Source organism: Panthera pardus, unplaced genomic scaffold (assembly GCF_024362965.1).
Source record: "Panthera pardus isolate Hobbes unplaced genomic scaffold, ASM2436296v1 HiC_scaffold_27, whole genome shotgun sequence".
NCBI classification, from domain to species: domain Eukaryota; kingdom Metazoa; phylum Chordata; class Mammalia; order Carnivora; family Felidae; genus Panthera; species Panthera pardus.
In genome coordinates, this window is record NW_026526843.1 from 122,742,525 (window position 1) to 122,814,613 (window position 72,089).

Sequence of the window (72,089 nt, forward strand, 5' to 3'; positions counted from 1 at the left end):
AGCCCGGTCAGAATGGCTTCATGGTCCTATATATCATCCTGCCCTGGACCCGGTGCAGAGTACTGCTCAAAAGAATGACGGTATCTGCAACACAAGTGTGAATCTCCCCATTATGTGACCGTGTTGTGCGTTGATAGTGTTGCACTTTGGTAGCCTAGTTATTCTACACAAATTAATGTTTTCCTTAAAGAGATGTAATGAAGCTCCTGTTTGCTGATGTGAGAGTCTGATTGTAGAATTCTAGTAAATTGTATCAAGAGATACTAAGAAAATATATAGTCCAGATCATTACCAGTTTAGTGAAATTCCTAAGGTTAGTTTTTAGCGGCACAGAAGGTCATTGTGGTGTTACTGTAACCCAAGTTTTTTCAACCTGGGCACCAGTGACATTGGAGCTGGATAATTCTTTGTTGTGGGGCTCCTTTGTACATTGTGGGATGTCTGAGGAAGTCCCTGCCGTCTACGCAGTGGATGCCATACACTCCTGTCCCCCTGAAATGAAAACAAAAAATGTCTCCGTGTATTGCCAGTTGTCTCCCACAAAGAGTGCGTGTGTGTGTGTGCCTGCGGGTGCACACACTGGCAAAATCATTACACTTGAGCATTACTAATGTTATAATTCACACAATTTGTGATTTTTTTTTCAACTGAAACTCATTTGCCACCCCACCTAGTATTGATGTCTTTGAAATCAAATATACTTTTAGGAGTTCTTTTCATAAACATGGCCCCATTGTCACTCTCCTTCGCTCCATTTCTGTAAACACCCTCCAGCATTGCTTAAATGTTTTAATAAAATTGTGTGTTGTGGTTTTCTTCCTTCACGTCCCAGTCTCTTTATCTGGGTTCTTTGTGTCCTCTGCTCAGACTTTCCTAGCTCATCGTACATGCCCTTGAGCAAGGAAAATGTTATTTTTAGAGAAAGATTTAAGTGGAATTTTGCAAAACCAAACAATATACAATAATTGATGTGCGTTTGGCACCAATTCATTGGTGTGATAAAAACAAAATTGAAGATATATTTTATTTAAAGGCAACTCAGTGTTACAGTTCTTTGGGGATTTTGCATGGCTGCTGTACAATAGGATTAGAGATACCATGCAGTGTAGGCATCACCAACATAGTTCCTTAACTTTGTCCAGCCACCGAGTGCTCTAGGGCTCCAAAGTGCAAGCTTTATCGATGTCCTAGCAACTTTGGAAACCTCATCTCAGATCAGGTGGTGCTTTGGAGGATTAGGACCACACCAGGTAGACAGAATTAACACAGGAGTTGGAGTTTTGTCTTCATGACCTTGGATCAGATCATTTCACTTCTCCGAATGACGGTGCCCGCATTTGAAAAGTGAGTCGATGAGGTGCAATTCTCCAGGTTTTTATGAGGAATAATAAAAGATTTCTGCAAGGTGGCTGTGTTTGGCATACACATGAGGAGCATGATTAATGCTACTTTTGTTTCTCTACACCAAGCGTGCAGGCTCACTGACTTGTTCTGGGAGAGAAATTAGACGGGACAGCCTTTTGTGCCCTGGACTTAGATGGAACCACTATCATTTCAAGCTCAAAAGGCCATGGAAGGCATCAGGGGAAATTGATACCTGTGTCCTGAAGGGTGGTTTGATTGCACCTAAAAAAGCTTGGTCTGCAAGCCATGCAAGGAATCTGCAGTTTCCTAGTAGAGGACTGAGAGCTAATGGAAAATATGTGTTGGTCTCTGTGTATAGTTCATGACACTGAGCTCCAAGATCCTTTGAAAGTCCCTGGGTGATAGGAACATCTTGTGATGATGAGGTGACTTGATGGGCTCCTGGTTGGGGGCTGGTCACCAGAAAGACCAAGCCATGAGTAGAAGCTGGGAACTTTCTGCCCCACCCCCAACCTCCAGGAAGGGTAAGGGCTGGAGATAGAGATAAGATTGATCATGCCTACATGATGAAGCCCCCATAAAAACCCTTCAAGTATAGGGTTAATGGAGCTTTTAGCCTGGTGAATACCTGCAGGGGCCAGGGGAGTGGAGCCCAGAGAGGACCCTGGAAGCTTCTCACCCTACACATCTCTTCCATACGGACATGCATCTCTATCCTGTATTATACCCTTTCCTACTAAATCGGCAAACAGGAAGAGGCTGTTTTCTTGAGCTCTGTGAGCCAGTCTAGCAAATAAATCAAACCCAAGGAGGGGAACCTCCAATCTGTAGCTGATGGGTCAGAAACAGAAATGACAACATGGACTTGAATGGTGTCTGAAGAACATGAAGTAGGCTTGTGGGACCGAACCCTGCACTCTTGGGATCCGATGCTGGCAGGTGGACAGTGTCAGAACTAAGTTGAATCGTAGGACACCCAGCTGGTGTCACAGACTTGCTTGGTGTCGGAGCCTCCCTACAATACCTGGCATCAGAAGTACTGTGAGTGATGGGGCGCCTGGGTGGCTCAGTGGGTTAAGCATCTGACTTCAGTTTAGGTCATGATCTCACAGTGTTTGGGTTCGAGCCCCACGTCAGGCTCTGTGCTGACAGCTGAGTCTGGAGCCTGCTTCGCATTCTGTGTCTCCCTGTTTCTGCCCCTTCCTCACTCATGCTCTCTCTCTCAAAAAAATAAACGTTAAAAAAAATTAAAAGGGGCACTTGGGTGGCTCAGTCGGGTAAGCATCTGACTTCTGCTCAGGTCATGATCTCCTGGTTCATGAGTTCAAGCTCCACACTGGTCTCTGCTGACAGCTCAGAGCCTGGAGTCTACTTTGGATTTTGTGTCTCCCTCTCCATCGGCTCCTTCCCGGCTTGTGCTCTCTGTCTCAAAAAATAAATAATAAACATTAAAACAAAAACAAAGACAAAAGAAGTACTGTGAGTGAGGTAGCAGCATGAGACTCAGGAAGAAATACAGGAGTATAGGTTTTGTAAATAAGGAAGGTGATAAACAGGAAACCGTGTAGCAAAGTAGATTAATGGTCCTTAAAGATGAGATATTTCATTGTTCTTGGATTAGGGCCATTTCTTTTCTTCCTTTTTTCAAAAGAGCTTTATTGAGTATAATTTATATACCATAGAACTCACATGTTAATTATTTTTAATAATTTATAGAGTTGCACAACTGTGACCACAATCCAGACAGAATTTCCATCACCCTAAGAAACATGACTTGTGCCCCTGTGGGGCGGTCCCTCCTCCAACCCTGACTTGTGCCCGTGTGGAGCGATCCCTCCTCCATCCGCTTGCGCCCAGCTGCCTGGAAACTATCTCCTGTGTCTACACCATCACCTATTCTGGGCTTTTCAGCTACATGAAATCCTATACTACATAGTACTTTTTTCTGGCTTTTTTCACATAGCAACACTTTTTTTAGGTGAATCCATGTTGTAGCAGGTAGCATTGCTTTACCCTTCTATTCTTTGTTGTTAATGTGGTAAAGCAGGCCAGTGGCTGTCAAACCATAGGTGAGGGTGAGGTGTGTGAAGGAGGTCTTGGTAGGGTCGTTGGCAGGTCATTTTGCTGGTGAGCACCTACAAGACACCTACGATGTTATGGAACCGCGTGTCACTCATTCAGAGCTTAGTACTCTGGTCATGTTCATCCTATTTATCATTACCTACTTTTTTAAAAAAAATTTTTAATGATTATTTACTTCTGAAAGAGACAGAGACAGAACGTGAGTGGGTTAGGGGCAGAGAGAGAGGGAGACACAGAATCGGAAGTGGGCTCCAGGCTCCGAGCTGTCAGCACAGAGCCCAACACGGGGCTCGAACTCATGAGCTGTGCGATCATGACCTGAGCCAAAGTTGGACATTCAACCGACTGAGCCACCCAGGCACCCCAAGCCAACGCTAATTTTAGATGGCTCTTCAAACTGCCCATAGCTAGCTCTCAGGGATTTGGCACACTTCTCTGTGGGTTGTGAGCCTGGTCACCCTTGGAAATCATGCACAAGGAGAGAGGTTACTGACACAGACCTATCATGCAGGAGAACAGCCAGCCTGCAGGAGAAAAACCGTGATGCTCAGCCACCAAGGGCAGAAAAGGCCTCCTCCAGATGCCTGGAAGCCTGACAAATACTGAGGCCTGGTTAGCAATCTTAGAAAGGAACAATAATAAAAAGGTTCAGTTTTTGATGTATAGAAGACACATTTAATAGTGAGGGGAGGAAAAATGTTTTCAAAAATCACCATTTTTCAAATTAATTTTGTGTTGTTTCAGTAAAGATGTCTATGATTTGGGAGGCCCTCAGGTGTGGGTTTAATTTTGTTTGCTTTTGATGTATGATTGCAGAAAGGTGTTATTCCTGAGAAGCCATCAAAATATAATTAAAACGTTGGCAGAGGTGATGTCTCATCGCTAGCTTTGTTTATTTTTTTAATAAAAAAGAAAACCCCAGTTGTGCTCTGCTTGGAGGACAATGACCATAAACCAAGAGAAAGAATTCACACACTTGTAAAATCCCACACAGGGTTTCCTTGGAAAGGGAAGTGGGTGTCACTCTGGACATGGCACATAGAGATCCCAACCCAGATGTGTTTATTCTTCCAGAGAGTCTGTCTCGTTTGGTCCTGAACACCTGAAATTCATGAAAAAGATAGCAATGGAAACTGTACGTTAGGACCAGGCAATAATTACATTCATTGGTGGACGGGTCTTTCTGCACATTCTTCCTTCTGCTCCTGTTTGCCTCACCCCTGTTTGTATCACTGCTGGATGGTGACTTTCCTCAGCTCTACCTAGTGTCCTCTCCCTCGTGACTCCTTCCCCACTGGCGACTCTTGTAACTCACTCTTCCCTCTTGGCTCTCACTTGTACCTTATAGATTTGTGCATGGAGTTTGGACTTACATATGGACTCTCCTTCTCTTCTTTAATATCCCCAAATGTAAGAAAGTGCTATTCATCCATACGCCCTTCACCCTAGTAAGTGGTCTGAAATAAGATGGCAAGTCCACATTCATTGAACTGAGTTGTATTTAAAGAAATTTTTTTAAATGTTTTTATTTATTTTTGAAGGAGAGAGAGAGAGAGAGACAGAGCATGAGCGGGGAAGGAGCAGAGAGAGAGGGAGACACAGAATTTGAAGCAAGCTCTAGGCTCTAAGCTGTCAGCACAGAGCCCTATGCGGGGCTCGAACCCGCAAACTGTGGGATCATGACCTGAGCCAAAGCCGGACACTCAACTGACTGAGCCACCCAGGTGCCCCTGAACTGAGTTATATTTAAATCGTGTTAACAATTATAGGACTTTGGGGGAAGTATATCTATGTGTGTATATATTTGCATATAATATGCATATATTTATTTTTACCTGTACCTTTCACTGATGTGATACTGGCTTTATATTTTGAGCTGTTTGCTCAGAAAGTAATACTTTGTGGTTGCTACACTTAGTGGCATAGCTTGTAACTGCTTCCCTGATTCCTGCCTCCTGTCCAAAGAGGGGAGTAATGTTCTCAAAGGAGGCATTCATTGCAGGCTTCTTTGGGTATAATCAGCCACATACATTTTGGTGAGAACTGAACATGCGGTGAGTTATTAAGGATTAAGTTTCTATTCTCATTATAGTTTGTGTATTTTCCATACCCCCTGCAATGAAGAATCCTGTTATAAATAAGAAATATAAGTGTCTATAATTTATACACACACATACATCGCAACACTAAGCAGCTCCAAGCACCCTCAAAGTTTCAGTGTCACTGAATCCTAAATAAGTCATAGTTCAACTCTTCTCAAAGAATGACAGGTTTGGCAAAGTGAGACGTTAATGTTCAGGAGCAGCAGACTAGCCGACGGGCTATTTTAGTTCTAGCAGTATGTGGTTGTTGAAGGTTTTAAGAAAATCCTCATTTCCTTTGGGAATTGTAACCTAGCTGAACCGTTTCGTGAGAAACCTGTTGTTGAGCAATCGTGGTACCCACTAAAAGGTTTGATTCCACCGTGTCTGGGGGTCTGGTCAGGAAAGAAGAGGCAGGCTGTGGCTTTGGAAACCAGTTTCCGGTGTGGCCCCTTCAGTTGAATGGGTGCTCACAGAATCAGCCCGCCCACTCTGAGAGCTGTGAGGCCTGGTGGCTTCAGTGCCCCTGCCTTTGGGGGCCTGAGGCTTGGACCTTTTATCTGTGTTCCGTGTTCCAGGTGACCTTATCCATCCCAGGTTTCTAAATGTCCGCTAAGTCCTGACAATTGCCAACCATGTCCATGAATACACCACCAAGTATCCAACTGCTTCTGCCTTAGGAATCTTAAATTTCTATGTGTTAAGTGAATGATGGTTGCCATTTCCCCCTACCTGTCCCTGCCTCAATGTTTCGTAGTAAATGGAATCATTATCCAGTTAATTAGACCAAAACTTTGACTTCAACTTTGACTCCTCTTTCTCTCCTGTGTCACCACGTTGTGTGTCTGTGTTAAGTCGTAGGGAGATCATAATACAACAAATTGTCATTTGCCTTAGAAGGGATGTCCTGGCATGCCCCAGACCCCTGGACCCCTAAAGCCTCATCAGTGGGGGCAGGTCGTGAAGTCCTTCTTGAATTAATCTCCCACCTTCTGGCATGCCTATGTCTTATTAGGGCATAAAGTGAACTTGTCACTTCCATTTCATAACGTGACGTCGTAAGTATGGTGGACCAGTGTGATGCTACGGAGAATGTCACGATGAGCAAAGTGACAGGGGGAGCTGAAGAGTTGACATGTGAAGGTAATATATCTGTGATCACCTTTGAAATAGAATAATTCCCAAAAAGTACACTGAACATCTGTTCTATTAGTTATACCATTCCTGGAGTAGTGGCTCCAATTCTGCCTATTTTCTGGTTATGTTTGTGGTGGTTCCCAGTTCTGTCCTATGACACATTTGGTTTCTATATAGACTAAGCAGGTTATGTCAAGAAGGATATAATGGAACTCACGCTCCTGTATCCTTCAAGTCTTTTATGGTGGACCCGACTTTAGCATTTTTCCCGAGTGTATTATTGTTACTGATCTACTGTCCTTGGTCCAGGATTCCTCTTGGCTTTTCCTATAATAATGACTGTTACTCCAGAGATCAGAGAGCCCATATGAGGGCTCTGCCAGCTAGGTATAGTAGATGCCTGCCACTTTGATACTTGAGAGCTGACAGAATGATCTACAAAGGTCTGTGAAACCATTGGCCCCACTGTGAGAAGTGAGTCAAAAGCCCTTGTCTAGGACTCCTAAGAGTTTGTCGGTGTTTTATTCTCTCTAATATTCTGGTAATTGTGTAAGCTGTTGAGGAAAAGTAACAAATATCTACTGTGTGTTGTTATATCATGTTGCGGGACCTTTCCTCATCTGGTCCTGGTTTTTCTGCCAGTTAGTGTCTCTGGCTATGTGAGCCCTCCTAGCTCTGGAAAATAAGGGACTGCGATTTTTCTACTGATGCAGCTTGGTGGTGGCCTAGTACTTGGTAGTTCTACTCTCTTTTCATTAAAGACATTGAGAAGCACATGCCATGATCTACATCCGCCATCATTGATTATCCACAGATTCCTGAACATCAGGCATGCTGAGTTTTGCTCTGGGTTGATGCCAATTTAAAGGTACCTTCCTTCTGATGATTAAGTGCTGGTGCCTTTCCTCTACCATTCCAAAATCAAATCAGTATCATCAATATTAGGGAATCTGGTCGTGTGGCCACACCATCCATTCTCAGCCGTGGCCCATAGAACACAGCTGCTCAGAACCTTCTAATGTGTGCTGATACTCCCTCACCTGTACATTCTGTAGTGTTTCATGAACGGGGAGTCCTCTGAACAACATCAGGTGCACATGTCTCGTTTTACAGGAGCAACTTGTTTTAGTACCCCAACTTTTCTTACCCTTCTAACCCTCTCAGTCCTGCGCTGAAGTTTGGCAGCCCCATGTTAGCTACAGAAGGCCGTTTCTGTGTCGACTGTCCTGAGTGCCATCACCTGAGACTCACTGGACCAGCTCTAGATGTCCTTCCAAAACTCAAATGCCAGGTCATGTGTGAGTGTCACCATGCCAGTGAATTCTCTTATCCACCTTACATGCTGCTCTTTCCAAACCCATCCTGTCTTAAGATTCATCTCCACCCGTATCCCTGTAGCTCGTTCCGGTGAGACAGGTGCTGTGTCTCCTTTGGCGTATAGCTCATTTGTTGCCACAGAGTAGGGCTCGCGCCGCCCAGCTCATCTGTGATGACATCTGAGTACAAGGACCAAAACAGGCATTCCTCCTAGTGTGGCTTCAGACCAGCAGGAACAACATTGTCTGGGAACGTTAGGGAAGGGCGCTTTCCCAGGACTCACTCCATAGCAACACTCAGTCCGGGACTTTGAGGGGTAGAGCTCACTGATCCATGTTTAGGCTTTCAGGTGATCCTAACACATGTTCAAGTTTGAAAACCACATCTCTGGGGAACACAAAGAAAGATGCGGGTGGGTCTTGAGGAACATACACTTGATTTTCGGAGGCACCACCTCTAGGCAAGGTCATTGCAAAGGAAGAAGTTGTTGTTGTTATTGTTTTGTTTTGTTTTTCTGGACAGAGTGGAATGTGGCTGTCAGGAGTGTTCCAAGGGATGTGGAGTTTGAGATCTAGATGTTAGTCCATCAGAATATTTGCAACAGAGGTCTCAGGATTGCTCTTTTCCTACCAGGGCCTGCTATCACATAGTAGGGCTCCACATCCAGTCATCTTGGCCGCTCTGCCCCATTACCATCCAGCCTGGTCCTGATTTTCCCCCCAAAGCTGCCCTTCTGCTGCAGAAGACATGTCTTTCTTAGACCTTCCCACTCGCCTCCTGGCTTTCCAGCATGCATGAAACGGACAGTTGGCCACTTATCATTTTCTTTGGGCAAGGCTTCTGAAGTTGTCGAAAGCAGCCACCTCAGTAAATGGTCGTTACATTTATCGTGGTCCTCATACTGATTCAGGGCAACAGTGATTTGATCTCCAATGTTTTGTCTTCCCCGTCCTGGAGCTGATTTCAGTGTTCCTTAGGTGAAAGCTTTGTAATTGTGTGATCACTGCTTGGGACATGTAATCACCCCTTAACTACGAACATTGCAGTCCTCACTCCTTCAAGGAGGTTGGACAGTGTGAATTCTGAATCCTGTCTTGTGAGGTCTGCTTCCTAGTGCAGGAAAGTCCCTGCTGTCTATAGCCTGGATTCCCTAGAAAGGAGGGCATGCCTAAGGCAGAACTTGTGCAGTGATGCTTTACGGGGAGAAGAAAGCTCAAGGACATCAAGTAAAGGTCAATGCATTATAGAACTGGCAAGACAAGAAAACACAGCAGGATGCACCAGTAGTTTGGACCTGTCTAAAGAGGAAGAATGAGGTCCTCTGGAGAAGTCCAGTGGGGAAGAAAGGGACATGGAGGCATTGCTCCCCATGAGACCTCCCCTACAGGGTGTTGATAGTCTTGGGCTTCTAGACCATCCAGGCAACCTCTGGGAATGCCATACCCATACCTAGAAGTTTGGAACGTCATTCTATCACATCTGGGAGAGGGGGATGAAGAGCATCTACAAGTTAGCAGATGCCAGAGTACTGCAGCCTTAGTGAACAATATGGCGGCCAAGCTGTAGGGGCCAACCCTTGTCCCAGCTCTGAAGACATGACTCAATGTAGATAGTGGGCGCTTAGGTCCCTGCACTGAGGAAGCATCAAGGACATAGAGGCAGGCAGGTACCACGAGAAGCTAAGGAAGCACATGAGAAAGTTCTAATGCAGTGGTTTCAGATGGGCAACAGTCTAAATGTTCTACAGAACTCTTTCTATTATGCACCAAACTTATTTCTTTGCATTTGTAATCTGTTTTTCCTCTTCCATATTTAATGACTGAAAAGCAAAAAAAAAAAAAAAAAATTAAAGTTTTCTAGACAAACCTTGTAAGCAATTCATACTAATGTTATGTTGATGTAAAAAGAGAATTAAAACAAACCTTGAGTGCTAAGAAGCTCTGATCTGGTGCCATGAACTCTTAGATCTTCCCCCTTTTTTTTCTTGGGGAGCACAGTCAAGAAACATTAGCTTAGTAGACCTCTAATTTCCGTGCCCTCCAATAAACCCTAAAGCAATAGAAAGTTTCCATTTCCCACAACAATCAGTGGCCCATTAATTTTTAATTTCATTTTCTACACATTTCCAAGAGCAGTTGCTTTGCATACCCAGTCTTAGCATTTGCCCTATTTCTCCTGTCTCCCAAGTTTAGGCTCTTGTTCTCCTCTACATGGATCATTATCAAAACTTAATGAAGGAAAAAAGAAAAGAAATGACAGATGTAGAAAGAATCACAGGGGGACCCAATCAGTGTGAGGATCTTTCAGGTGTTTTCCTATCTCTGTTCCCCTGACCCCATCTGACCTCAACCTGTAACTTCAGAGCATTGCCTCTCCTTTGATTATGAAGATACTCAGGCACACAAATAATTCTCTTGTATTCAGTTCTCATGTTTATACATCTGCACTTAGTTTTCCAACACTTTTGGTTACAGCGCTCCCTTGCCATTGTCAATTTGCCACCCTGACTCTGAATGTTGGGTCCCCCTCCGTGTGGCACCTTCAATAGGAAAAGTGCCTCCCTAAGTATTGATACTCCTCTCTTCCTTAGCAGCCATCGCAATTACCATCGTATGGCTTCTCTTTGCCTCTCTTCTTCTTTCCTTCATTCCTTCCTCCTTCCCTCTCATTCTTTTTGTGTGTGTTTCTGCTTTCTGTCTTTTAAAAAAATTCTCTTTTCATTAAGTTAATCTATTTCCATTCTAGGCTGTAAGTTTCCTGAGGAAAGAGCCTATTTTGCTGAAAATCATGTCTCCACTCCCTATGTGTTGAAAGAATCCAAGAATGTATAAATGAATCAGGACTTGAGTATCTGAGCATACCACATGAAAAACCAACGACCAAAATGGTGGTAACTCTCTTGTATGACACCATGTATTTTCTGTTAGTTGTGTTTTATCATTGGTCTTGGAAATCTATTGGTGGCTCGTCATAATTGATACCTAATAGAATCTGCTCAGGTGGGGCCAGGGTGATTGTAGCATCCCTCTGTAGGCAGCGATGTTTGCCATGTTGATGAAACTGCAATACTTTCGAGAGGCTATAGGATGATACAGATGGGGGGAGCTTCTGCCAACAGATTTGCCTCTGTTCCCAAACCTGCCTTACCTCTCCATCTCATTTATGGCAAGCAAAGGTGGACAGGCCAAGAGGTTGTATTACTATTCACTTGGTACCCAGAAACTTAGAGCTCCTATGCTAATTTCTTTTTTAATGTTTATTTGTTTTTGAGAGAGAGAGAGAGAGAGAGAGAGAGAGAGTGAACACATACCAGGGAGGGGCAGAGGGAGATGGAGACACAGAACCTGGAGCAGGTAGAGCTCCTATTCTAGCAGCTGGAGTTGGCTTTTGTCACGTGTCAAATGGCAAATTTCAGCTAAGGGGAGCTTAATGCCTATATTGTAAGAGTGAAGTTGTGCCCCAGGTCCCTGGGATACGGTATCCGTTGGCAACAGTCTCCAGTGTGTCTGTGCAAGGACCTCATGACAGTGACAATCAGCTTCATGAACTGCCAAGGCACCTATCAATGGCTTCTTGATTTAAGCCATTTCTCTTTTTTCTTTGACTTAAGGTAAAAGACATTTGATCATTTCGATGATTAAAGCTGGTCGACTTCTGTTGTCAAATCAATTCTTTTAAAAAAAAATAGCAAGTATTTAGACACACAAACCAGAGGATATTCGTTCAGAAAAAAAGCAATGACCCTTATAATTACCATCTTAAAGGTCTTGGGAGTTAAGGGTTGAGTGTCCCTTAATCACTGCTTGGTTGATTTCATGTGACTGGTATGCTGTCTGTGCCTTCCGTATAATGTTACCTAGCTATGGAAATAGGGATGGATCATTTTGAACCCGATCATTCCTGTTTTGCGAGTCAGACTTTGTTTCAGGTGTGAGGGTACAGGAGTGAGGCAAAGACATGACAAACTGTCTTCTTGGAGCTCCGATTGACAAGAGCTTCAATCGCATGGATTTTCTTCATTTTGACTTCAGGTTCCTTTCAAACAGTTCATTTGAGAGTCTAACAGTATTGGTATTTCTGTTTAATTCAAGGAAGTTTTCCCTCAGTTGACTTCCAATACCCAGACCTGACTGACTGGTTACTTCTCACATTCTGCTGAAAGAATGGTCTCAAAAGGCACTGATAAGTAAGGACTTCCTGAAGGAGAAGGGCTTTGGATAGGCCATCAATGCCTTTCCATTGATCTTCCTCTGTTCTCCGCTCTCTACCCATGTTAATTATTTTGCTTTGATTCTGGAATCAAATGGAAACTCTTTTGATGTCTTTAAAATAAAAGGGCAGTTATGAATCACATTTTCCCCCATAAAGAATATTTTCTGTTTTAATGAAAGAACGTTTTTATGAAGTCATTACCTCAGTGGGCAAAATAGAGAGGTGTCCCTTCATCGGTTCACCTTTGCTGGTCAGGAATCTGACACTGGATATATTTTTGCAGTCTTCTCTCCAAACATGAAGCCGTGTTCCTAATGTGTATCAGCATATAGTAGGTATTATAATTACCTGTATATACAGTAAAACCTTGGATTGTCAGTAACTTGTTCTGCGAGTATTCTGCAAGATGAACAAACATTCCTAATAAATCTTAACTTGATAAATGAACCATGTTTCGCAGTACGGGTGGTACTTCACATGAATGTCACAATTTCAACTAAGTCAATGGTGTTCTCTCTCTCTCTCTCTCTCTCTCTCTCTCTCTCTCTGTCTGTCTCTCGCTCACTCTATCTCCCACTGTGTGATTTTGGGTGATCATCAATGCAGTGTCACATTTCCGTGAAATCCTCAAAAGGAGCCAAAACCAAGTGTCATTAGATAGATTCCTTGTTAAAGTTGCCAGAAAAGAAAAAGATTCCATTGAGCCAATAGATAGCAGTGATTCTGTTAGTCATAGTGAAAGCCACCCACACAATAACCCTCCTCTCTCCTGTCTCCCTCACACCAGCCACGAAGGTTTTCAAAGGGAAGTGCAGGTTAATTCGTTTATTTTTCTTTATATTTTGTATTCTCTTTATTATTTTGTATTATATTACAGGATTGTAATCATTTTTTTTAATTTTTTTTTAACGTTTATTTATTTTTGAGACAGAGAGAGACAGAGCATGAACAGGGGAGGGGCAGAGAGAGAGGGAGACACAGAATCTGAAACAGGCTCCAGGCCCTGAGCGGTCAGCACAGAGCCTGATGCGGGGCTCGAACCCACGGACCGTGAGATCATGACCCGAGCCGAAGTCGGACGCTTAACCGACCGAGCCACCCAGGCGCCCCAGGATTGTAATCATTTTTATATTAATATTTGTGGGTTGTGGATTGAATCATCTGAATTTCCATTATTTCTTATGGGGAAATTTGCTTTGATATACAAGTGCTTTGGATTACAAGCAGGTTTCTGGAACTAATTATGCTCACAAACCAAGGTTTTACTGTACATAGATTCTATTTACATTATGCATTTTATATAATAGTATATATGAAAACGAATGTATGTCTATAGACGTAACTGGTTATATCCATAGAGCTATGTTTCTATCTCTGTCTATAAAATCTTCTATCTTTTCTACAAAGTCTTCAGTGAAATTGCCAGTGATGATTGGAGCACCTTTCATTCTGAAGTCAGCTGAAATAGCTACTCTTAACAACCTGGGAAAGAAAACCTAGCCTCCAGGTCCCATAGACAGCAAAGATTTGCATAATCAAAGAGAGCAGAAAATCCTTGGAAAAAGCTAGTCATTGGTTGAACTCTCAGCACTTGATGGATTAGAAAAGGAAGCACATTCTGGCTCACAGAGTTATTAGAAATTCTAAGAAATTGTATTGCAACTTGTCTAGCACTATTCATCAACTGCCCTTAGAAGGAAAAATGCAGAATAAATATTAAAAGGGCCATTCCCAATGGGGTCAGAGCTTTGGAATCACCTAGGTTAATTCAAAGGCAACATTACTGTTAATTACACACACAAAATTTACCCAGTTAGCATGCTAAGTAGAAACACTGGGCTTGTCAATCCTATAGAATAGGACAAAGTTCTTCCTTTTCTTTCTTTCTTTCTTTCTTTCTTTCTTTCTTTCTTTCTTTCTTTCTTTCTTCTGTTTTTCAAATTTTGGCAAGGAAAGGAATTTTTAATTTTTAGAAACCAAGTGAAATTTTATTTTATTTTATTAAAAAATTTTAATGTTTATTTTTGAGAGAGAGAGAGCTTGAGCAGGGGAGGGTCAGAAAGAGAGGGGGACAGAGGATCCAAAGCAGCCTCCACACTGACAGCAGTGAGCTGTTGGGGGCTTGAACTCACGAACCATGAGACCATGTCCTAAGCTGAAGTCGGACAGTCAACTGAGCCACCCAGGTGCCCCGTGAAATTTTATTTTTTAAAGTGGTTGATAAAAGAATGTTTCCTGACATTCTCAAATGCATCTCAGGATAATTAGTTAATGGATTAGAGCTCATTTAAAAATATCATTTAGTAGGGCAGCCTGGGTGGCTCAGTTGGTTAAGGGTCCCACTTTGGTTTAGGTCATGACTTCACGGTTTGTGAGTTCAAACCCCGTGTCAGGCTGTGTGCTGACAGCTTGGAGCCTGTAGCCTGCTTCAGATTCTGTGTCTCCTTCTTTCTCTGCCCCTCCCCTACTTGGGCTCTGTGTGTCTCACTCTGTCTCAAAAAAATTTTTTTTCTTATATTGCAAGCACATAACCTTTTCTTTTCCTTGATTATCACTTAAGTACATTTATTAAAGTATTGCTTGTGAATTCATTTTTTCCATCCTTCCATCTTTCCTGCATTTCCTCCGAGAATATTTACTTAATAAATTAAATAATAACTGTATCCTAATGTATTCTAAATATTGCAATGAGAAAATTGGTTAAGCCATAAAATATAACTTTATAAAATATTATACTTCCATCCCCCCTCCCCCCTCCCCCCGTATGCCAGGACAGAGCATTACTTAATTTTATTTAACCAACCATTTTATTTATTTCTTATTTTTTTATATTAAATATAATTTATTGTCAAATTGGTTTCCATACAACACCCAGTACTCATCCCAACAGGTGCCCTCCTCAATGCCCATCGCCCACTTTCCCCTCTCCCCCAACCCTCATCAACCCTCAGTTTGTTCTCAGTATCCAAGAGTCTCTTATGGTTTGCCTCCCTCCCTTTCTGTAACGTTTTCCCCCCTTCCCCTCTCCCATGGTCAAGTTTCTCAGGATCCACATAGGAGTGAAAACATATGGTATCTGTCTTTCTCTGCCTGACTTATTTCACTCAGCGTAACACTCTCCAGCTCCATCCACGTTGCTGCAAATGGCTGGATTTCTTTCTTTCTCGTTCCCAAATAGTATTCCATTGTATATATAAACCACATCTTCTTTATCCATTAACTAACCATTTTAAACAAGGCTAGGTATCTAGTTTCAGACTGAACCTTAAGCTAAAACAGAGGCAAGTAAATACACAGGTCCCAGGTCTTATCACTTTGGAGCAAACATGAGGAAAGCTATTCCTTTTTTTTATTTTTAACTTTTTCAACATTTATTCATTGTTAGAGACAGAGTGTGAGTGGGGGAAGGGCAGAGAGAAAGAGCAAGACACAGAATCCAAAGCAGTTTCCAGGCTCTGATCCTCTCTATGCCGAATCTCAGCAGATACGTGCAGAGAGGAAGAGGGCTGTAGCCTTTGACCACTGAGGAAAAGCTGGACCCATTTCGGAGTTTAGATTCTGGGTGCTCACAGCTCTGCGATGTCATAACTTGGAAATAATAGTATGTTCCATTTATACTTGTTCCCTAATTATTACAGTAGGGACAACGATAGGTGTGAACTTCTGTATTCCAACCACATGTCAGTATTTCATGTTCTGAAAACTTATAGGCAAAATTGTGTAAAGTCCCCAAGCAAGCATAATTTTGACATTTTCTTGAAAATGTTGAATGCAATTTCTTTTTTTCTTAATTTTTTTTAATGTTTATTTTTGAGACAGAGAGAGACAGAGCATGAATGGGGGAGGGTCAGAGAGAGAGGGAGACACAGAATCCGAAGCAGGCTCCAGGCTCTGAGCTGTCAGCACAGAGCCCGAGGTGGGGCTCGAACCCATGGACCGTGAGATCATGACCTGAGCCGAAGTCGGACACTTAACCAACTGAGCCACCCAGGCGCCCCTGAATGCAATTTCAAAGGCCTGTTTTAAAATTCGTTTTTACTTGTGTGAATACCAAACATCTTCAGTGTTAGACATCCATTCTACTATTTTCCCCAAGACGATGTAGCCCTCCCTACTAAACTACACCCCTCATAGAAGTGTCTTTCTTTCCTCAAAAGCACCAGCTTTACTAAAGAGAGTTTTGTCAAGACGGTCCTTAGCACAGAGTTCTCACTAGTAGAAAGAGGCATTCTTGGCAAAATGAAGTAGAGTCAACTCTAGCTTTGTTTTTGCTTCTCCCTTAGGGTTAAAATTCCTTGGATGACGTCACCGTCTTCCCACTCTGTTGGCGGACATTGATATGGCACTCACTGTTTAACCTGTACCATTCTAATGAGATCCTCACTGTGTTTCCATGAAATACAGAGGTGCCCAGAGAGGTGAAGTACATTTGTCAAGCTCACAAGGCTAGCCAGCGGGAAAGCCAGGAATGAACCTGAAATCTTACAACTCCACTCTTTGTTGTTCTAACTGCTAAATGAATGGTTAGGTGTTTCACTGGATACTAGATAAATTTTATTATGTAAATAAATGCCTAGAATACAGCATCAGTAACGATGTGAAATGCAAAGCTATAACCACCAGACTATTTCATGAAAGGAGATGCCCTGTTGAATTTAGTGAAGGTGGAACATGATTGTTCATTGTTCACATAAGAAGTACAAATCTATCGCCAGAAGTCTGACTGATGTAGGAACAAAAATCTTCAACTCCTCAGCTCTTATAAGGAAGTCTGGATCGAAATGGGTTTAAACTGCTAGCCAATGTATGACTCACACCTTGCCTCAGTAGGCATTCTTACATTGGATTCATTTCCAAACAGAAAAGGTGCAATTTGCACAGATACCTAAGGTAGTCATGGTGCAGGCTGAGCTTCTTTTATTTTAGAATATGTAAAGAAAATAGTCTTATATTGTGAATGTCATAGCCATTTCGTTCAATGTGGGGAATCATCCAGAATGATGGGATGAAGGACATTATTGGTAGGGAATTAAATGTCCCGGATAGGAGACCTTGCATTTTCCAACCAGTCTGAATGTGAACACAAGAACCCTTATCTCAGTGAGACACCATGCCTTGTGTGTTTGGGGAGAGAAATACATGCAAAGGTTTGCAGATCTATAGATTTGAACAACAACAACAAACAGTAATGGGGATTTAGTTTGGCCTAGAAAGTATAGGGAATAAGGGGAGTCTAGCTGGTTCACCTGCTAGAGCATGTGACTCCTGATCTCAGGGTGTTGAGTTCAAGCCCCACACTGGACGTGGAACCCCCATTGAAAACAAACAAATCTGAACTAGAAAGTATAGAGAAGAACCCATGTTTTATCCATGCCAGGAAAGCTAACTGCCCTAGAACCAAGCCAAAAGGATATGTTTTACCTCACCACCAAAACCCAAGGTGGAGATTTTGATTCTGTCACCTGGATGCCTACTGCGGGTGTGGGTTGTGCCTTGACAGAGAGCAGGGAGGTGGTGTTCTCGCTTTACGCTATGCTTTCTGTTGTGTTAGCCCCTTAGCGCACAGTGCCCAAATCGGACCCTGAGAAAGAAAGTCCTACAGTCCCCACATGGAATCCCTGTGCTTCCATCTATGGTATCTATGGTATTTCAATACCAGCAGTATCTAGAGAACATCCTGGGCAATTGCAGCCACTTATTTTCAGGAGACAAAGAGAACATCTCGAAAAAGATTCAGGTCTTGAATAAGGTGCAACTCTATTCCTTAATGCATACTAGTGATCTGATATGCTTTATAGTCTTAACATCCTGACTCTCCTCCTTGTGTGGGGATCCTGGTCACCTTGCCCAGGATCTGTTGCCCCAGAGCGGCCATCCTCCATCATGAAAGTGCACAGAAGAAGGACGGAAGAATATTACGTAGATTATGTTTTCCCTCTGATCTGTCTGGATTTCCAGCGGATACCAAAGGGGAGGCTTTGAGCTTAAGCTAAGAACCAGCAAATTTCATCAAGAAACCACTTTCATCAAGACACCCCTTTCTTTCTGCTTTTGTTTTTGAGGTTTACTTTTTTTTCTCCTTTTTTCCTGGCATATGGACTTTATTTTTTCAGAAAAACAGAGCAGCAAGTAGAGAGTTCCCATATAACACCCTGTGTTGGCTTTTAATGATGATAGAGTCTTTCATTGTCCTGTACAAAAAAAAAAAAAAAAAATTGAAAAAGACTCTAATTCTATTTTCCATGAAGACAGAAGGCCCAATTGGCGTGGCCATCAAAGGATAGCTGATATTTGACAGCCTGCAGCCGGTTTTACCCCCGCTTCAGGCAAGGACTTTATCCCCCAAAGAGTATTTTCCTTGTCCCAATTTACCGCTAGATTTGACATTTTTATTATTATGGTTTCCCAAGGGTGCCTTTTCCTCCTTCTGAGCCACCATTGTATCAGGTTTTAGGTTTACAGACCTTTTATCACCCGCTAGCAATTTCTTAGTAATTGATATATCAAGTTATTGTCATTAAAACCAGTCTGTTTTCATGGCAGGAGTTATTATGTTTTGCAAAGCAATGCTTCCCAGACCCATAAGTCACTGAAGCCCAACAAAAGAGCAAATAAACTGCTCGGCGTCGTGGAAAAGAACCTTCAGAGAAGAGCATTGTGCGCAGGAACCTTTTCAAAGGCTGGCTTCGAGCTTCACACGCCAGGACGCGGAGTGTCATTGTGGTCACGGGCTGCTTTTAGACTCCAGATTTCCTTCCTTGGGTTCAGAGCCGGCTAGTTCATTTCGGTGAAGAATTCATCCCCGGCCCTGCCAGTTCACACAGGCTCTCTGAGTGGCTGTAGGAGCCTTGAAGACGTGCCAAGTCCGGAATCATTAGCATGACACTTACGTCCCCTTGTAAAGGGAGCTGCTGACACAGACTGACAAGGGTACAGATTTACAAGTTTGAGGCAGCGTGGGGAAGCTTCACCATAAAACCAGGCCTGCTGGGCTCACCCTTGTCAGCCACACAGTGGGAAAATTGGGGACGTTGATCTCTACTTGGGATCGAAAAGTTATAGCTCTGGTCTCCGGGTTTATAGTGCACATCACTGTTTTCCAGAGTAAGATCAGATCAGAGATGCCTTTCACCCCTGGCTCGCATCTCAAACCACTCTTTGTCCGTTCCCAGTCCGCACATTTAACTCCCGTGCATTTGAATACTTGGTAAAACCCACGCATAGGGAAGTTCCCACAGAAGCTCTGAGCCCGTACACTTTTACCAGACAGTCGTTACAGAATGAAAGCACCACAGTGAAATGAAATGAGATCACGGGGCCTTAAAATCATGCAGCCAATGAAGTGGGAGATGTTTCTAGGGAACATGAGCATGTCCCCGTTTGGGTTCTTCTTTCCTGTTAGAAATGGCATTACTGAGTCTGCTGGGGAATTTATTGTGAGGCCAGCATCCCATTAGTGCCGTTTCCTCACTGTGTCTTTGTAATTACATTTCGTTGTGGTTATTTACGCCCGTGATTCGTACATCATCATTTATCATTAGGCAATTACCTCATCACGTAGCGCTTCAAATGGAAAGAGACACTGTGTTTTGTGTCAGTCTTAATCCAATGCCCCTGCATCAATATATATGAGAAACACCTTGAACATAGAATAAAAGTGATCTGCAGCCCTCATCAAGATTCAAGCCCAAGGTTCAGCAAACTTTCTGTAAAGGATCAGATAGTAAATATTTTAGGGTTTGCTGGCCAAGAAGCCTCACGCTCTTCCTCCATAAGGTGAACACAACCACAGACGGTACAGAAATGAATGAGGGTGGCCGAGTTCAAGGGAGCTTGGAATCCGTGCTGGCGGGTTGTGGCCCCAGGCTGCCGCTGGCCCACCTGACCCTTGTTGGAGCTCTGGAATAGAAAGGAAATGTTTCTTCTGGACCACATCTAAAACATCGGTGATGGCTGGCTTAGCTCTGAGACTGTGTCAGGAAGCTTGAGTTCATTGGGGGAGGGTCCTTGGATTGATACGTAAGAATTCTAGATCAAGATTATCCATTGTGTGGACTCCCCTCAGTGCTGAGAATCTCCGCAAAACAAAGTGGAACAGGTGTGATGAGAATTATCGCCAGTTTCCAGATTGACAGACTTGAGTCCCAGTGGCATTCAGCAATTTTCTCAAAATCTCACAGGTGAGAAGTGTTTGGAGGTGGGTGAGCAGAATTTCAACCAAAACACTTGGTTATCCAGGGAGCAGGATAGAGAAAGGGACCGTAGGCTATGGGTTTGCCCTTCCCAAGGAGCCCCTGTCTTTTGGAATTGTGTTTCCAAGTAATCTGGTGTGTATCATTAGGGTCCTGCACACACACACACACACACACACACACACACACGCACATATCTAAGTGCATGCATATATGTGTATATGTGTGTATGACATTATGACATATGTCTGCATGTATTCTGGAGTTAGTCTCATGTGGCCTGAATCCCAAACTTTATTTATCATCGGAGTGATTAAAATCACTTTGAACATTAAATAGCACATGAATGTGGAAGTCGAAAAATGCTATCGAACAGTTCACGTGAAATTTCCCTTACTTTCATGGGTTTGAACCAATTGGAGGAGATCTGCTTGAGTGCACAGGCACGGATACTCACATCAGCATATATGGCGACCGAAATTTAATATTTAGGGAGAAGTCATGAATTGTAACTCATAGGGTCAGGTTGCATTGTTTCTTACAAGTTCCATCAACTCTTTTTGTAAGATGATTCTTTACGAAAATCCCTCCCCATACATCACCAAATACATGTGATTTGGGCATGTCTCCTTAGACCTTTTCCTTTTGTCTACTTGGTGCTATTTATGTATCTGAGTATGTATTTACCCATATGTTTCTATCATCTATCTACCTATTGTTTGATTTTCACGAAATGGTATAGACAAAGTGCATACATAGATGGTACACTATTTTCCCTTGACTATTTCATTGCAAGTATCTGATGTTACCGAAAATTCCTAAGTTGTGTTAAAAATATTTAAGTATAGCTGTGTATTTAAGTTTGATTTTTGAAGCATAGTTGACACAGTGTTACATTAGTTTCCGGTGTACAACACAGTGATTCTGTGGGTTTTTATAATTCATGATTATTAATTTTCACAGTTTTGTCCATCAAGTTGTTGACTGTGAATCATTGGATCATTTAAAGAAATTATTTGACATTCAGGGTAACCTGCTTTTGCTATCTTAGTGAAAGCCATAATGGTTCATTTTATATCAAGCTCAAAAAAATATGTTGATTGTTTTATTGTATGTATTACATCGAGGAGGAAAAAACGTCATTAGAATTTATTTATTTATTTATTTTTTTAATGTTTATTTATTTTTGAGACGGAGAGAGACAGAGCATGAACGGGGGAGGGGCAGAGAGAGAGGGAGACACAGAATCGGAAGCAGGCTCCAGGCTCTGAGCCATCAGCCCAGAGCCAGACGTGGGGCTCGAACTCACGGCCCGCGAGATCGTGACCTGAGCTGAAGTCGGAGGCTTAACCGACTGAGCCACCCAGGCGCTCCAAGAATTTAAAATTATCAACTAGGTTAAAGAAATTTCTCTGGGTATCTAAGAGTGTTTTCCCTCTGTGTTGTGTTTTAAAGAGCTATCCAAGTGTTTGTTTGGCTTTATCTCTTCTGCCATATTTTGCCATCTTTGGGATCATAGTCTGTTTGTACATTGTGATAGAAATTGAAGTGTGTTTGTTTAGAACACAATGACACTCAAGTGTCCATTGCCTAGGGCATTGCAGCTTGAAGAGGGTGTAAACAGGACAGAATCACAGCGCTGCAGGGATTCCAAGAGTGGATTAGCACTTTGTGGTAGAGCAGTATGTATTCAAAAGATTTGGAAGATCCCTGATCAATGACCACCGAGATTGTTTCCAGTTGTGAGTGGCTTAACAGTATCGGTCAGTCAAGCCTGTCCTAAATGCTAATCTGGGTATTAAAGCAAAATTTAATTAAACAACATCAAGTCAAGAGCATTTCCTAAGGGTTTGAGTTGAGAGAAAGTTCACGAATAGGTGTATGTAGTATTTGCCTTAGGCATCTTTGTGTGCATACACATCTGTACCTGTCCTTGCATATAAAATGTACTACAAATACTTATCGTGTGTGGTGAAATGGTTCCGCCTTCTTGCACGGCCACATGACTTACGGTGGCATGAACGAAACTGTCCTGTCAGGAGCATGGCATTGTAATCTTTGTGACTGTTTCCGTAGCATATGGTAATGAATCTAAGCTATCTGACAATCATGGCCGAAAAACTTGGAGGTTTGAAAAATTCAACCAAGTAGCACCTTTCCCACAAAGCATGGGCAACGAGGAATAAGTCTAATTCTGAAGTCCAAAAGTTTTTGTTTTCTCCTATTCCATAATCAGATGGGCCCCTGTGTCCCCGCACTGAAGCCCCAACAGCAGTGAGTGGCTCTAAAAAGGGAGATCATCTGAGGCTTTTACTTTCCTCCAGTAAAATAAGAAAAATTAGAAAAAAAGGAAAGAAAAATTAGAAAGGAGGTAGAGTGTAAAATATGCATGCTATGTAATATGCAAGGGGAGACTTCAGAGAATTCTAGATAATAAACTGGTTTAGCATCTTTCCTACTCTGATGCGCTCCCTTCTTTAGTTCCCGGGGCGGGGCGGGGGGTGAGGGGCATACCAGACTACTTAGGCATGAATTCTGCCTAATGAGTGATTTAATTTCCCTAACTCTGAACCATACATGGGGACAGACCCCCAGTATACTTTGTCAGTCGTAGAAATTCAGTTAACACAAAGTGCCTACCAGCAGGCGTGGACACTCAGCATTGGACAGATGTAATCCTGTGTTCCCTCTGTGTACCACCCAGCCAAGAGTCATTTCTCACGTGCCACGGATCATGCTCATGGTTCTGCTACATCCTTGTGCTCCCCGCTTACACAATGCAGAGAGAAAGAAAGCCACTAATCATCGAATCGTGCACAAGTCTACTTTTAATTAATTAATTAAATTTTATTATTATTTTTTAATGTTTATTTATTCTTAGAGAGAGAGAGCGGTAGAAGAGGGGCAGAGAGAAAGGGAGACGCAGAATCTGACGCAGGCTCCAGGCTCTGAGCTGTCACCAGAGAGCCCGATGCAAGGCTTGAATGTAAAAGCAGTGAGATCATGAGCTGAGCTGAAGTCGGACGCTTAACCGACTGAGCCACTCAGGCGCCCAAGGCTACTTTTTAAATAGAAGATGTTAGAAATGTTTTTGAGGACGGCAGTGTGCATAATGGGCGCAAGTAGGCAGGTCAGGGGTGCCTGATACTTTGAAGAGATGGAGAAGGTTGGTAGTCACCCCCACAGAATACCGAAGAAAGGTGTTTTGGGCTGAAGGAAGAGTGTGTTTCTTACTAAAGAATGGTAAGAAAAAAAATGCAAAAGAAGACGATCAGAACGTGCCTCTTTGGCATAAGGATTCTTTGGAGCTAAAAGCAATTAGATCACAGACATGGGAGGAATCCTGTGAATCCTCCCCCTTTCTGCCTAAAAACAAGGCATACGTTACTGTAAACGTAACACAGCTTCATTTGTAAAACTGTCTCTTTCTCTGATGTCAAGAAGAGAACAACTTTTAATCACTAGAGTTGCCTCTTAACTCCTGGCCGAGGGTACCGGCTTGGGTCTGCATAACAAACCCTACTAAACGATCCTTTTCTAACATTACTTTCCATCATATATTTCCTGCCCACAGTTTGCCACCCCTGGAAGCCCAACTCTCCCTCCTTCCATTGTCTGGTCTCCTCTCAACAGTCAATCTGCCTTTTGCTATAATGGTATATAAACTTCTGGTTCTAACGGCCTCTTGGGTTTTAATTTCTTCTGTGAAGCCCAATCCTTGCATGTAGAGTCCTTGTCACTGACAGAATCCATACCTTTCCTTCTGTTGATCTGCTTATTGTTCATTTAATTTGCATGTCTCAGTCACTGAACCTAAAAGGGTAAAGTTCATGTTTTTAGTCTCTCTGGAGTACATCAGAGTCTACATAGTCTCCTAAAGGGGATCATGGAGGAAGGAGGCTGATCCGATTTTCTTGGGTTATCGTGTCTCTCCCCGTGGCGAAGGGTATGGTCACCTCCAGTACACTTGTAGACAAGGGGCCAGCCCTCCTGGCAAAGAGGCCAGAATGCAGACATGGTGTTCTCTTAGAGTTCACAGTACCAGTTTGGGCAAATTCAAGCCGAGCCAGCCAGAGAGGGCTAGCAGGTCCCGAGTGGCACTGGAGGATCAGCTTTCCATGGAGCATGCCAGCAGGGCAACTAGTGACGAGGTAGGTCTTCTCATTGCCTGAGGAGGCTGTGTCCATGCAGCTTCCCCACCGTCTACCATTGTGACTTAGGAAACTGTCCACACACAGCCCCCACCCCACATTTCTAGATAATCACACCGTGCTGCTGTTCAGAGACTAGACCACTGGGGACTGTGAACGACTGAGAGTACCCTGCTAAGACATTCTAAACTGGATAGGATTAAAAGACAATTTTCCGCTTAACACAGGGGTATATGTTTGTACACACAACACAACATAACATAAAATGACATCAGAGACAGAATTAAAAGGGTATACTATGTATTTGTTTGTTTGTTTGTTTAGCATCCCATTCAGGTGGAGGGTGGAAGAACTTTTGAGGAAAACCTCACTGTTTTTATTAGTTCGTTTTTTTCCCATCTAGTAGAGAAATTTCTTGAACCAGAAGGAGGATGACCTGTTAGTTTCCCAAGTGCCCTAAAGAGAGAGTTGTCCATCGGCATCACCGAGCAGGTGAGGAGCGGATGTCCAGAATCTCATGTCCCACCCACTCCTCAAGGACTACACCTGCGTTCTCTAACGGGATGCTTGGATGACTCACATGCTCATTAAAACTTAAGACGTGCTACTCTGACTGAGGGTCAATAATGGTTTCTAGAAAGAATGAATATATTACTGTACATATGAATTTAAAAAAAACTGAATAGGTGGAACAATTAAGAACTAGCTAATGTTCTGTCTTTACTGTTGTTTACAATGCTTAATACACAACCTTGTTTGCTGGCTTTTACATCAGGCTTCTTTTATAGGAAGGGCTTGCTGTTTTCCACCTGGCTTCTTTCCAAACTGGACCACTTTGCTTGTGGTAATGGGGCTGAGTTTCCTCTCTGAGCCTCATCATCTGATATACACATGAAGGTGTGCTCACCTCACCCTGTGCATTTTAAGAATTTGAGAATTGATGTCTGTGAGACAGGACATATATTTCCTTATCATATCTGCCTGTACATAGAAGTACATGCCTTGGGCTCCTTGCCATACTCTTATTTTGTGTCTTACATTTTATTTGATGATTGCATAATAAAATGGCTTATTTGTTTGATGACACTTAAAGAGTGTTTGTTCAATGCTGTGGATTATTTTGATTTACATGTATCTTCTGGGAATCAAGTGACTTTCTTCTTAAGATCGTCCCATAATAATTCTTTTTGTAAATGTATAAGGTATTTCATTAGTTGCACACGTGATGAAAATAATCAGTCTCAAACTTTAAATGCTTCTGTTTTTTATTGTTTTATTGAACACCCTAGACGTATAATATTATATTAATTTGAGGTATACAAAATAATGATTAGATGTCGGTATATATTCCAAAATGATCATTGCACTAAGTCCAGTTAAACATCCATCACTAAACATAGTAATGGTTTCTTCCCTTGGGATTATGACTTTTTAAGTTTTAATTTTAATTCTAGTTAGTTAACAAACAGTGTTACTTTAGCTTCAACAATTCCCCACGACACCCAGGGCTCATCATAGTAAGCTCACCAATCTCTATCACCTATTTCCCCTGTACCCCAACTTCTTCCCCACCCTGGCTACCATCAGATTTTTCTCTAGAGTTAAGCACCTGGTTTTGGTTGGTGTCTCTTTCTCTCTGTTTCTTCCCTTGCTCATTTCTTTTGAAAAAAAATTTTTTTAATGTTTTATTTTTGAGAGAGAGAGAGACAGAGTATGAGCTGGGCAGGGGCAGAGAGAGAGGGAGACAGAATCCACAAAACAGACTCCAGGCTCTGAGCTGTCAGCACAGAGCCCAGCGCGGGGCTTGAACCCGTGAACCATGAGATCATGACCTGAGCCTAAGTCGGACGCCCAACCAACTGAGCCCCCCAGGCGCCCCTCATTTCTTTTGTTTCTTAAATCCCACATACGAGTGAAATCATACGGTATTTGTCTTTCTCTTATTGTGCTTAGCATTATATTCTCTAGCTCCATTCATGTCCTTTGCAAATGGCAAGATTTCGTTCTTTTTCAAGAGTGAATAATACTCCCTGTATACACGCGTACATACACACGCACACACACCACATCTTATCAATTCATCGATCGATGGACACTTTGCCTGCTTCCATATCTTGGCTATTGTAAATAATGTGATATGTATCAGGTTGCATGTATCCCTTTAATTGATGTTTTTATCTTCTTTGGGGAAATATTCAGTAGTATATTGCTGGGTCATAAGGTAGTTCTATTTTTAACTTTTTGAGTACCCTCCATACTGTTTTCCACAGTGCACCAGTTTGCATTCCCACCAACAGTACAAGAGGGCTCCCGTTTCTCTGCCTCCTCATCCACACCTGTTCTTTCTTCTGTTTTGACATTAGCCATTCTGAAGGATATGAAGTGATATCTCATTGTAGTCTTGATTCATATTTCCCTGATGATAAGTGATATTGATCATCTTTTCTTTTTTTTTTTAATTTTTTTAAATGTTTATTTTTGAGACAGAGAGAGACAGAGCATGAACTGGGGAGGGGCAGAGAGAGAGGGAGACACAGAATCTGAAACGGGCTCCAGGCTCTGAGATGTCAGCACAGAGCCCAACACGGGGCTCGAACTCACGGACCGAGAGATCATGATCTGAGCCGAAGTCGGACGCTTAACCAACTGAGCCACCCAGGCGCCTCATTGATCATCTTTTCATGTGTCTTTTGGCCATCTAAGGTTTTTTTTGTTTTGTTTTGGTTTTTTTTGAGAAATGTCTGTTCATGTCTTTTGCCCACTTTTTAATTGCATTATCTGGTTTTTTTGGGTGTTGAGTTGTATCAGTTCTCTATTTTGGATACTAACTCTTTATCAGATGTGTCATTTTCTAATATCTTCCTCCACTCAGTAGGTTGCCTTTTTATTTTTATTTTTTATTTTTTGGTTGTTTACGTCACTGCGCAGAAACTTTTTATTTTCTTATAATCCCAGTAGTTTATTTTTGCTTTTGTTTCCCCTGCCTTAGGAAATATATCCCAAAAGAAGTTACTTCAGCCAGTGTCAGGCTACTGCTTATGTTGTATTCTAGGATTTTGATGGTTTCCTACCTCACATTTAGGTCTTTAATCCGTTTTTAATTTATTTTTGTGCACGGTGTAAGAGTGTGGGCCAGTTTCATTCTTTGCATGTTGCTGTATCGTTTTCCTACACCCTTTGTTGAAGAGACTGTCTTTTTCCCATTGGATATTCTTTCCTACTTTGTGGAAGATTAACTGACCATATAATTTTGGGTTCATTTCTGGGTTTTCTTTTCTGTATCGTTGATCTATGTGTCTATTTTCGTGCCAGTACCATACTGTTTTGATGGCTACACCTTTGTAATATAACTTGACGTCCAGAATTGTGATGCCTCCAGCTTTACTTGTCTTTTTCATGATTGCTTTGACTATTCAGGGTCTTACGTGATTCCGTACAAATTTTAAGATTGTTTGTTCTAGTTCTGTGAAAAATGGTATTGGTATTTTGACAAGGATTGCATGGAATTTGTAGAGTGCTTTGTGTAGTGTAGACATTTTAAAACAATTTTTAATGTTTATTTAACTTTGAGAGAGACTGTGTGAGTGGGGGAGGGGGAGAGAGAGGAGACAGGGAATCAAAAGCAGGCTCCAGGCTCCAAGCTGTCAGTACAGAGCCTGATGTGGGGCTCAAATCTAGACATTTTAACACTGCTTTTCCAATCCATAGCATGGAATATCTTTTGTTGTGTCATCATCAATTTCTTTCATCGGTTTTTTTATACTTTCCATCTGTGATTATAGCTTTTCAAATCTCACTTAGCAAAGTTCAAAATATATAATACAGTATTATTAGCTATCACTATGCTGTATGTTGTATCCCCAGGACTTACTTATTTTATAACTGGTAGTGTGCAATTTGACCCCCATAGTTACCACCCATCTTAATCAGCTCTGTCGATAGGAGTTCATTGATTTTTGTTGTGTTTTTTTTTTCCCATTCAGATTCCACATATAAGAGATCATACATTTGACCTTCTGTTTCTGACTTATTTTACTTCGTGTAATACACTCAAGACCTGTCCATGTTGTCACTTATGACAGAATTTTTTTTCTTTCTCATGGCCAAGTAATACACTGCTGTATACATAGACCACATTGGCCTTCTCCTGTGTCCATTGATGGACACCGACATTGATTCCATCCATAACTGCTATTCTTGAAGTATCACTGTGATGCTGTATCAGAAGCCTCTGGTATGTTCTGAGCTCCAATGCTTACTAGTTGGGTGGTCCCAGCTGAATTATCTCCTCAGGGGTTGTGGGGCTCAGGACAACGATTCGTATATGGTCACCTTAATGTAGGTTCAGTCTTCTGCTCTCGATCACGAGATTTCATTCATTTATCGATTTCATTCATTCATTCATTCATTCATGCATCGATTTAATAATTGTTTGTTGAGTAACTAGGATGTGCTGGGTAGGATGGGTGCCCAAACATGTAAGGTTCTGTGCTGTCTTTGAGATTCTTGTTCGTGTAGGAAGGATGGTCTTACAAGTGGCGGGTAGTGAAGTGGTTATAATGTCGGCCACGTGGCGAGCCTGGGGACTATAACAGATAGGGCTGTGATCTCCACCTGTGCCAGAGGGCATCCTCACAGAACAGGGACCATTTACAATGCACCAGAAATGATCAGTCTGGATTGTCCTTCTCCTCTGTCTCCGTTCAGCCTCATGGGGAATCCTCCGTCAGATTTCTGCCCACCCAACAGCTCAAGTGGCTTATATTGTTCATGGAGTGATTTAAAGTGGGCTTCACTTTGGTCGTTTCAGTGTCTGTGTCTTCCAGTGCAGAGGGGCTGGTTAGAGAAACAGAAGTCTTCCTGAATCCTAGTGTCCCAGGAAATCAGCCTGGTCAAATTCCTTTATCGATTAGTGCATACCATAGCATTCACATGTATGCGTTCTTTGTTCCCTTGACCGCTACATTTTATGTGTCACTTGAGATGATTTATTCCCCTCAGATCTTATCCCACATAAGGAAGGTGTCTTCCTTGGCCAGTACTTTTGAAAATGCATTGTGGTTACTTTTCTGTACTACCAAGCAATGACTCTATCTATCTTTCTTGGGGGGCACAGAAAGTAAACATCTAACAGAGCAAGACATACATACCATCGCAGGAGAAGAAAAATGCTGTCCAATTCTATGGCAGCAAATGCAGATACGTTCAATTTGAACGTAGGTATTTCTTCGATGAAGAACAAAATCCAGTGTGTTGCAATTGCTGAGTTTGGGTGCGGGGCTCTGTTGTGAGTGGGGATATGGTCCACATCTGCAGGCTGCCCAAAGGTCAGTTCAAGCAATAAAAAGTTGCTCCTTTATTCTTCCTCTTCCCCAGTATCTCCTGCTTTGTAAATGTTTGTTTTTTTTTTCCCACTGCAGGATGAAATTCAGTATCGGGATAGTGGCTCAGAAAGTAGTCAAATGAATCAGCTAAATAGATTGGTCTTATCAGGGACAGAGCTGTGAGGTGATTCAAGACCTTCGCAGGAGAACAGTCCTGTCGATGGGGAGTGGGGAGATGAATGTCTCCAGCTCTACACTTCCATCAATTTGAAGTCTTAAGGAAACAGGCTCCTGACCTTTTTAAGTAAAGCCACCTAATCAATCAACCAAACCAACCAACGTAAAGGCTGCAACCTGGCACCGTTGTGTCTTCTGCAGGGACGGAACCATTAAGGATCTGTTTGCATCCACACATCCATTCCCTCCCCAACCCCCCGCACGATGTTTTGTTTTTCCTCTAGAACTATATGAGCTCACATTTGTAGGCATTAACAATGGAAGGCAGTTAGAAGTCATTTTACTCAGGCTTCTCAGTTTACAGAAAGTTAGATGTAATTAAAATCAGTGTTACGGCGAATGTGATTTATTGAGGTAAATTGGGTGAAAAGAGAGGTGGTTGGTGGGTTGAAGTTACCGTGTCTGCAGGGGCACCTACACTTGAAACAGCCATCCTGAAGTGTCGCATTTATTTCTTCGCGCTTTTCTTAGTATTGGAAGCGTTTCTGTGTGTCAGGGCCAGTGGTTTCTCAATGGAGCGTTGGTCTAATTGGGGGATGGATTTCATCCCAACGTTGAACACCTGCTGATGTGCTAGTGAATGGGTACCTGGCATTTCAGGGATCCAGTGAATGCTTCTTTCTGAAGTAGGACTGTCCTGCTTCTACATCCAAGTGGCTATTAGTGAATGTTTGCTGATACAGGTTCAGCTTTTTAAATTTTTTTTTTTAACGTTTATTTATTTTTGAGACAGAGACAGAGCATGAACAGGGGAGGGGCAGAGAGAGAGAGGGGAGACACAGAATCTGAAGCAGGCTCCAGGCTCTGAGCTGTCAGCACAGAGCCCGACGCGGGGCTCGAACTCACGGACCGCGAGATCATGACCTGAGCCGAAGTCGGACGCTTAACCGACTGAGCCACCCAGGCGCCCCAGGTTCAGCTTTTTAAGCATTACCCCAGTTATTGTTACCCTCCTCTGATCTCTTTCTCTCCCTCTCTCAATCATGAGCACACTTTGCAGGTGCGCACGCAAGTTGTATCTTTCCACACTGTGAGCCCTATTCGGTCATAAAGCAAGGTTAACATAATCATAAAGCCGGATTGCAAAATTCAAAGATGTGTCTACCACGTGATTAACTTGGCTTCTCACATGAAGAAGCAGCAGGACACGTGATGCAACAGGCAGTGTCACTGAGGGTAGGAAGTGAAGGATCCACACGTCAAGTCTCGGTCCGGTCGGGGTCGGCCCTCCACGCTTACTGCTTATCAGGCCCCAGCAGTGTAGGGTCTCCATTCTGTTGGGAGATCAATAGGGCACAGCCTCCAGCAGCAGCTGCCTTTTCCAACTTATCAGACATAGAGGGGTCATCCCTGCAGAGTCGGGCTCTTTCCTGCAAAAATTCTCCCCTTTTGGGGGGTGCCCCGCTGGTTCAGTCGTTGGAGCTCATGACTCTTGATTTCAGGGTTGTTAGTTCAAGCCTCAACGTTGGATGTAGAGAATATTGAAAAGTAACATTAAAAACAAGAAATCATCCCTTGTGAAAAGGATTAAATCAGTCTTGGGTACGTGCAAGCCGTTCTGCTTCTCTTGGGTTCTGGGGCATCAGCTGTGGCGGGTGTGGGCCCTATCTTGTAGCTGTAGTTCTCGTGCGTCCTTCCTTCACACAGGCTTTTCTGATTGAGGCACGTCGCTTCTTTACAGGAGTGACTCCCTCTTGCTCTCTACATATTCTCTCTCGCCCTCTCCCCCTCTCCCCCTCTCCGTCCCCCTCTCCCCCTCTCCCCCTCTCGCCCTCTCCCATCCTCCCCCTCTCCCCCTCTCTCTCTTCCTCTCTCTCTCTCTCCCTCCCTCCCTCCCTCCCTCTCCCCCTCTCTCTCTTCCTCTCTCTCTCTCCCCCCTCTCCCCCCTCTCCCCCTCTCCCCCCTCTCCCCCTCTCCCCCCTCTCCCCCTCTCCCCCCTCTCTCTCTTCCTCTCTCTCTCTCCCTCTCTTTCTCTGTCTCTGTCTCTGTCTCTCCCTCTCCCTCTCTCTCTCTCTCCCTCTCTCCCTCTCTCTCTCTCTCCCTCTCTCTCTCTCCCTCTCTCTCTCTCCCTCTCTCTCTCTCACACACACACACCAAGCTACCCAAGGATCTTCTGGGATTTCTGTTCCAAGAAGATAAATAACACGATAATCTCATCAACAGTGAGATCTTAGCGATAAAACATTACTGATTCCAGGGTGTTGTTTGAAAAGTACTTCAAGGCAACTCCTAACAAAGTCTAGGTGAACTGGAGGCGACGGGTACTGCGTACCGCCCCGTGTGCCCGAAAAGCAAAGATCACTAATGCTTGGACACCAGTGCCGCTGCAGAATCTTTGGAGCCGGAACGTGTTTTTCTGGAGCACGTTAAGGTAAGCGCTTGGGGCACCTCTGCCCAAGGAAGACTCTAAGTGAAAAAGGGATGGACAAGGAAATCTGAGCCCAGTATCTGATTATAAAGACATGTCAGCATTTTAAATTCTAAACACTACTTCTCTAAGATTCCCCAGGAAAACCTGCCCCTGAGTCTTGCCCAACTATCTATTGAGATGCAGGTGTAAGCACCTGGCTACCTTGGCTCAATTACTCATCCCTGTGCCCCCTCTGCTCTAGCGTAGCAGCGTTTACTTGTTAACCATTTGAAAGGGGTTGATTCTCTTTTGAATTTGCATTTCCATCCCTTGATGGTGTGTTGTGTGCCCGTGTGTCTCTCGTTTCCAGAAACGGAAGCAGGCAGGGTTCGTACGTTCGAGTTAAAGACCAGTCAGGAATAATGCATTTCTCTATGGAAGCCGTTCACGAGTGAGTCCTATAGCATTCAGTGCCGCAGACACCTTTCATACTGCGCAAAAAACACGGTTGTGTGTGGTTGTATTTGTGAAGGCTTTTGTCCGGTAGTCTCTCTTACTGACAAGATGTGAAAGAACGTGGCCCCTACTCGGTTAATGCAAATGTGCTGTCTCAGCCAACTTGACCAGAATAGTTTGAACAAAGCAGATGGTTCCTTCCCACTGAAGACATTTGTCATCACAAGATCTAAGCACAGAAAAGGAGATCTGAGTAATGGAGAATTTGGGGACAGCATTGAAGTGCACACAGGGGCTCACACACATACACATGCTTGTACACATGCTTGCACAAGGCATATTTGTAGCCCTATGCATATATCCATATACATCCATGTACGAGGAGTGGATACACACACAGACACACACACACACCTTTTTTTCTCTCTCCCCTTAAAGGTTTCTCTTGAACGTGTAGGGGAGAAAAAAAAATCTTTTTTTCTGCTACCTGCTACATTCAATGTCTAGAGCCATGAATCAAACACATAAAAGACAGGTTGACACGAGGGGGGGAAATGACATTTTTAATTCACTGGGGTTCACAAAGACAAATGCGGTACATGGAGGCATCCAGGTGATTGAAGTTACACACCGTTTTAGGCTAAACAAAGCAAAAGAGCTTTGGGCATCTGGTGAGGGAGGCAAGTTTGGGTAACGGGAGGACATGTCTGGAAACTACGGGCTGCCTTGTTCTGCGGAGAAGAGTCTCCTCAAAGAGAGGAGTGCTTGCTCTCCATCTGGTATTGAAACATCTTTACAAATGGACATTTCCTGGGTTCCTGGGTGGCTCTCTGGCTCCAGGGTCCACTCTTGATTTTGGTTCTGGTCTTGATCTCATGGTTCATGGCCCAGCCCAGAGCCCGCTTGGGACTGTCTCTCTCGCCCTCTCTGCCTGTCTCCCTTGCTCGTGCTTTCTCCATCTCTAAATAAATAAACATAAAAAGGAATTTATTTAAAAAAAAAAAAAACAAACCGTGGCTGGGTGGCTCAGTTGGTTATACCTCCAACTTTTGGTTTTCCACTCAGGTCATGATCTCAAGGTAGGTGGGTTCAATCCCCACATAGGGCTCTGAGTGGACAGCATGGAGCCTGCTTGGGATTCTGTCTCCCTCTCTTCCTGTCCCTTGCTCGCTCTCTCTCAGAAGAGTAAATAAATAAACGTTAAAAAAACAAACAACCCCCCCCCCCCAAATAAATAAAAATTAAATGGAAGTTCCCTTTATAAACGTACATTTCCATTACAAAAGGGGCAATTTATATACTCCCATTTTGAGGCTGACGGAGGTAAAATCTTCTCTTGTGTCTCCTGGGTCTCAATTGCTCTTAGCTCAAAATAGTACGTTTGCCAAAGGGGCATATACTGGGGTGCGTATTCTGGTACCCTTCCCACCTAAGGGAAAAAAGAATTTCAGGTGTACCGTGACCTTCCCAAGATAACACAGTACAGAATACAAACTCTTAATTGTTTCCAGTTTTACAAATTTGGGGGGAGGTGTGGGGGTGGCTGGGAGGGGATCAGAATGGGACTGATCACTAGAAGAGGAACAATTGGAAATGAGAGATACTTGGCACTTGAACAGTGCCCTTGTGGTTGAGCTCAGCACATAGAAACAAGAGAACAACAGCTAGTTGTGGGAGCAGCACACCGTGCAGCAGTCATGTCTTTGTTTTTGCAAAGACTTTGTCTTTTGCTACAGCTTTTGCTCTTTTGGTTTACATTTCTGGATTTACGTTAGGTTACACCATGCCACCGTGCTCCCCAGCTGCTTTTACGGACATTCTGAATTTTCTCGTGACCCTCACTCTGCCAAGCTTTGCAGCAAGAATTCAAGCATGTAGGACACTCAGGCAGGTGGTCATTGGATAGTGGAACTTCTGGAATACAGCAACAGATGGAGGCCAGGACACACGGTTAAAACTACTTTTGCAAAGGACATTATAGGTGAAAGATACATAGGTCCACCTATGTTGGTGTAAGCCTCAAGGAATCTTTCAGAACTTTGGGGAATATAATCAGAGGCATTAGGGACATGGCTCCAGGGCTTAGAAATTTTCTCTTTCTGGAGTTTCAGTTTTTAGAATGAACAGTAGAACGAATTCAGAGACAAACAGGTCCGGGCTCATACTTGATTAAAAATAACGACCTCGGGGGTACCTGGGTGGCTCAGTTGTTTACCTGTCCAACTTGAGCTCAGGTCATGATCTCCCATTTTGTGATTTCGAGCCCTGCTCTTTGCTCTGTACTGACAGCATGGAATCTGCTTCAGTTCCTCTGTCTCTCTGTCTCTCTCTCTGCCCCTCTACTCATGCTCTGTCTCTCTTGTTCAAAAATAAATTCACATTGAAGGAAATTCAATTTAAAAAAAAAATTAACCACGTCATGTGCCTTGTAGAGTTATTAATGGCATTCCATTCTAGTTCCAATCCCATTGTAGATGCTTACTCAATTGCACGTTGGTTGTTCTTACTGTTTTGGTTATGTATATCCCTTTCTGTTGTCAGTGAGGTTGGTAGAGGTTGAACAATGGTAGTAGTGACATCAGAAGATATACCGTAGAAGAGGTGGCAGGGACTTTGACTAACGCCAGGCTGTGAAGACACAGAACCAAGACATCCTGGTGTAGCAGGGTTTTCGCAGAGAGAGTCATGGCTCTGAGGCTTTTCTTTCTAAGGAGCAACGTTATTCATGCTGTTACTGGCTCCGCTGGGTTCGCATCCAAAGAACTGAGCCCCGAATGCCATGTGGCATAGTGTTTTATACATTTTCTACTTCTTCGTCTCCCGTATACAAGAACACACAAACATGCAGTCTGATTAAGTGGTCTCATGTTACAAGGTCCTGAGGGATGTTGTTATGTACACACATAGCCAGGTTATCTTCAGTTTGTTTTTTTTTTTATTCTTTCCTTAGGAACGTGACCCTACCCCACTGGCATTGAGGTAAAGTTTCTAGTTAGTAGCCTGGCTTATTGTGAAGATGGGTCTTGATAGACTGGCCCAAGTCTTTTAAAGTTGCATCGATCTGTATTAACACCTGGCCCCCATTGTTTAATGTCTCTATGCTTAGAAGTAACAGAATTGATGGTAAGGGTTTGATTTACAATTCCATGTGCAAAATGGAATAAGGAGGTATTTTGTTGGTTTTGTTTCAGGTAAGATAGGAGCATGATTTCAAAGAGGCTGGGTTGATCATATCAAGTTGTTTGGTGGATGTGGCCCTTGGAGGAGGATTGGGTTGCACCATTACCATTCAAACATGTTAGTATAGAATAATTCTCATCGTAGATCAGAGATTCAATCCTACACTATGGTCAAAGGAATACTCTCAGATTACAGGCAATACGTTCTAAAATAGTCCATCAGTACTGATGCATTTGGAAGTGTGTTTGATATTGGAAGGCAGCAATCAGGAGAGATGAAAGTCATGTTTTTCTACTTTTCATTGTGATTAAGGACAAAACAGAAAAGGAATAAAATGTACTACAAGTAAGAGGAATATAATGAAAAAAATAGTATTACAAGTGATGTTTAAGAGAAAATTGAAGTAAACATCCTGGAAGAAGGATTCCTTATTAGACCTTACATAGTTGTGAGAGATGCTGGGATAGTAAAAATTCGAATGGGGACAATTTCAAAATCAGAGGAAAGTTACTAGCCAGGGAGAACAGAGAGGAGCTGTTGAAGATGACTAACCTGGCTCCATCGAGATCACTTGGATCCTACCAGAAGCATTCAGCATAAACTGGTACCCTTGGGGTCTGATTGGAACATACCTGGACAATGAGAGCCCTCCAGGATTAACCGATGCCCATTGGGGGGCAGCTTGGAACCTTTACTAGGAGAACTAGAACCCACCAGGATAGCCTGATACCCATGGGGACTGACTGGAACTTACCAGGATAACAAAGGCCCTCCAGGACAAAATAGCACCCATGAGGACTACTTGGAACCTATCAGAACAACTAGAGCCCTCCGGGATAGCCTGACACCCATGGGGACCACTTGGAACCCACCAGGACAGCCAGGGCCCTCCAGGGTAGCCTGATACCCATGGAGGCGACATGGAACCCATCAGGACATCCAGAGCCCTCCAGCATAGCCTGACACCCATGGGGACCACTTGGATCCCATCAGGACAACCAGAGCCCCACCAGGATTAACTACTACCCATGGGATACAGCTTGGAACCTACCAGGACAATCAGAGCCCTCCAGGATTACCTGCTGTCCGTGGGGACTATGTGAAATCTATCATGACAACTAGGGACCTTCCGGATAAAGTAGTACCTGTGGGGACCACTTGGAACCCACCAGGACAGCCAGATCCCTCCAGGATAGCCTGGTACCCATGCGGATGATTTGGAATCTACCAGTGCAAAGTGCAACCCATATGTGTCCAATGGCACATCTAAACCTGTCAATGCTGGGATCTGCAGAAGAAGCCAGTGCTCTTTGCCTGGAGCTGTATGTGTACCTGTCCTGGGGGTTGGAATCACTAAAGGAATGGTTCTAGAAGGATGTTGAGGACTTGTGGTCCCAGCTGCCACCCCTACCAACAAATGTGTCTAGCCCATCAGTGACAACTTTTGAACGGGTGCATCCTGTCCTGGCCACATACCAATATGGGGCCATGTTGTAACAGCTGCTTCCCAATCTTCTAGAACTTTCCAGTGTCACAGAATTTTGTGTGGTCAACCCTAATCTGGAATTATACAGTGAAATACATTCTGGCAAGCATAGAACCAGATAAGCTACATTGACACAAAACAAAAAACTACCACACATGGTTTTACTGAAACATAGGTTAAATGGTCCCATTTTAACAAATCAGAAGACAAAGTCAGCCTGACACTGAAGTCATGCAGCCTAGTTGGCACGTCAGTAGGCACTCTAGCCTTTGCTGTACAACCCAGGAAAGGACCACCACCCTGGCTGAAATAGTCAACATTTTCCTTTCACTAAGACCCTTTGGATCAGCAGAGACACTTTCTGTGATTCTCACAAAGTCACTGCATATAGTGGTGAACCATACGTGTGTGGGGGCAGTCTGACTGTACCATCCAATTGCAAATTCCGAAGACTATATAAGGGTGGCCTTCTCCATAAAACTTTCCCTAGGTCATTTTGTTACTTGTAGCTCCTATTCCACGAAGTCTCTTTGGGGTGTCTTTTGGACTCTAGCATGCCATGGGAAATGTCTGAGATTAAGACATTTAGCCCTGTAGCCCATTCTAACTACTAACTCATTCATTTGGTCAATACATTTCTTTCTCTGAGACCTTAAAACCGGAAGAGGAAATGTCAACAGCTGAACAAAGATGTTTTGATTCGGTTGATCTGCAGTTTTATCTGATGATATTCTATGGGGCTCAGAAATTCGCCATTTGTTTCCTTGCCTATTTCATGTGATAAAGGGGCTCAGAAGTTCACCCTCTGTTTTATCGCCTAGACCCCGTGTAGTCTTCTCACCCTGGCCCTGGTCAGCAGTAGCAGTGAGTCATTGAAAATGAAATGCATTGAGGGGTGCCTGGGTGGCTCAGTCGCCTAAGCATCGCACTTCGGCTCAGGTTATGATCTCGCGGCTCGTGGGTTCGAGCCCCGCGTCGGGCTCTGTGCTGATGGCTCAGAGCCTGGAGCCTGCTCCCGATTATGTGTCTCCCTCTCTCTCTGCCTCTCCCCTGCTCACGCTCTTTTTCTCTCTCTCTTAAAAATAAACATTAAAAAACTTTTTAAAAAGAAAGAAAAACCCAGTGAATAATCACTACAGGGAAGATCATGTCTTGCGTGTTCCATGTCCTGTCGTAGGAATACAGTTCACAAATGAAAGGATTGCTCGCCCTGTGGGTATCTTCCAGTTGGTGGTGGTCCTTGTCACAAAGCTGTCCTTTGTGGAATAGGGCACTCCGTGCCTTCATCACCTGGCTTAAAGCAAGAGAGGGCGAATTGTGCAAACCCATGCACACGATCACCTCTTGCCCTCAGAGGACTTTTCCGGGGTCATCCATGTGATTCTCTTCAGAGTGACTGTCACACTGGGGTTGGGGGGTGAGGGGATGGCTCATCTCCATCCAATGGAGATTTTATTTTAAATTTTTACCATCAGGTATAAGTACCCTTGAGAAAGTACAGTTATGTCTTTTGAGGCTGATGATTGAACATACCTTGTTAATTACCATGCCTTTGTGTTCTAGCTCTAGATAGACATTTAAAATTACAGAAAAAAAAGGCCAGGTAGAGCATCACTGATCCACGTTTCCAGTAGAGTCGTCACCCGCTCACAGATCCCCCGCCCCGGGGAAGATGGTTTACTAGTAAAGCATGAGTCTCTAGATTATGCTGGTCTGTTGCTATACTGATACAGATAGAACAGAAAGTGAAATAATATACAAGTGGCATATCACTCTAACTTACTCTGTTTTTTGAAGAATTAATTATTGCAAAATTGGCCATTCATTGTACCTTAACGTTCTGATTTGACAAAATTGTAAAATTGACAGTTTTAAGAAAAACACTTTTATGCCTATTTTTTTTTTTATTTTTGATAGGGAGGGAGGAGGAGAGAGAGAGAGAGAAATCATGAGTTGGGGAGGGACAGGGAGAGAGGGAGAAACAGAATCTGAAGCAGACTCCGGGCTCTGAGCTATCAGCAGAGAACCTGATGAAGGGCTCGAACTCATGAACCATGAGATCGTGACCTGAGCTGTAGTAGGACACTCAACCAACTGAGCTACACAGGCGCTCCAGGAAAACCATTTTTAATGTTGTAAAGAAATGCCCATCTTAAAGTACTGCAGAGATTTTTTTTTCCCTCCACATGTTTTCATTTACAGAACGTGGATTCAGCTGCCCGGGATCATTTCATACTTAGTATTAGATTCTCTGGAAGCTGAAGTTAACAGAATTATCTTCTTGCCTCTGTGGTCTGTCATATGTTTGTTAAATGTCTAAAGATAATGAAAAAGTACTTTGTGTAACAAACGGTATTCCTTTTCTCCCCCCTCCCCCATTGGGTGAAGGACGGCAGATGGTACCTATTTAACATACTCAGATATATAGCATCACATATTTTGTCTGGTAAACAGAAAAAAGGAGGATTATTAAGATACAGTTTGTGAGTTTTTGACAAACAGCCTGATATATCGCATACTTTGCCAGGTGTGTGAACGTGAAATACTTTTGGGAGTGGAACTGGCTATATTTTATGTGTGCTTAGTTTAGAAATGGAGTGAGTTTCTTTGAAATATGATTTCCAAGTTTTGAACTCATTATGCGTGGATGCACTCCGTTGTCACCCAGAATGCCTTCCAAGCAGGAGACTGATGGGCAAAAGATAGGGGCACTCATGTGGCCATCTTCTCTGTCCGTATGAGTCAGTAGGCTCCATAGAGACGTCTTTTTATGAATGTTAATATCATCTTTAAGATTACTTTTTACAGTGGGTGTTTTGCTTGGTCTTAATACTTTTCTTTTTTAGAACGCATGTAAGAAACCATTATCCCCAGTCTCTTTTTATGCAATTATAAGATTCCTGGCATTAACAATTAAATTTTTGCCTCTTTATTTTGATCAGTTTCTTAAGGTATCACCATGATTCCGAGCGTAAACTATGGAGTCAGGTCGCCTGGTTACTAATGATGGTTCTGCAGGTGCTAAATGTATGATCCTAGGCCAGTGACACACTATCTAGGTTATTCTGTTTCTTCTGGTGTGAGACAGGATTCCTCCAAGGACCTATTTCATGGTTGTAGTGAGGATTTCAGGAATGTTTGTGAAGCACATCAGATGTCCATGGGGTGTGATGAACACAACTGAAATGTTTGCTACTATTATTATATAATACACATTTCTGACATTTGCTTTCAACAGTGTCAGAAATGTTGACAAAGACTCTCTCCTTGACCAAACTCCGATCATACCCTTTCGAGTCTGACTAGGTTCCACCCTTGGGTATGTCCTCCAAGAGTTTAGTATTGGCAAAAATCCTGGCCAGGCCCCCACGTCATTCATATCTGATTGTCCTCCGGCTTCATCATTCCCAGGTGCTGTATGATCATCCTGGTCTGCTTGCACCAAGAATCCAGTTAGGTCATTTGAGTGAAGAATTACCCTGCCTTCTCAGTAATTTTCTAGCCACTGCTGCCTCCACCCCTGTCACCCCACTCCGTACCTTGCTTCTCGGCTTTCCTTGTATGTGAAGTTGAGCCCCATATCTATCCTCTACAGCAAAACCCCATTGCCGTGGTCTCTATACCTATCAAGGGAGTCCTAAGTAAAGTCTGCCTATGTTGACCAATCTCATGAATCATTTTGTTTTTCTTTAACAATGTCTACATTCTTAACCTATCCTAATTTGGCATAGAACAACCCTATCGTCCAGCAATCGCACCACTGGGTGTATATCCAAAGGAAACAAAACCATTATCTCAAAAAAAATGTCTATACCCACATGCTCATGGTAGCATTATTACACCAAAAGCAGGGTTTGGAAACAAGCTACATGTTTATCAGTGGATGAATTGATCAAGAGTGTGTGTGTGTGTGTGTGTGTGTGTGTGTGTGAGAGAGAGAGAGAGAGAGAGAGAGAGAGAGAGAGAGAGAGAGGGAGAGGGAGAGGGAAAGGTGAAGAAATATCATCCAGCCTTAAAATAGAAGGATATTCTGTCCTATGCAACCACGTAGATAAACCTCAAGGGATTTATGCTAAGTGAAAAAGCCCGACAGAGAAGGACAGCCCTTCAGGATATCACTTATGTGTGGAATCTTACAAAGTAAATAAGTCAAACGTTCAGTCCGCAGTAACTGAGATTGGAACAGTGTTTGCTGGGGGCTGGGGGGTATCGGGAAGTAGGGAGATCACGAATAAGGTCTGAGGATCTAATGTATAGCGTGGTGATGGTTGACCACACTATTGCATAACTGAAGTTTGAGAAGAGAGTAGATCTTCAACGTTCTCACACACACGAGAACAAATATGCTTGTGATGTATGCGTGGGAATCCTTTCCATAAGTGTAAGCATATCAAATCATTGTGGTGCACACTTTAAATACCTTACAATTTTATTTGTCAGTTGTGCCTCAGTAAAGCAGAAAAAAGACGTTTGGGTGGTATTGACTGGATGTACTACAGGAACACTTTATTTCTCACCGTAAACAGTCAACATGAAAGAGTAACTTAAGTTCAGCATTGATTTTCAACATGAGAAAGAGAGCAAATTACAACCTTACTTCGGGGAAAATCAAAGATAAGGACAAGCAAACCGCTTCCAGATGACTCTCTCTGTACCAGCCCATTTATTTCAAAAGCATAGGTGTTGCAGAGGGGGCCTTTGAGGGTTGGATGTGAGGAACCGTTTTTATTTACTCACCTGCTTCCTTCAGGGCAGAGTACAATGTTCATCCCTGTATTCTGTCTCTGCACTTAACATATAATAAGTGATTCTTTTTTTTTTAAACTTTAGTAACTGTTCTCATGAGGATCTTGTGCCTTGAGTACACGTTACGGGTTTAGCCTCTACCGGCTGGGTTGAGAGGCTCTTGAAATTAAGTGTTGAGTGTTGACATGCAGAAGGGACTTGGTGCATTTTATTCAAATGAATAGGTGACTGATTGGGATCAGGGAGGCAGGGACAAGAGCCAGCACACCATGATGGCGGCCTGAACCAGGGCGGTGTCTATGCACATGGATTCGAGGGAGGAGGTGCAAGATCTCATGAAGGGGAGAAAGAGTAGACTTGGTTCCTGCTTCTCGTTTATCAAACGGAGGGGTGATGAAGAGAGGATTCGATGGGGAAGATTTCCCCCATTCTCCTTGAAAGGCTGATGCTTTCTGTCCAGTTGGAGACTAGATGGTTGGAGGGGGCGGGGCACATAGCCATGTTTTGCAGCCATGATAGGCATTAAGGAGACATTCCCAGAGATCACTTCATACAGCGGAGCTGTCTGGGAAAGTTGGCCATTCAGCCTGCAGCTTAAGGAAACTGGTAAACAGGATGACAAGGATGAGAATGATGCCATGAAGCGGCATCCATTTGGAGGACTTGGAATCCTTGATGGGAAGATGTGGGTGGAAGGGAGGGTTGGGGGAGAAACTGAAGTTAGAGACCAGGGAGGAATGGAGAAAATGAGGAGGGCAACAGAAACTAGCACAGAACTTCATCAGATGTACGGAGGACCGAGATCTGTCTCTCTGTCTCTTTTTCCATTTATTTTATTATGGTATAATTTGCATATGGTAAAATTAACCCTTGTAAGTGGTCAATTTTGTAAGATTGACAAGGATCTACACTTGTGCAACACCACTCCATCAAGAGATAGAACAATTCCATTAGCACACCTACCCTTCCCCTCCCTATCCCCAAATGTCCTTTTAAGCATCCCCAACCCAGCCCTAGCCACCAGTTATCTGTCCCCTGTCCATAGGGTTTGCTTTTGCAAGAATGTCACGCATAATGGGTTTATGCACTCCTTAGTCTCCGAATTTGGCTTCTTTCACGCAACACAGTGCATGTGAAATTCGGCCACACTGTTGCATGTGTCAGTAGGTCATTTCTCTTTATTCCTAGTGGTGTTCCATTGTTTGCACTATGGTCTGTGTGTCCATCTCCCCGTGGAGGGCCACGTGGACTGTGCCTGGTGTCTTGACTGTTCAGTTACAAATGTGTTATTGGTGGCCAAGGCAGAAGCTGCTTTAGTACAGTGGTTGAGTGAAGGATAGCAATGAATGGGAGACCTGGTGGTTATAGATGATTATTTTTATGAAATTTGGTTGTGAAATGAGAGATGACCAGAGATCCCTAGTTCCAGTGATCTATACAGTGAAATGAAGATTTTGTTACTTTTATTGCAGGAAACATAGAGGTATTTGAGCTACTTTGGGGGCAAATACAAAGGCTATTTATTTTGTTTGTTTTGCTGAGTGTTTTGTTTTGTTTTTGCTCTTATACATACACACCTTAAAAATCAATCTAGCAGGGGCGCCTGGGTGGCTCAGTTGGTTAAGCGGCCTGGGCGGCTCAGTTGGTTAAAGGTCAGTCGGCTCAGGTCATGATCTCACAGTCTGTGAGTTCGAGCCCCGCGTCAGGCTCTGTGCTGACAGCTCAGAGCCTGGAGCCTGCTTCAGATTCTGTGTCTCCCTCTCTCTGACCCTCCCTCATTCATGTTCTGTCTCTCTCTGTCTCAAAAATAAATAAACATTAAAAAAAAATTAAAAAAAAATCAATCTAGTAGTTAGAAAAATTGTCCAAAAAGAGCAGGACTCGTGTGACCATTTGCTGGGAACATCTTTTGCAAAACCTTTGGAAATTTGTATCCTGAATAATAAAAATACATACAAGGAGAACAAAAGCACAAGGAAATGAATGATATTAAAAGGGCTAATTTTAAACAGGATGCAAAAATGAGTGTAGAGTATCATTGTCAATTAGGTGATGATCGCTTGACGGGAGGGGATGCACGTAAGGATTTGGAAGACCAAGGTAATAAAAATGCACCAGAGTCCTAGAGAAGCAGGTGGCAGGCATGTGCAAGATGGAAGGAATGTCTGGCTACCTGGGCCAGAAAGAGAGTATGGGGTGAATGGAAATTTTTGACAGCTTTTTTCCTGTGTGGCTGATTGCTTTCAGCTGTGTCAGTGTACTTTGGATCCCATCACTGTGACTTGGTGGTATGAAACATGAATCTCTGGAATAAAATTTACATGAACCAGCACAACGTGCACATTATACTGACCTCATTCCTCCAGTGATCAAAGGCAATCGAGCTAATTCATGATGTGGAATAGGCGCGTATCAGTAGAAGGAACTGTGTTCAAGTTATAGGTGAGAGATTTTGGAGTGAGGTTTCCCGTAATTTAGGATCAGATGGGGTCCATACCAGGAGTTGTGATCAATTTGTTAACCGTGAAATGTTACCTGGAAGCTTTGAGGTCAGCTCTTGATTTTACAAATGGACCATGTTCAATAACTTCTAGATTGTCACCTTTATGTCCCGTGGTTCACAGGCAGCATTTTTCATTTTTGAAATCATTATCTACTGTTCTTCTAAGTTTTCAGTAGTACATAGTTCATAATTTGATGGACACAGTAGCACAGTAGATGCATGTTGGATAAACCATAATGTGATGAGTATAACAGTGATGGACAGATAATTTCATTAATATCCTCTGTAAAGGAAACTTTCATTTGTCCCATTGTTTGTCATACATCTTGTTCAAGAATAAACCTACATCATCATCACCAGCTTATCAGGCAGAACCAGGTCGACTTGTTCAGAATACCAGACACCAATCTCAAATGGTGACCCCAAGCTGCCGTGGCCACAGAAGGAGGGGCCATGATGGGGTTGGGATTATCATAGATGTGATGATGTATTCTGAGTTTCAGTCTTGGTCCTAGTAATTTCCCTGTTCAGGCTTCAGGGATAAATCTGGGATACTGTTTCATAATGATCTGGTCATACATTGATATTGCCAATTAAACCTGAACTTCAAGACAGAAAGATTCTATCCCCTTCATCTTTGAATTCAGGCTCTAGTTCCTGCCTGGCAGCTAGAAGGTGATGTACTTTGTGCTTATTAGATGAACGTATGAACAGGGAAAGAGGGATACAGTTGTTTTCCAACTGATGTTAATTCCTTACAATGAGTGAGTGCCTTCTACCTTCACGAGACCTGAGCACTCTTTGTAAGCATGGAATGGAGTGGAATGCTAGAGATGGGCCCCTTCAAAGAAGATTAAAGCCAACCACACAGTACAGACATTCACACCCAAGGGTGGAACGAGACAGCGTAGCCTTTATGAGAAACAGACTCGGGTTCCAATTATGACTGCACTGCTGTATAGCTGCGGGACTCTGGGCAAGTTTCATTGTCTCCTCCTCAGTATGAAGTCTTTGGACCAGCAGCATTAGCATCACCTGGGATCTTGTTAGAAATGCGCACTCTCAGTCTCCACCCCCGATCGGCTGAAGAATCTGAAGGTTAACTACATCCCAGATGATGTGTGTGCACATAGTATTTTGAGAAACACGTGCCTAGACACTCTTAACTTTAGTTTCTTCATTGGTGAAATGGAGCAAAAGCACTGACCGGGGGAAAGATGAGGGTTACAAAATTACACGTGGAATGCTTAACAGTAGTGGCAGTGTAAAAACGAATGCTACTAATAACAAAATAACAGTAAAAATGGTGCAGTAAATGTATAAGTTGTTGGAGTTGAACAGAATTCTGGAGACAACCCTCCCCCCCTTCTCTGTGCAAAGCTATACCCATCAAATTCTAGACTTGTATTTATCTTCAATTATGGCAGTTCTTGGCAAGTAAGGGCACTTCACACAGGGGATTTCTGGCATTTTCTGCAGATTTTTGGTTTCCACACCTGGGTGGGAAAGATGTTAACTGACATGTAATGAGTAGAGCCCAGGGATGCTGCTAAAATAAACATTCTGTAACACACAGGGTATTTATCTACAACAAAGAGTGATCCCATACCAAATGTTAGTGGTGTCAAGGATGAGAAATCCTGAATTACTATCAATTAGAAACATCTCTTTGTAGAATAGACATATTTGCACATGAAGATCTTCCAAAGGGGACGCAAATGAGTAATATCTAACTTTCCTCGATCGCCAACCAGGAGTAGCATCATGTACATTCCTTCATGAAAGGAATCGAAGAATGAACCAGAACGGTTGTGAAAAGAAATTCCCCCTCATCTCCAAGTATATGGTATTGCATTAGTTGTCTCAACAAGAGGGTAGAAGTGGTCGACTTCTTGTCTGCTAGGAAACTCTGGTAAAATCCGGGGATTAAATATTAAGGCATTTCATGATGCCCGTGCAAAAAGCTGGGATGTTGTCTACTAGAAACTATAAATCAAACACGGAAGCAACATTTCAAACAAGGCCTTATCACCTTCAAACACAGAATGCTATTAATGATAAAGCCACATCCAATGTTATCTTGCACTTGGAAGGAAAATATCAAGTGGAGAATTGTTTCATTTACAACAAATGGTCACATTAGTTCTCTGTAATAAAACACAGTCTGGGTCATAAAAACACATGTCAAAAGAAAATTTTTCCTTAATTTATGACCTTAATTTTGTGTCCAAATTTCCCTTGCTATTCCTTTTTATTAATTTTATGATTTTATGGTTTATTTATAAGCAGAATGCTGTCCCCAAATGGATGAACCTGTTTGCTAGTAAATCAGTAAACTGTACACATTTCTTTAAAATAACAAATTTTGCCATAATAAATCAAAAATGACGAATTCTACATCTCCCAAGAGAGCGTTCGTAGGTTACTCCAGCTAATATAAACCCTGCACCCAGGAGTCAGTAATGTTTGCTGGTTTATGAACCTTGCAAAGCACCAACTCTCATTTTTCCTGCTCAGCACATCTCTGTCATAATAAATAGGTAATTGGTTTTGTCCTATTGTACTCTTTCTCAGTTACTTTTTGCAATAATCACCTATAAATCCATAGGCTTATGGTTTCCTTTATTATACAATTTTCATTAGTTTAACTCATGTTTCCCTTCTTAGTTGAGGAGCACAAACAGTCCAATGTAGCACAGATAAAGTTTATGTTTTATATTCACATTTCTTTGGTCTGTTTATCGGCATTAATTATTTCATTAGTCCTATTGATATACTTACCACCTAAAAAGATATGATTTCTCCTTCTGCAAATGGCTCTCAAGGATTAAACCCCAATACAGAGTGCTTTCACAGAGCATTTTATGCATGTGAAGACCAGCATCACCATAATATAATAATCCTTAAAAAGATGACAAAGGGTCTTGGATGAAGAATTTGATAATTGTTATACAAAGTGATATTTCTACCATATAGTACACATAACACTTAGATAAAAAGTGAATCGAAATATACATTAAGGTAAAAAGGAATTGCAAAATTTTAGGTAAGAACACATAGCATTTTGCAAATGCTATTTCTAAATAAATATTCCTGCTACTTTCAGGGCTTAATCATCTTCAAACTAGCGTATACTTTTATTTACCAGACTCTCTCTGTCTCTCCCTCTCTCTGCTCATGACAGTCCCTAAAGAAACATTATGAAAATGGGTGTTTTCCTTCCAGTTGATTCTGAGCTTCTGTGATTCAGACATTGAATTTCCTAAATGGTGATGTGTCTTCTGAACTGGATACACTTTCAGTAGCACTCTTGTGAAGCTAAGGTTTCCATGCTTGCCTACTGGGGGCTTTTCATGTTCCTGTTGGAGGTGTTTAGAGTGTTGTTTAGGATCATTGAGTTGGACACTCAAGGGCTCATGTGATCCTGTTATGATGGGCCAGGGTTGACTACTTTCGCAGCATGCATGGTGCTCACGGTGAAAGGAAAGCAACCTAATCTCCCCTGGGTTGTGTAGTTATGATTTCATACATAGCCTATACCATGAAGGAAGGGACCTCCATGAATACAAGTGCTGCCTGCAGTAGAGAGGGTCTTGAATAGGTGGTGAAGGAGGCAGGTTAAGAATGTGATATGGCACTGGTAGGCTCCACTGGTAGGCCAGGTATTTCCTGCCTGGCTCCATGTTATATAATTATACTTTTTAATTAAATGCCTTATTTCCTCGCCTTTCCCTACAAAATGGTAGGGAAAGTTGATGGTGGTGGTTCAGTGTACTTCTTATTACATTTGTTGTTGAATATCACTCAACATGAGATCCAGATAAAGCCAGAGATGAAAGGGCCATCCTCAGAACATTCAGGACTTATAACCAGTTGACGAGGCTCTAGGCAGTCTCCTCTCAGGGAGAAATTACGTGAGTGTTTATTATACATGGAATTCAACATGTGAGGTGGGGGATGATTTTGAAAATGTGTGTATGAAGACAGGGGTGTTTCTGGATAATAAGAGACAAAGAATTATATTGTATTGTATTGTATTTGTAAGGATTCCCTACACCCAACATGGGGCTCGAACTCTCAACATGAGATCAAGAATTACATGCTCTACCAACTGAACCAGCCAGGTGCACCAGAGACAATGACTTTTCAATGAGGTTTTGTTTTTGGTCACCTATCTGATCATCTTGACTTCTTTGGGTGGAGGGGGTTGCCTTGGCATCATGAATAGACGAACATGTCATGTAAATTGACAACTGGACCATCTCTTTTGAGATTTTGGATGTTAAGCAAAGGAGGGAAAGGGCTACGGCTGATTCATCCCAAGAACTGCACTCAAGTGAAACCATCAAACAATCCCTGTTTCCTGTATCCTGGACATGCCTTAGTTGGGTGTTGGCCTCAATTCTGTCTGAGCTACCAGTTAGTTATCCTTCTTGTTAAATTGGTTTTCTTTTCTTTTCTCCCTTATGATAGCTAGCATTGGTTTTTTGTCACTGTGACTAATAAATCCAAATGGAAAGTCTTCAAAACTAATTTCAACATATGGTTACATGTATATTAACTACTTCAAAATGTATTTTCAATCCGGTTGAAAACACTGGACTGTCCGCATTCCTGTTGTATTTTTTTCACCATTAAGGAGATCAAGTGCAGAGTATTACTATTATTATGCTTTGTATTTATTATAGGAATTGTTTTAGTAACTGTAGAGGCTTAAAATACAAATCAGAACATCTTTGTGATATATATCCTCCCTTCAAATGACTCAAAGCAGTAGAAGCCATGATGGTTTCTTTAACACTGAAGGGTTGCCTTTCATAGGGGAAATCTGATCAGTATTCTCACGTCCAAATCACACGCAGTAGAATGAGGTTGGGCTAGGCGCAAAGTCAGAGGCAGAATAACAGGCCTTCTGGTAATGTGAAGGATAGAAATGATGAGGAGGCCGACTGGTTGTGACGGCTTGTAAATGAGACCATGGTGATGTAGACTGTACCTGATGGGCCCATCATCACTGGTTAAACTCGAATCTGAAAACCCCCGTGTGCGCATTGACCATCATATCGTCAAGAATTAGATAAAGATACAGATGATTGATTAACGTTGTAAATGGCCTGTGATTACTGATTTCTATGCAAACCCATTTAATGAAGGCTAAGTACACAGAGTTGATAGACGAGTATGACTTTTGTCTTGGGAAATTTCACCCCAAATGTCTTATGTTTTACAAAGTTACCCACCCCCTCCCCCCAAATATTTGGAAGGTTCAGCCATCTGGAGTTGCTCACCCAGTTCTGAATTGAATCAAGAGAAAACATGCATTGGGACAAATGAGCCTGATCATCGTTAGTTTTCTGACGTCAGCCCCTACGACCAGGGCTAGGTACCAGCCGTCTTTTGGGAATGTCTTTCCAGTCGCCCCAGGAAAAGATCTAGTCCTCATCTTGTCAGCTGTTTATTCATGATGAATGACCAGAGTAGAAATTCCCGGGAATTGCCTGGATTGCCAGTCACAAGTAGCGTGGCTTTCTATCTAAGAAACAGAATGTTACAAAGTTAACGTGCTCGCCTCAGGAATGTGGACTATGCAGGCTGTCTCTGAGAAATCATTTTTCCATGATAATGAAATAACAAGCTGAAAATGTCAAAGTGAAAATTGCAACTGACTGCTGATAATTGGATATTGATGCATTGGTTATGATGATGCATGGGTTGCAGAAATGCTCTTTCTTTTCCGGCACGGAACCCTCGAACATATATTCGCGTGTCATTACCATTCTTCTGTCGTAAAGATGAAGGACTTCACTGACTTTCTTGGCTCATTACTCACTTCTGTACCCGAGGTATGTAAAGCAGATGTAATTAGGTCAATTTTAAATAAACACACACTCAGAAACAAAAACTCTTCTGTGATTGAGTGTCGACTTTAGAAAAGTAACCTAGGCTTACGTTTGTTATGTCTCTCCATTTTGTAGTTGTTTGGGGTTAAATCTAAAATTGCCTCACTTTTGCTGCATGAAAACTAATGTCTCATCATTTAGTATTTTTTTTTATCTAAAATTCCCATGACTCATGTGAGCTATGAATCTGTTTCTTTGTATTTCCTCAAATGGACGTGATTTTCTTGATTAATATATAGGGTATCTATTTTCTTTTGAGTTTTGAGTTGTCAAATTTCAATGTTCATGTAAATCATCTGGGGTCTCCTAAAAACGCAGATCTCTAGGCGGTAGTGCAAGGCCTGAAACTCGGTATTTCACAGAAGATCCTGAGTCATGCCGATGCCCTATTGGTTTTTTTTTTTTTTTGCGTCATGGGGCCTAAGTCCAGGATAAGCACACTTCTTCTGCCAAGTAGCAGGTAGTAACCATCTCAGGCTTTATGGTCCAGACACTCTGTGTCCTCACTCATTCTCCGTAGCCCCAAAGTAGCCAGAGACTCTGCAAAAACAAACGGATGAGACCGTGTCTCATCGAGTTTTGTTTCAGGACCCGAAAATTTGAATTTCACAGAATTTGCACATGCCACAAAATATTGTTCTTTGAAACTTTTTTCAAGCATATAGAAATGCAAAAGGTAAAAAAATGTTAGCTTATGAGCTGTGTAATAACAGTGGACCATATATGGCCCTGGGGCCGTAGTCTGCTGATGTGTGTTTCATGTCGGCACTGGGTGTTAGCTTGAGCCGTTTGCAAGACGTAGATCAGGCCTGACCAAGGAGCACTGCTTTCTGCTAATCTGCAGCTGTTGCCGTGTGTTTAGACCTCTCAGAAAGCACCAAAGAAGTAAAGGATTTTATGTACATTTTTACAAATACTATCCTGATTATCTGTCCTGGGAGAATAGAGGCTGAGACCACATTTGTATTTCCAAATGCTTAACTTCTAGATATCCTGTGTAATGCAGATGTTAGCCACATGTTGAATTGTTGTGTATATTTTATTAGGCCGCAGATCAGTGGGGCATATAAAATACATTTACCAAGATCTATAGAAATGAGTCTAAATATGATTTAATTGGGGCTTTAGGAGTTGACTGTGATTCCTCTTAATATTTCCACACGTCCATACTGTTACAGCTGAGAACACAATTAAATCTTTCCATAAACCATCCGGTTAAAGCGTTGAGCCTCAGTTGCACTCCGCTGGAGGAAATGGGAAGGTTCTGTGGTCACGTGATGAGCAGGCAGTGTATCACCCTGAGAGGTAGCTCATAGTCAGCACTGGCTGTTAACTTCCAAGCTGGACTTTCCTGCCCTTGGCCGGGATCACATAATCTCCTAGCTTTCGTGGGCAGTGTAACTCAGAAGACTCAGGAAAGGGTGGCATAATCCTGGAGGAACAAAAACTGTGTTGCAGTTCCAATCTTGGAATCCAGTATACAGCAGGCTGCTTCATCAGATCTACGATGTCACTGATTGAAAGCTGGACCTTTATGTTGCTCTCCCTCTCGCTCTCCACCCCCCCTCTCCTCTACATACCACTAAGAAATTATTTTAACGTGTCACTTGGCTATAGCAGTCGGTCAATTGTAAGGCACATGTTAATTTCAAATATGTTCCTTAGAATCAAGGAAATATAGGAGTGCCTGGTGGCTCAGTAGGTTAAGCATCTGCTCAGGTCATGACCTCATGGTTTGTGGGATTGAGCCCCTTGTCGGGCTCTGTGCTGACAGCTCAGAGCCTGGAGCCTGCTTGGGATTCTGTGTCTCCCTCTCTCTCTGCCCCGCCCCGACTTCCACTCAGTTTCTCTCTCTCTCTCAAAAACAAAACAAAACAAAACAAAACAAAACAAAACAAACATTTAAAAAAAATTTTTTTAAGTATATAAAAAATCAATGAAATACATATTTAAGTGGCAGGTCATACACAGATGAGACTTCTCTAATTCACACGTGTATGAGATTATGATCAGGATAATGCTGATTATGGCACACAAACCATTTTTTATTTTCAGTGCTTTATTTCCTTCTTTCTAGTTATACTAATGTAATAGTTTCTGGGGAGTAAGTGATACGAGACACTTTGAATATTTTATTGGAGTTTACACAGGTACTCCTTGAGCTGGCAAAACACATGTGAACACAAGTACTGACTGCTTCAAAGACCATAATGTCTGTGCTGCATGTTAGGAAGCTTGTCCCCAGGCGGGATTTGGGACCCATAATCCCTGCACCTCATGAAAGCACCACCTTCTATGTGCACGTTCTTGGTTCATGGAGCTTCAAGTCGGTACACGTTGAAAGAGTCTGGAGAAGCATAGCTGAGAGGTTTTTGTCGTGTGACCCAACAGTTCCCTTCAGCTGGCTCACGGTCACGTTTTACCCAGCAAGGCAAGGTGGGAACAGCATCTTGCTTTTTTACCAACAAGGAGAAAAAGATCACTTCCTCCTCAAGCTGGAAACTCACTTCTCATCTACTCTATCCAAATTCTACCCCAAAGGGAAAGGACTACCAAGATCAAGGATTTAGGTCAGAATGGTCTTTTCCTGCCTTTCCACACTGCTTTCTCCCTCTGCAGTGTCTCAAGTTCAGTGCCATGTGTTGGGCAATTCTGAAGTTCATTTCTTGCGAGTTTATGATAGCACTCTTTAAGTTATTCAGAGTAATCTCTCTTCTCACTCTGGGAATATTATCGTTGTGTTAATCCCCTGGCCTATGGTATCGACTAGTGGAACTTGTAGTATTTAGCACCTTGAGAGGTTCATGTCATGGTCCCGACGCCAGTTTCAGTTGGCATGATGGGGGCGGGGGGAGCGGGGAGGGCTCCTCAGAAGATGTGCACACACAGTCATGCATCACATCCTTGCTTCAGGTTAAAAACCCTCGACTGTGATAGAAAATGCCAAGCTATACGGAGCCAGCACTGGAGGAAAATTGGCTCATTTTAGCAAGTTACTTGTAGAGTAGATGAGACTGCCAAAAATTCTGGAGTGTTTTTGCCTTCTCTTTTCCCCACAGTGCTTTCGGAATACATTTTATGTTTCTGATCCTGAGATGTGAATAAAAGCCCATCATTGCCAACAGGTGGGGAACCAGGCAGGCTCACAGGCAGGAGCCGTTCTCCCTGCTTTACTTCGTTATTGAAATGTCCTCGTGAAAGACTCTCGAAGCCTCAGCCATCCAACAGCTTGCAATTGTGCTCATTGCATTGGGTCTGTTGCTTGATTTTTTTTTTTAAATAATGAATCAACTATGCAGATGTCTTTGTAGGGCTTCGCATCAAGGAAATAGTGTCTCCTCGGGGACTACAGTGCATTAATGCAAAGATGAAGGATAAAAAATGCAAATGTTGATCTTATATGTGGAAAACCCTATAGATTCCTTGCAAAAACTGTTGAAACTAATAAATGAATTGGGCAAAGCTGCAGGATGTAAAATCAAGACACAAAATCACTTGCTTTCCATACAATAACAGTGAACTGTCTGAAAAGAAAATTCAGAAAAGGATCTCCTTTCAAATGGCATGACAGAATAAAATACTTAGGGATAGGCCAAAGAGATGAAAGATTGTACACTTCAATATGTAGAACATTGTTGAAAGAAAGTAAAGAGATAAATACATGGAAAGTTATCCTGTGCTCATGGAGTAGAAGAGAGTTTTACTAAAATATTCATACTGCACAGAGCATTCTACAGATTCATTGCAATCCCTATCAAAATTCCAATGGCATTTTTTTTGTAGGAGTAGGACAATAAATCCTGAAATTAATATGGAATTACCAGGAACCAGTAGCCAGAACATTCTAGAAAAGGAACAAATTTGGAGAGCTCGCACTTCCTGATTTCGTTTTTTAAATTTTTTGTTAATGTTTTATTATTTATTTTTGAGAGCGAGAGAGACTGAGAGTGAGTGGGGGAGGGGCAGAGAGAGAGGGAGACACAGAATCCAAAGCAGGCTCCAGACTCTGAGCTGTCAGCACAGAGCCTGATATGGGGCTCAAACTCACAAGTTGTGAGATCATGACCTGAGTCCAAGTTGGACTTTTAACTGACTGAGCCACCCAGGTGCCCTTCACAGTTCCTGATTTCTAAATATAATCCAAAGCTACTGTAATTAAACAGTGTGGTCCTGGCTTAAAGACAGACATGTACAACAACAGAGCAGAACTGAGAGTCTGGTCAGATGGTCAAACCATTTTCAACAAGGGGGCCAAGAACACAATGGGGACAGGACAGTCTCTTGAACAAATTGTGTTGTGAAAATTAGATGTCCTCATGCAAAAAAAAAAAAAAAGTAGATGACGTGTACCTGATACCATAGGCAAAAATTAACTCAGACTGGATTAAAACTTAAATGTAAGACTTTAAACTATAAAATTGCCAGAAGAAAATGAAAGGGAAAAATCTCCATCTCATTGCCTTTGGTAATAGTTTTTTTAGCAATGGTGTCAAAAGCACACACGTTAAAAATAAAAACAGACAAATGGGGACTACGTGAAACTTGAAATCTTCTGCACATCAGAGGAAACAACAAAATGTAAAGGCAGCCTGTGGAATGGGAGAGATATTTGTAAATCACGCTTTGATGAAGGGATACTCTGCAGAATATATAGGGCTGTTACAACTCTATAGTGAAAACAAAACCCCATTAACCAAACTGAAAATATGGACAGAAACTTGAACAGATACTTCTTTGGAGAAGATATACAAGTGTCCAGTAATCATAGATAATGATGCTCAACATGATGTGTCATTAGAGAGATGCAAACCAAATATACAAGGAAATATCATTGCATGCCCACTAGGGTGTTCAATATTAAAAAAGAAAGAAAGAAAAATGACTAGTGTTGCTGAGGATATAGAGAAATTTGAACCCTTTTGCACTTTTAGTGGGAATGCAAAATTGTGCAGCTACTGTGGAAAATAGGATGGGTGTACCTCAAAAATAAAAAATAAAAAAAATACAGTCATGACATGATCCAGAAATCTGCTTCTAGGTATATATATCTAGATGCATTGAAAAAAGGATGTCCATCCATGTTTATTACAGCATTGTTCAGAATAGCTAAGGTGTGGAAGAAACCCAAATACTCATCAAAAGATGAATATATAAAGCACATGTGCTGAAAATGTTGGCTAGAGACACAATAGAATATTACTGGGTCTTAAAGAGGAAAATCCAGTTTCATGCTACAACATGCATGGATCTTGAGGGTGTTGTTCTAAGTGCATTAAAAGCCAGTCATAAAAAGACACACTGCCTGAATCCACCTATATGAGGTATGTAAATTAGTCCTATCCATAAAAACAGACAGTACAATTGTGATTGTGTGGGGCTGGTGGGAGAGGGAAATGGAGAGTTCATTGTCCAATGGGTATAGAGTTTCAGTTTTGCAAGATGAAAAAGTTCTAGAGATCCATTACACAACACTGAGTGTACTTACTGCTATGGAATTATACACTTCAAATGGGTAATATGATAAATTTTTATGGTTTAAAACCACAGTTAATAATTAAAAATGCAAATATTGCGGCTATGTCGTTGGTCATGACTCTTGGCACATTGGGTCATGATTTCGGGAGCCAAGAATCAATTTTGTCAACGACAATAAAAATTTCCTAAATGTGTTCAGGCAATAAAGTTGTCTAAACAGCTGAGTGAATTTCAACAAAATGTTAGCATTCAGTTAATACTGATAAACTCCCAGGAACCCATCCAGGGTGGGAAATTCGTAACTGGTATCAGAGTCAGTAGCATTTATGTCCAACTATGTGCTGCGGGCTCAGAACTTAAACATGAAGATGTGTTGCTGTGTCTAAAAGTCTAACGGCCCCTTGAACAATGAAAGGAATAGAACATTTAGAGTAAACATCTGATTTTTCATGTATATGGTCCCATCCTTTTAAAAATATCTTAGCATACGGTAAAAATACTAAATAACAAGACTGAAGACGTCACATTTCATATATTTTGAGGTACCTTTTGAGTCATGCCTACAAAAATTCCACACATGGCTTTGGAAAAAGGTTTCACTATTTAATTACAGTGGGAGTCAGGCCTTTGGGGCATGGAATTGAAGTCTTCAGGGCATTTTTTTTTTAATTTTTTTTTCAATGTTTTTTATTTATTTTCGGGACAGAGAGAGACAGAGCATGAACGGGGGAGGGGCAGAGAGAGAGGGAGACACAGAATCAGAAACAGGCTCCAGGCTCCGAGCCATCAGCACAGAGCCCCATGCAGGACTCGAACTCACGAACCGTGAGATCGTGACCTGGCTGAAGTCGGACGCTTAACCGACTGCGCCACCCAGGCGCCCCTTCAGGGCATTTTTGAAGCATGTAATTCTTTCTGGAGAGCTGGATTGCTAGTTTCTACCTGAAAATTTGTGATTCTGGGCCCTGTAGCACTTGTGTTTAAAGGCTTCCAATAATGTAATTTTTTTGCAGTTTTATTGAAAGTACGATAAAGACACCAATTGAAAGTTTTACTGTTGTCTTTTTTATATATCTTATGCAAATACATAAATAATTTTCAGAAGAATAGTTATTATGTACTTGTGTAGCATGACCAGGAAGGAAAAACATATTCTTATGTCAATTATGAGGGGTTATTAGTATGGATCATTTGGTTTAATTTGGATTTCTCTGTAAGTGCAACGGAGACCAGTGTTCAAATGAAAGTGGGTTGTTTGGGGGCGTCTGAATGTCTCAGTCAGTGAAACATCCAATTTGGCTCAGGTCATGATCTTGTGGTTCCTGGGTTTGAGCCCATGTTGAGGCTATGGAGCCTGCTTGGGATTCTCGCTCTCTCCTCTCTCTCTGCCCTTCCCTCACTTGCGCTTTCTCTGTCTCGTAAAATAAATAAATAAACTTTAAAAAAAGTGGGCTGTTGGAAGTCTACAGCTAGGTAATTGGGAACACGAGACCTGGCAGGAAGGTAACTGGTAAAACAGTGTAGCCTATTGATAAATACTGAGAGTCAAATCTAGCATTTAAAATTTTCTACCGTCTCATTTTTTAAGTATAGGACAAAAACCATGAAAAATGTTTAATATATTTTGCATTTAAAAAAAAATTAAATGTTTACTTATTTTTGAGAGACAGACAGTGCATGGGTGGGGGAGAAGCAGAGAGAGAGGGAGACACAGAATCGGAAGCAAGCTCCAGGCTCTGCGCTGTCAGCACAGAGCCCGACTCGGGGCTCAAACTCACAAACCGTGAGATGACCTGAGCTGAAGTCAGACGCTTAACCGACTGAGACACGCAGGCAGTAATAATTTTTTTCTTAACCCAGTATCCCATTTCACATGTGATCAATATAAAATTATTAATGAGGTATGTTATGTCCACTTTTCAAATACTAAGTCTTTCAAGTCGGTGTGCCTCTGAAACAGAAAGCACGGCTCGGTTCAGATGCTTCGCGTTTCAAGTGCTCTATGCACTTGTGGTTCGGGGCTACCTTGTTGGAGTTCACAGCAATGAACTAGGTGATGTTCAGATGGTTGACTCCATGCATGGCGGCTGCATTAGACTTCTGGGGCAATGCTGGGAACTCATGTTAGAATTATCCTATGAGAGAGGGAGGGGGCTGTGCTATCCTTCATCCTATCCTGATTTTAAGTACTATTCCTGTTTGAAGGTACCGCATTTGCCTTTGGCAAACATTTTCATTGTTTAAATGCCATTGGAGTGAAATAGCACTTGTGGGCCTCTAATTGAGGTCTGCAGGGCAATTTTAGACACTTTTGTCTTATTCTTTCTGCAGAAATGGCTTGTTTTTTCCTTTTTTCTTCCTTTTTTTTTTTTTTTTTTTGAGAGAGAGAGAGCGTGTGAGCTGGGGAGGGGACAGACGGAGAGAGGGAGAGGGAGGGAGGGAAGCAGGGAGGGAGAGAGAGAGAGAGAGAAAGAATCCTAAGCAGTCTCCATGCTCAGTGAGGAGCTCATTCCCACAACCTTGGGATCATGACCTGAGCGTAAACCAAGAGTGGAATGCTCATGTGACTGAGACACCCAGTGCCCGTTTTCTTTTTTTTTTTTAATTTTTTTAACGTTTATTTATTTTTGAGACAGAGAGAGACAGAGCATGAACAGGGGAGGGGCAGAGAGAGAGGGAGACCTAGAATCGGAAGCAGGCTCCAGGCTCTGAGCCATCGGCCCAGAGCCCGACGCGGGGCTCGAACTCACGGAGTGTGAGATCGTGACCTGAGCTGAAGTCGGACGCTTAACCGACTGAGCCACCCAGGCGCCCCCCATTTTCTTTTTTTTAAGCTAATGTTTCCATATAGAAGTATATATTTGTACATTCTTAATTCTGAGGACTAGAGTACCCACTTTTCTGTAGAGGCTACAGATAATGGAGACTTAGTGCAGTTCTATTAGAAGTATACTAAATATGCCCACTGAAAGTGGTTTTTGACTCTTTTTCATGATAGAGTGAGTCATGAATTATACAGTTTTGTATACTTTGGTTTTTTTGTATAGTTTTTGTATACAAAACTTTTGTATAGTTTGTTTTTTACTGGATTAGACCAAGTGACACAATTTCTTTAAATACATAAGATAACAATATAAAACATTAAATAATAAGACTGAGCGTGTGATAGTTCCTGTATTTTAAAACAACTATTGATTCACACATACAGTTCTCAGGGGGCCTACTTTTATGGCAGCTCAATTTTTATTTATTCTTCATTTGTTTTTATGTTTATTTTTGACAGAGCATGAGCAGGAGAGGGGCAGAGAGAGAGGGAGATACAGAATGTGTAGCAGGGCTCCAGGCTCTGAGCTGTCACCACAGAGCCCGACATGGGGCTCGAACTCATGAACCATGAGACCATGACCTGAGATCATGACCTTAGCCGAAGCCAGATGCCCAACCAACTGAGCCACCCCAGCACCCTATTTATTTAGTTACTATTTAGTTAGTTGATATGGCTGGGATTGATCAGCTTTTTTTTTTCTAATGATGTGCAGACAATTCTTTTATGCATGGGTCTAGTTTTTCTCATCGGTGTTTTTTCTTTTTTAGGTTTATTTGAGAGAGAGAGTGGGGAGGAGGGACAGAGAGAGAGGGAGACAGGATCCCAAGAAGGCTCTGTGCTGTGCTGATGACCATCTAGCATCATGTAATAAGGAGTATCTTACTGCTATAGATGGCATTTGATGGAGAAAAATAGGCATCACCACTGTGACTAAGGAGTCACCTTAGAGTGATTTTCCCAATTAGAAGAGTTTTCTCATTGACTGTCTCCCATGTAGTGAGTAGGGAGTCACATTCCATTCACTTAGGAATCCAAGACAAAAAAGAAACGGGGTCCCATAATAGGGCCAATTGTATCCATTTATTTGGCTCATTTCTCCTTTCCATTAAAGTAGGTCTTTGGGAAGCTTTTCACAGTGGACTTCTAGTCTCCAGGGAGATCTGTACATGAGAATGCATATACACTGAAACGTATGTGAATCATCTGTAGTGTCCTATGTCAGTGATAATGGACCTTCTCTCAAGGTGCAAGTTCCAACCTGCACACCACAGATGATTGGGTGCTTTGGAGGGTAAGCACAGCACCTGGCTGTATGCCTGAATAAGAAGAACTGAGACTGCCATCATAGGTGACAGTTTACAAAGTGTTATTGCCATGCATATGGGTTAGCATATGTATCCATTTTTCTCTAACTCTTCTACTTGCAAATATCTTTTTTTATTAAATATAATTTATTGTCAAATTGGTTTGCATACAACACCCAGTGTATGTTCATCCCAACAAGTGCCCTCCTCAATGCCCATCACCCACTTTCCCCTCTCCCACAAATATCTTGCCCATCATCCTATTCTATGATACAGAGTGTAGCTCTAGGTGCAAGTCAGAGGCTATATCCCTGACTGAGTCCTCACACAGACCCTCTGAGTTAGTATCTCAGATAAAGAATCTCTTCCTTGCATCCTATGGAAACTACAGTAAGTCTCTTTGTTGAGAAATCTAAGTTCTGTTGAAAATAAGTATCTTGCCCAAGTTCATGTTCCTTATAAGGAAGTTATACTTCCATCCGAAGGTTCAGGAGTTAAACTTGGATTTCTATCTCTTGACTTGGTCATTCTAATACTACTAGGCTATGCCAGTGCAACATGACATACAGTTAATAAATCATCATCCTAGTTAGAACTGAATTCTGCCAGAAAACCCAAACATGCCTGACGAACCCTGACGTGGGAACATGGACTCTGAAAGCAGAACATCCATCAAAGTGATGAGGCAGGAGGATGTCGAGCTGGTATGAGGTTGCCCATTGGCATGGAAGTGTTCCTTTCCAGCATCCTTTGAGAATTGAGTCTGAACCTGCTATCATTGTAGCTTCTGGTTCACAGAAGAGTTCAACAGAACTTAAAATTTAACCTAGAAGAACTGTAAGAGTGAACAGAAAACTTACCCGTGGATGCACCGTGAAATGTCTCACCTTGGCGCAAGAATGGTGGACCCTTTCAATCTGCTCTCGTGACCTAAAATAGAGCAGCTGTGTGAGCAAGCCAGTGCTTTAGACTATCTAGAGACAGGGTATTTTCCAGTATCTACCTACCAGCACAGTAAAGCTGTGGTTCTGTTCAGCACCATAGTCAGCACCGTAAGCAGGTATCAACTGTCATCCAACCCACCGTCTGTGAGTTTCATTCCAAAGAGGTGCTAAACCTTCTTTAAAAGGGCCATCTTGGTGACCCACACTACTATACTGTCGTTGTCCAGCCCAGAAGAGAGCTAACATCTTGCCAGGAATCAACCTTTTCAATTGCTGCCGCACATAGGGAATGATGGGCAGCAGAGGCAATGTGTCCTATCAGCCATTTAGTTGATTGTAGCAGTTTATTGTAGCATTTTCATTTGGCAGTCTAAGGCACTGCTGAGACGGTCTCAAAAGGCTAATCTTTGCAAAGCTGCTGTACATAGTGATTCACATCATGGACCACCCAGGTCAACAGGTTAAATATTGGGCACAAGAAGTCACACTTCCAGATGTCTTAATTTAATTCTGAACAGCAAGTGACCTCCCATTTTGCAGAAATGGCAATTTTCACGGGGAGGGTTGAGTACACATTAAATAACTGTATTGCCCAGCTGTACAGCACTACTTATAGGAGATAAAGATTCAATATCCTGGCACTGGGATAAAGTGTGTCAGGTGAAATGGTAAGAAGGGTTTTGTCTCCATGCCCAAAGGCAGAGATGTTAGGAAGATGGTTTGCGAAGGAATTTGCTGCGCCTCTGTTCTGTGATTGAGATACATGGCAAGGCAGGAGGTCATAAGAAGCAGGGAGGTGGGAAGTGGCCAGGCCAACAGGGGCCAGTTGAATGTGCTTCTGCCTACTGATTGGGGGGAGGGAGTGCTCAGGAATGGGGTTGCTGTGTTGTGAGTCTACGCACCTTCCAAATTGTTGGTGATGCCAAATGAATGTTGGCCTTCCCTCAGTGTTTACACTTCCATCCGAGGGTCTGGGATGGACCCTGTATCCTTTTTATTCCCCTGTATCCTTGAGGCTCTTTTCTTCATTGGTAATAGAGGGATAGTTGTATGTCATAGGTTGTTGTTGACAGATGGAAAGAAAAAAATGTATACATGCAACGATACAGAATGTGTATATATAGCTGCCATTCAATACTGTTGGGGTACTTACTGTCTTATGTAGCTTCATGGCACATTGCACACGCTTTGCAAAACACTTATTTCAATCTATGGAGATTCTTTTATTTACAAATGAAAATGTGGGTTTCTATACATCAAAGTCTCTCTCATTATTCATGATGTGCCTGGAACTTCGTGCATGCCATTTAATGCCTATCCTTTGTAATGAAAGATAAATGGTCTGAATTTCTATGAGTACATTTCAGTATCTTAGGATATTATGTGCTATAAAATTTGTCTGGTAACATATGCTTCTTTATAAGAGAAAAAAAATTGCGTTAATAAAAAAACATTACAATGAACTATTCCATATCTATGGGATACATATATATGACTTCATACTATGAATATATCAAACTACAGTTATGCGTGCTCTTGTTTGAATGGTCATTCTATGTACCCCCCACCTCCAGCATCGTATGCTAATGCGTGTATCCCCAGTGTGATGGTGTTTGGAAGTGGGGACGCTGGGAGTTAATTAGGGTTACGCTAACGTAACTGTAACGGGGTTAAGGCACAGGGTGGGATAAAAGCATTTGTAAAAAGAGAAGATGAAGGCAATATCTCTTGCTCTCTCCCACCTGCCCTCTGTCTGTCTGTCTGTCTGTCTGTCTGTCTCCATAGTGTCAGGAGATAGCATGAAGGCAGCCATCTCTCAGCCAGGAATGTGACCCTCACCAGAACCCGCCCATGATGGCACCGTGATGCTGCACTTGCAGCCTCTAGAACTATAAGAAATATTGGATTTTTAAATATAAGAAATATATAAGAAATATAAGAAATCTTGATTTTGAAGCCACTCAGTCAGTGTTACTTGTTACTGCAGCCCAAGCAGGCTAAGACAGGTTGCTTTCAGCTTTTTTCTTCCTTCCTTCCTTCCTTCCTCCCTCCCTCCCTCCCTCCCTCCCTCCCTCCATCCCTCCCTCCCTCCCTCCCTCCATCCCTTCCTTCCTCCATCCCTCCCTCTCATCCTTCCTCTCTTCCTGCCTTCCTTCCTTTTTTTTTTTTTTTTTTTTTTTTTTTTTTTACGTTGGGCTGTTAGGAATAATGCAACACACTGCCTTGTCTCCTTTCGCTTTGATTTGATGTCTGTCACTCCACACCCACCCTTGTCCAGAAGGATTTTAGTGATTCTTGGCCCCTTATACTTACATATAAATTTCAAAAGATTTCACTAAGTTCCATGAAAACCCTCTTTTTTTCTTTCTCCTCCGTCCTTTTTGTACCTTGGATTCTCCTTTTGGGAGCATTTTCCCTCTTCCATACATACTTCCCTTAGAGATTTCTTTAGTGGGCCTCTCTTTAGAGTAAATTGTGACGGTTTTCGTGATCTAAAATCTATCCCTACCTTGTCCTTGAGAAGATTGTTCTGTTGGGAGTGCAATTATGGGTTGTAGTTATTTTCTGGGAGATGTGAAGAATGGTTTTCACTCTCCTCTGGCTGCCTTTGATTCTATTGAGAATTGGGTTGTCAGTGTGCAGGAAATACCTGGTTGTGTGTGTGTGTGTGTGTACACGTGTACGAGAGCCTTCTTTTAATCTCCTCTTTGACATTGGTGTTTGTGGCATCCGCCATTTTCGTTAGTCTCCAAGTGTGGATTTCTTTACTTTTTCTTCTTCCTCCTTGAGATTGGTTGAACTCGGTCTGAAACACCCTGTCTGTCCTTTTCAGTGGGAATGACGGCCCCGCATCCTTTGCCCTCTCCTCCGGGAAGGCCATCATGTATATTGGAACTTCCCACTCAGTCCTACAGTCCTTCCACACTTATTTCATTGTCTGCATTCCTTTCCATGCTATCTTCACATCTCTCTTCCAGGTTGATAATTTAATTTTTACTTCTGTGTCTTTTGCTCCTTGGATGCAGCCATCCACAGATTGTATGTCACCTGGGTTAGGAGATCAAGAGGTCACATTATGGTCCAGACAGCTGGGTTTCACATCCCTGTTCTGATACGTATCAGCTGTGTGACTTTAGAGCGATTACTTTCTACCCCATACAGCTGTTGTAAGGTTTATGTGAGTTAGTGTGTTAATGTTCTCATATCTTGCATGTTGTAAACATGAGCGTAAACAGAGCGTGAGTGGGGGAGGGACAGAGAGAGAGGGAGACACAGAACCCGAAGCAGGCTCCGAGCTGTCAGCACAGAGCCCGACCCGGGGCTAGAACCCACGAACCGTGAGATCGTGACCTGAGCCGGGGTCAGGCACTTAACTGACTGAGCCACCCAGCCACCCCATCATTTTCTATTTTAATACTACTTTCTCCTTACTCATGAGTGTAATCATTGTTTTTTTGTTGTTTAATGTCATTATTGATTACTTCTGTATTTGGTTATTCTAATATCGAAAGTATCTGATTCTGCCATTGGCTCATTTTCCTGGTTCCTGTTTGTACCCTGTGGCTTCTGACTGTGACCTGTGTCTCAGGAAACTTTCTGTAGGGTAAGTCTTTGTGGACTGTAGTGTCAGTTGGCTCCTTTATGGAAGATTTCTGTGTATACTCATTGGGGTCCTGGAGGTACTAACAACCTAAAGCCACGTCAAACCAAATCTCTCAGCTTGAACTTTTTTTAACTACACGATTCGTGTGAATTCAGGCCAGAAACCTGTAGGAATTTTCAGGGATGCCTGCCCCCATCCCACCCCATCCAGAATGAACAGAGGTCAGTCTTAAAAATGGAAACATTTTGTTGTCCCTTGATTCAGATTTTTGTGTTGTCTTCACTCATAGTTCACCTTTTCAGCTGAGATGGATACACTGAAGGGTTCTGGCTTTGTCTTTGTCTTGTGAGTACCTAAGACGTTTTCTCCGGTCCTGTGCAGATAGTAAAATTGAGTTTTCTTCCTTGCTGGGGTACACAGGTAACCCAACGGCAGTTACAGGCCTTAGAACTAGTTTACTTCTCTTGATTTGTGTCTCTGTTTTATTTTATTTCACTTTTCAGAATTAATGTTACTTTTCTGTAAGCTCGTGTGTGCATTTAAGAAGCACTCTTGGGGGCCCCTGGGTGGCTCACTCGGCTGACAATCTGACTTCGGGTCAGGTCATGATCTCAAGGTTCGTGAGTCTGAGTCTAGTGTTGGGTTCTGTGCTGACAGCTCAGAGTCTGGAGCCTGTTGGATGCTATGTCTCCTTCTCTATCTGCCCCTCCTCTACTCATGATCTGTCTCTGTCTCTCTCTCTCAGAAATAAATTAACATTTAAAAAAAGCACTCTTAGATGCTTCCTAATAAGAAAGAGTTTCAAAATATCTAGTCTACTGCATTGCTAGAATCAGAACATCTTATAATTGAGTAGAAATCCATTAAAATACTGGAGTTTTGAAAGACAGATACCATATGTTTTTACTTTTATGTGGATCCTGAGAAACTTAACAGAAGCCCATGAGGGAGGGGAAGGAAAAAGAAAAAAAAAAAAAAAAAAGAGGTTAGAGTGGGAGAGAGCCAAAGCATAAGAGACTCTTAAAAACAGAACAAACTGAGGGTTGATGGGGGGTGGGAGGGAGGGAGGGTGGGTGATGGGTATTGAGAAGGGCACCTTTTGAGATGAGTACTGGGTGTTGTATGGAAACCAATTTGACAATAAACGTCATATATTGAAAAAAAATAAAATAAAATACTGGAATTTTTATTGAGTTTCACATCTTTCTCGTCCAGCAGCGCTCCTTTGTGGTGCCTTTTTCTGGTTTTTCTTCACAATTTTGCTCAAGTTTGCCACTGGTCCCTTGAGATGGATGTCTGCTTTTCTCTACAGGTTCCCTGGGCTTCTTCAGGTGTGTTCTTCAGGTATCTTCCATGATGGATTCAGGAAATGATGGAATAATCAGGATTTTTTTAGACAGCTTTTCACAGGCTGAATAATTTCTTCCCAGGTGCAAGTCTGCCGTCCACAGGGTGGATTATAGCATAGTTTTCATTGTTGAAGGTGCTCACAAGTGACCTAGGGATCCTGTCAAAATGCAACTGTGACTCAGTTGATCTAGAGTAGGTCCTAAGATTGTGTATTTCTGGCAAGGTCCCGGTAGTGATAAAGTTGGTGGACCAGGAACCACACTTGGTAGGAGATAAGGATACTGTGTCAAGTAAGAGGACTCTCAGGGAAAGGCATGGTTCCAAGCTAATGGGATGGGGTGTCAGGACTGACCTCCGCCAGGATGCGGGATAGGCAGCATCATACAGTGAAAAGGGTAATGACTTTGAAGGTAGACAAGCCTGAACTCAGTAGGTATTACAGTCCACAATGTACACGCTTCCTCTTCTCCCTGACAAAGATGCAAATCCTACTTCCCTATCCTCGTCAAGTTATGCAGAGCCTTGTGATTTATGTTAGCGGATATGATGTTGACTAGATGTCTCTCTCTCCATACAGAATCATTTTCTTGCCACCCCCCAAAACTTTTATGTGCTTCACTATAACAAGCTCCCCGATGATCTGTATCCATGTCATGTCAGTACAGAGGTGATCTGTGATCCAAGCAGCTGGACTAGGTAGCTTTTGGGAGGACATTTAACCCAACGATTTGCCTCACCTTTCCATAAGGAAAAATTAGATGTTTGCTGGTTGAACTACTGTAGTTTGAGGGTTCCTTATTACCACAGCACACCGCAACGCATGCTGACTCACATACCCACTAAAACACCTAGAACTTCTAAAACTTTTTAAAAACTGTTTATTCATCTTTGAGAGACAGAGAGAGAGAGCATGAGCGGGGAAGGGGCAGAGAGAGGGAGGCACCGAATCCGAAGCAGGCTCCAGGCTCTGACCTGTCAGCACAGAGCCCGACGCGGGGCTTGAACTCACAAACTGCGAGATCATGACCTGAGCCGAAGTCGGACACTCAACCAACTGAGCCACCCAGGTGCCCCTAAAACACGTAAAACTTCTAAATGTGAAGCTTCACTTAGAAGGTTGGAGATATTAGCCAGATTCGTTACCTGAGCTCAATTTTTCTTTTGTGAAGCAGAGATAGTGATGTTATTGGGTTGTTATGGAGACTAGTATATTTGCACAGGTGCATCGATACACAATAAATATATAACAAGATAAAAGATAGTAATTATTTTCAAGTTGCTGTTGTGTACATGGTCAGAACTTAATATACTAGTGACAGAGGCAGAATTCTAGGACATGGGTCAACAAACGACAATCTCTTAGCCAAATGTGGGCCTTTGCTTGTTGATGTAAAGAAAATGATAATGAAATGCAGAGTCTCCCATTCATTTATAAATAATCTATAGATAATCATGACAGCATGAGTGATTAGTAGTTAGATCAGAGGTCCTATTGCCCACTAAGCCAAATATATTGACTTTCTGCCCTTTTACTGAAAATCTTTGGTGACTCCTGTTCTAGACCTGTGTCCCAGGCTAACATGGGATGGCAAAGGGGCTATGTGTGAATTTCTTTCTGAATGGAGTTCTGAACTCTTCCTGGTTGAAAGAAGGTGGAATGTGTGATGTTTATCGCAGAGAATTGGGTGCACAACTGTGAGGCTAGGACACCAGAGTTTTAACAACATCAGGTCACCTACTGGGTCAGATGTGATATGACATTTATGCAAAATGGGATTTTATATGAACAGTGTCCTGTGATGTGTGAAACACCACACACCGGTTTTAATATAGGAGGCAGAAAAATCCGTCTTTAGTGAGATGCTCCTTCCTGATGAAGCAAAATTCAAAAATGACAGCCACCCTTATCTCTCCAGATGGCAGATTTCTTTATAATAGTTATTGTAAAAGTCATTATTCTATTGTTTTCCTACTCTAAAAGACGAGCACTCTTTAAAAGAGCTACTACCAGGCTGTAACAGTCAGAATCACAGCAAAGATACCTTGAAAGAGCTCTAACAAAAATGCGGCACAGTCTTAGCATTGTGGAAGCAAGGAGTAATAATCGGAAACCAGAAAATTAATGGCAGGGGACATGCCTTTGGGCATCTCTCTCACAGGGGCGGCCGGACTTCCTGCTGAGTCAGCTGAGTCCTTCCTGTTGTCACAGCTTGTGGCCAAAGAAATAATGATATGTAATGCCAAATCTAATGGAGGATAAAATACAGATGCAAGGGGGGAAATGGCAGAAGTGGGTACATTCCTCCCAGCTTTGTAGATTTGATCTGTGTCCACAAAGCGAATTGTGGCAATTACCCAATTGGTGTGAGCAATGCAAGCCAACTTAGGGGGATATGATTTTCATTTCTTTCTGTCCCCCTTTGCTGCCCTGTCCCCAACTTTTGTGGGGAAGTGGTGGACAACTCAAGTCTAAGAGTGTGTGCAGTTCTGATGGGTCTGTGAACGTAAATGGCCTTCCCATCCCTTATCAAGGAATGTACAACAGTGGAGACTTGACCAGTCATAGGCACACCAATACACAAACTCCTGTTTAGATTAAACAATGAGAGTGGATCGCTATTCACCGAAGCAGCAGTATGGATGGACATATGAGAGAAGTTATTATCTCCTGCTACAGAGATTCCCTGTAGCTGCCCTATGCCTTTCTCATTTTCGCCCTGAATTTCTGGTCATTCCTTGAATTTCATGGACCATGCCCAAGTCTTTTCAAACATTTTTCTTTTCCTCTCAAGATAGTTCTGAGCAGTTTTATTGTGTACAACCAATGATCCCTGACTTACACATACAGGTACTACATTTTTCCCTTTTTTTCTTGATTCAACAATTCTGTGGTCTCTGGGGCCAAAGTTTGTAGATACACAGTCACTATTATAGGCTGACTTGTATTTACCCAAACTCATACGGTAAAGTCCTAACCTACTGAACCTCAGCACATGACCGTATTTGGAAACAGAATATTTATCGAGGTAACTAAGGTAAAATGAGTTTGCTAGCGTGAGGCTCTAATCCAGTAGGACTGGTGTGTTTATAAGAAGATGAGGTTACAACTTGGAAGTGCAGAGGGAAGATGATATGAAGGGGAAAAGACAACATCTACTAGCCAAGGAGATAGTTCTCAGGAGAAAACAACCCTGTCAACACGTTCATATCAGAATTTTAGTCTCCTCATCCCTGAGAAAATAGCTTTCTGTTGTGTAAACCACTCAGACGATGGCATTTTGTGATGACCCTAGAATTGCCTTTATTTAGTATAAAAGTAGTTTTATTCCTAAGATAGGAACTGCATTACAAGAAGTATTGCCAATGATCATGCTGCTGCCATGCTTACTGAATGGTCCTACCCCCACTGTTGATTATTTGTGTAGTTCAGGCTTACTTTGGAAATGAGTGTCTCAATGTGCATGAGGGTTCAGAGCTGTTAGGAATTCTATGCTGAAATAAAAGTAATTCTCAGTGTGAATTCTTCAGGAATTTCTTGTTTGTTTCCCCTAACTTTTAGAATGCTAACTCTCTGGAAAATGCTGTCTTATCCAGACCTCACTGGAAAACAGAGCCTGAAGAAAGGATTGTGTTTAGATGTTTTCTTTTGACAGTGTATCCCAGAAGGAGGGGTAAGGGAAATAAGGATGAGAACATCTTGCCTTATTAGTCTTATTATAGTCTTATTATCTAGTCTTATCTAGTCTTATTATAGATAACAAGAGAAGTTAAATAGATGTACTTGCACAGTCTGGTATGCAGACTACAGATGATAGGCAGAATGGAGAAGCCAGGGAAAGATTGCACCATAGAGAGAAAATGGGGAGGACTTTATCTGTAGAGTTTCTGTCTGTCTTCTGTCTTTCACTGGTGAACATTTACCCCACGGTACAGAATTTACTTTATCATCCAGTCAGGAAGAGGAGGACTCTGAGAGACCTCTACTTGGTTACACCCTCATCTAGAATTCTTCAAATGTTGCCATGACTGAAATAAGACAAGAAGTTGATGGTCCAATAACCTGTGACTGAGGTCACAAGAACCTGGAGAGACACACAAGATCTAGAGGTAAAGAGCAGAACTCAAAGTTTTGAACATCATTTATATTTGAATAGTGAATGTGATTGATTAAAGAAGTAGGCAGTACAGTTTCTACAAAACAATTTTTATTTAGATTTATTTAATACTATTTTTTTATTAGAGAGTGTGCATGAGTTGGGTAGTGGGGCAGAGGGAGAGAGAGAGAGAGAGAGAGAGAGAGAGAGAGAGAGAGAGAGAATCTTAAGCAGGCTCCATGCCCAGCATGGATCCGGATCCTGACAGATCTCAATCTCATAACCCCAGGATCATGATCTGAGGCAAAAACCAACAGTCAGATGCCAATAGAGTTTGGAGGATGCATAGCTATCTTTTCTGCAAAACCAACATCACACTGATATTCTTTGTGCCGTACTGTGCATAATACAACTTGTAGAACAAAGACATTGTTGGGTGGAAATACAATGGCATCCTTGTGTAATAAGATACTTTCATATTTATAGAACTCTGTGCAGTTTATACCACCTTCTATAGAACAGTATTGACGCCACTGGAGAAGGTTTAGGGGAGACTCCTACAGAATTTTAAAGGGATAGATTATATGTAGATAATCAAAGGAACTGGACTTGATTAGCCCAGATTAAACAATGACTGAATAAGAGACATTTTCATCTCATGCTAACTTGAGCACCAAAATTTAACTTTTTATTTCCCAAATCCAATGAAAACAGTTGAAGCACGCCCAATGAAAGAGTATTCTACTTCTGGAAAGTGACGATTGGTCTTTCTCACATAAAAATTACCAGACAAGGAGGGTGCCTGGAGAGCTCAGTCGGTTGAGTGTCCGACTCTTGATTTCAGCTCTGGTCATGATCCCAGGGTCATGGGATTGAGCCCCGTGTCCACCTCTGCACTGAGCGTGGAGCCTGTTTGAAATTCTCTCTCTGTCTCCCTCTGCCCCTCTCCCCCACTCACACTTTCTCTAAAAGAAAACAAAAATTAAGTATAAAATACAGGAGAAGGAGGAACAGAAGTTCTGTCAAACTGCAGTTCACATGTGAATGGAAGCTTGACTCTAGACACACTCTTGTATTGCCTAATGCAAGACATATTGGTTGGAATCCAGAGGAGGCTGAGAGTACACAACATAGGTGAGGAAGAATGCCCATCTGATGGCATTTCGTGAGGGGAGTAAGGGAACAGACTCCACAAAGCATGATTCTTGCTCTAAGGTGAATGCCCAGTGTATTATGTTAAGAGGCTGGCAACCTCTTTGAAATGAGGTGTTGTGGGGCGCCTGGGTGGCTCAGTCGGTTAAGCGTCCGACTTCGGCTCAGGTCATGATCTCACGGTCCGTGAGTTCGAGCCCCGCGTCGGGCTCTGTGCTGACAGCTCAGAGCCTGGAGCCTGTTTCAGATTCTGTGTCTCCCTCTCTCTGACCCTCCCCCGTTCATGCTCTGTCTCTCTCTGTCTCAAAAATAAATAAACGTTAAAAAAATTAAAAAAAAAAAAAAAAAAAAAAAAAAAGAAATGAGGTGTTGCCATTCTGGCTCCGTGCAGAGCTATCATGTTCAGTTACATAACAATGCTCCCCGTTCCCTCCAACTACCAATAAACACACAAAACAAACAAAAATGTTCAGCCACAGAGAGGCTACCTCAGTCTATAGCAACCCCTCCTTGCTCTCCATGGGCCATGCCTTTGGCCCTAGAGAAAAGTGAAATTGTAGAAAACCTGACTTATCTCTCTACTGCCGGATATGAGAACTGAACTGCTCCACCTGGTTGGC